The 63,078-nt window shown below is 45.8% G+C and overlaps 5 protein-coding genes across 9 annotated transcripts in view; 2 read left to right on the forward strand and 3 right to left on the reverse strand.

The window, feature by feature from the left end:
- Nucleotides 1-4,225, reverse strand: part of SNX21 (sorting nexin family member 21) — a 37,216-nt gene extending 32,991 nt beyond the window's left edge. For all 3 annotated transcript variants that reach the window (XM_008571594.1, XM_008571593.1, XM_008571596.1), the window contains exons 1-2: nucleotides 3,913-4,225; nucleotides 3,291-3,448 (exon numbers count right to left, since the gene is read on the reverse strand). In XM_008571594.1, the coding sequence (XP_008569816.1) occupies nucleotides 3,291-3,448; nucleotides 3,913-4,180 (426 nt within the window). In that variant the 5' untranslated portion in view covers nucleotides 4,181-4,225. The remainder of the gene's footprint in view (nucleotides 1-3,290; nucleotides 3,449-3,912) is intronic.
- Nucleotides 4,226-9,030: 4,805 nt separating this feature from the next.
- On the forward strand, nucleotides 9,031-12,030 carry TNNC2 (troponin C type 2 (fast)). Its single transcript, XM_008571601.1, has 6 exons — nucleotides 9,031-9,113; nucleotides 10,730-10,781; nucleotides 10,923-11,066; nucleotides 11,154-11,268; nucleotides 11,430-11,566; nucleotides 11,857-12,030. Exons 1-6 carry the CDS (start codon nucleotides 9,111-9,113, stop codon nucleotides 11,886-11,888), a joined length of 483 nt encoding a protein of 160 aa, XP_008569823.1. The 5' UTR covers nucleotides 9,031-9,110; the 3' UTR covers nucleotides 11,889-12,030.
- A 5,218-nt stretch (nucleotides 12,031-17,248) lies between these two features.
- On the reverse strand, nucleotides 17,249-20,727 carry UBE2C (ubiquitin-conjugating enzyme E2C). Of its 2 annotated transcripts, none has more exons than XM_008571602.1 (6): nucleotides 20,513-20,727; nucleotides 19,854-19,881; nucleotides 18,897-18,983; nucleotides 18,077-18,281; nucleotides 17,911-17,970; nucleotides 17,249-17,498 (listed from the first exon to the last, which is right to left on the reverse strand). In XM_008571602.1, exons 1-6 carry the CDS (start codon nucleotides 20,611-20,613, stop codon nucleotides 17,440-17,442), a joined length of 540 nt encoding a protein of 179 aa, XP_008569824.1. In that variant the 5' UTR covers nucleotides 20,614-20,727; the 3' UTR covers nucleotides 17,249-17,439. The 2 variants fall into 2 exon arrangements, with proteins under 2 accessions (XP_008569824.1, XP_008569825.1); XM_008571603.1 differs by lacking the exon at nucleotides 20,513-20,727 and adding an exon at nucleotides 20,032-20,281.
- An 858-nt stretch (nucleotides 20,728-21,585) lies between these two features.
- DNTTIP1 (deoxynucleotidyltransferase, terminal, interacting protein 1) lies at nucleotides 21,586-47,001 on the reverse strand. Of its 2 annotated transcripts, none has more exons than XM_008571604.1 (13): nucleotides 46,831-47,001; nucleotides 46,227-46,297; nucleotides 45,347-45,443; nucleotides 39,633-39,731; nucleotides 32,604-32,672; nucleotides 32,286-32,342; nucleotides 31,969-32,027; nucleotides 30,597-30,642; nucleotides 29,289-29,347; nucleotides 29,127-29,187; nucleotides 24,339-24,410; nucleotides 22,082-22,137; nucleotides 21,586-21,962 (listed from the first exon to the last, which is right to left on the reverse strand). In XM_008571604.1, exons 1-13 carry the CDS (start codon nucleotides 46,933-46,935, stop codon nucleotides 21,824-21,826), a joined length of 990 nt encoding a protein of 329 aa, XP_008569826.1. In that variant the 5' UTR covers nucleotides 46,936-47,001; the 3' UTR covers nucleotides 21,586-21,823. The 2 variants fall into 2 exon arrangements, with proteins under 2 accessions (XP_008569826.1, XP_008569827.1); XM_008571605.1 differs by having other exon boundaries at nucleotides 21,586-21,987; nucleotides 30,597-30,645; nucleotides 46,831-46,969.
- A 2,282-nt stretch (nucleotides 47,002-49,283) lies between these two features.
- On the forward strand, nucleotides 49,284-60,039 carry WFDC3 (WAP four-disulfide core domain 3; the record flags this gene model as incomplete). The annotated part of the gene is made up of 5 exons (XM_008571610.1): nucleotides 49,284-49,365; nucleotides 49,834-49,965; nucleotides 50,611-50,754; nucleotides 58,526-58,663; nucleotides 59,850-60,039. Coding segments are annotated over exons 1-5 (686 nt in total), but the record flags the coding sequence as incomplete, so codon positions are not given.
- Nucleotides 60,040-63,078: the final 3,039 nt, after the last annotated feature.

Here is a 63,078-nt window from a genome sequence, read left to right on the forward strand (position 1 = left end):
TCAGTGTCTGGGGCTGCTGCCCCTTTTGCCCCTTCTGGGGAGTACTCCATTTCCATAGGGCAGTTAGTTCTTCTGATAGCCCTTCTGGAAGACTGGGGGTGAGCTGAAACTGAGGCCAATCTCTCAGGCCTCTGAGCCAACCTTTAGGACCAGCTTGGAGCTGTGTTCCACTCTGGACACACAGCCCCTACATTCCTGACCAGACTATTCCAAACCAACTCTGGAGGACAGGGCTTCAGACAGCCCCAACAGCAATAAGTGTGAGAAGTACACTGGATTAGGACTCAAGTTCAAACCCCAGGTCAGCTACTCCCTCCCTTTGTGACTTCAGACAAGGCAGTTCTCCTGTGTGTCCACTTCCATCTCTAGTGACTGAAGCACTGGGTCAGGTCAGTGTTTACTCAAGTATGGGATGTGTACAAGCTTTGGTACCTGACGTTTCTAGGTGGTATGCACTAGAGTAAATACCACTGCATCAGAGACAGCAGGTGATTCTCTCTTTAATTATTTTTTAATTTTTCTGACTACAAATTGAGAAACTCACTGTTTGGTTTAAAAAAGCACTTCTCTGGGGCTGGCCTGTGGCTCACTCGGTAGAGTGCGGTGCTGATAACACCAAGGCCCCGGGTTCGGATCCCATATAGGGATGGCCGGTTCGCTCACTGGCTGAGCGTGGTGCTGACAACACCAAGTCAAGGGTTAAGATCCCCTTACCGGTCATCTTTTTTAAACCAAACAGTGAGTTTCTCAATTTGTAGTCAGAAAAATTAAAAAATAATTAAGTAGAGTGCGGTGCTGATAACACCAAGGCCCCGGGTTCGGATCCCATATAGGGATGGCCGGTTCGCTCACTGGCTGAGCGTGGTGCTGACAACACCAAGTCAAGGGTTAAGATCCCCTTACCGGTCATCTTTTTTAAAAAAAAAGCACTTCTCTAACACTTATCTCCATATTTAGAAAAGAGCCAGCAAGCAAATCTCAGGTCAGGGCCTTCTTCAGGCAACAGCATTTAGGCAGGCTTTAATGACATGTTTCACTTTCACTACTTTTGTTTTTATGGTTAGCTTCTCTTTATGGCAAGTGAGGCTTTCCACATACAGTAGTGCTATAAAGTAAACTCATTTACGGACAAAAAATAGGTTCATTTAAATAAAAATGTTAAGCAAAGAATGATACAAATGGCATTTTAGGTAAGACAAGAATCGTAAAGGTGGTACTGGAATGACTGAGGTGTGAGAAACATTAAACGAGATGACCATTAAACTCCCCCCAGGTCTGAGAACCTTAATATGGATTAATCTATAATAATGCTGAGCAAGAGGTTTAAAAGGGGAGTTAGCAAGCATTAGATGTTAAAGGCATACTAACACCAAACCCAGATTTTTCTCTTGAATTCATTCTGTGGAATTGCCAATATTCTAGCCACTCCTGGTCAATTAGATTTGCCTTTCTATTTTTCTCTTAAAGGTGCACAGTGTACACTAGTACTAAGGATTAAAAAGTTTAACAATAAAGAAGCCTATTTTACTGTCATTTGACTCTGCATTCCCCAAACATACTGCCTGCAAAATCTTTTATTTATTTTTTGGAACAGTTATCAACATTCCAGGGAACCAATTTTCTGCAGGACACACTTAAGGAAGCACTAATCTATAAAACCCCCTTATTGTTCATCTAGCTTTTATTTTTATTTTTAGGTAAAAAACCATTTTATATCCATTATCACATCATATCCTTGTTATGTCCCACTGAGACAGATAATAATGATAGTAGTTCCATTAACTGAGCACTTACACTGTGCCATATGCTGTACCAAGCACTTTCACATGTATGATTTCATCTAATCATCACAAGAGCACTGCAAAGAAGGTATCCTTATCTCTGTTTAACAGCTGAGAAGGCAGGCTCAAAGAGGGCAAAGGGCTCAAAGACTTGCCTAGAAATGGCTCAGCTGAGATTCAAACCCAGTTTAATCTGGTTCCAAAGCCTGTGCTTTTCACCCCCAGAAGGAGTAATATGGGAACTTAGGATCCTCATTGTACAGAGGTGACTTGCTTCTCCAGACATGGTCCAGGGCATATTTGGTCATCTTGCTCTATCTTGTCATTCCCTTCCCATCCAGGTATCCAGAGTCACTCCCATTCCTGCCTGCCTCTGAGCTACTCCTTGGTATCCCCTTCCTGCACATGATCCCTTGTCCACCCCAGAGATCTGGGACCTTTGCCACTTAAGATTTGACCATGAGAGTCAACCCCTGCTCAAATTGGAGCAGTCACTACATGGGTGTGGCCCTTGTTCTCTAATAGCAACAGAGAGGAGTGGAGAGGCCCAGATGTGGAATAGGGCTCCAGGCCCCCATCCAGCTGAGTCAGAGGTGGAGGAGGGTGGTGAAGAGGAGGGAGTGAGAGGCAGGGAGTGAGAGGCAGGGAGCTGCCACTGCCAGGACCAGTTGGTTCAGCTGGGTTTCAGGCCTGGCTGGGAGCAGGACTTGACAGACCCCATTCTCCATGTCAGTCTCTCCTCTACACTGCAAGGAAAATGGACTCCAAGGCTCTCCCTCACACTGCTCTTCACAACAACCCCCACCAACCCTCTAAGTCTAGCACCTAGGACAAGATTATTTCATACAGGGTGGGTGCCTGTGACTTGATTCACCTGAGATCCAAGGAGGCCACAGCAGGCCCTAGATGCCAGACATTTTCAATCCACAGTTAAATAATAATAATATAGCTACCATTTTATTGAGCACTTCATAATACCAGGCACAATGGTAAGGGCTTTTTGCACAGTCTTATTTAACTCCTGCTACAATCCTCTGTATTATCTCCATTGCTCAGATGAGGAAACTGAGGGTCATCAAGATTACACAACTCACCCAAGGTCAAACAACTGGTAATAAGTGGGATGTCAGTCAAGGTTGGTCTGGATCCAAAGACCATTTCCTTAATCACTAGCCTATGTAAGTTGGGTTTCAAGTCTGACCCAGATAACATCCTTCCCTCTGTATCTTGCATCATGCTACAATTTGCAAAAACCTTGGGTTGCAGGGAAGGTAGCACACAACTAGTTGTCTTAGTCTCAAAACCAGTAGAGGAGGCAAGTCTCTAACCCTTTGCCTGAGGACTTGCTCAAGTTTCATCCCCTTTCATGCCTCCATTCCTCCATCTGTAAAATGGGGCAGCCATTTATCACCACACAGCCAGACGCCCCCAAGAAGTTGGAGTTTTCCGTATACTCTCTTAGCCAGACTTCTAGACTCACGGCCCAGGGATTCCTGGACCCTCACTCACCACGTACTTGGAGGGCGGGTCCTTGACAACGTTGGCGCTGGTCACCTCAAAGAGCAGCCGCTGGGGCACCAGGGTGTTCCGGGATTTCTTCCAGAAATCCTGCAGCTGCCGCGCCAGGAGCTGACTGCCCCGCTGCCCATCAGCTCGGGGGCTCCGTTCTGCATAAGCACATGACCAGTCACCTAGGGCCAGGGTCGGCATAAACTATGTGCCAAGATCTCACTCATCATCACAACGGGAGGTACCCTTTATCCCCATTTTGCTGAAATGGAAACGGGGGGTCAGAGAGCACCAGGTGCCACACACCATGCCTGGTAGACAGTAGGTGCTAAGTAACTTTACCCCCCAAACATCGCTAGCACATCATTACCATTTGTGTGCCAGGCCCTGTATAGTTAATGCCCGCAACAACTCTGAGAGAGGAGTGATTTCTCCCATATGACACAAGGGAAAACTTGGCTCAGAGAGGTGTTGCCAACCCCTCAAGATGGCTGAGGGCGCTTAAAGAAACGTCGGAGTTTCGGCTGGATCAACTCAGAGCTCCCGAGATGCTCCCGGGAACGCGGCTGGGATGGAGGCCTAATGAGCTCCAGGGTTCCCGCCTCCGTCCTCCCGCACTCGCCTGCGTCTTCCACCGACGCCCCGTCCCCGGGGGACAGCGGGTCGGGGCCGGCTTCCTCCTCGTCCTCGTCCTCGTCCTCGTCGTCCTCGTCGTCCTCGGCGCTGGTGAAGCTGAGGGTGCCGCTGAGACGGGAGGACAGGCCCTCAGCGTCGTCGTCCTCCAGCTCCGAGCTTTCCGGGAACTGCTCGGCCTCAGGGCCAGCCGCCGCCTCCCCGGGGCCGTCGCCGGCCAGGGCGTGCCGCAGCCGATGCAGGAGCCGCGAGGCCATGGCACCCTGGGGGGAGTGCGCGACTCTGGGTCCTGGGCAGGGGCAGGAGGAGGACCCCCAGACCGCGCAGGAGGAGCAGGGGCGGGGCCTCCGCCGCGCCCCTCCCCCTCTGGCCTGGGCCCGCCCCTGTCCTGCAGGGGGTCCCGCGAGCCCCAGGACCCAGCCCTCGTCGCTTCCCCCGACCCACGCAGCGTAGGGCCGCGTTCTTCCCGGGAAGGGCCTGGGACCCTCCGCAAGTCTCTTTCGCCCCCTCGCGCGCCTCTACCTCCTGCTTCCCGGGGTGCGCTCAGGGGCGCGCCGCTCCCCGGGGGTCCCGTGCAGCCCCGCAGCGGCTCACCCAGGCCGGCTGGGCTCCGCCGGACCCAGGCCGCTGCGAGCGCCGCTCCGGCTGCTTCCTGCCACCGCCCCGCCCCCCGCCCCGCCCGCCTGCCGGAGCCACCAAAGCCCGGGTCTGTCGCTGCGGGAGGGAGTTGGGAATCTTGGGTCGGCCTGAGGGAGCCCTGGGCCTGCTTCGGAATCGTCCCCAATCCGGGCCAGGTGCGCACCCTCCTTCAATCCTCCCACCAGTCCCGGAGACCCAGGTCAGCCCCAATCTATTTCCTCCAACTTCCACTCAGCGCTGTTTAACTTTATGAAATAGTAATACGACATTAGGGAGCCCGTTTCTCCAGTGAGAAAACTGAGGCCTAGAGAAGATGCGTGATCTGGGTTGAAATCTGACCTCACTGAGCCTACGTTTTCTCATATGTTGAACAGGGACGATAATACTAATATTAATTTTGTAGCTGTTGTAAGAATCCTAGTCCAGCGCCTGGCATAGAGCTGGGGCTAGAGAAACGATTGGTGACCTAATGACTATTGTTCCTACAATGTTAACAGCCTTTCACAACCTCATTTGAGCCTCACATATGGGAAGTAGGCAAAAGGGGAAACTGAGACCCAGACAGGCTGAGTTACTTGCCCAAAGATTTCTGAGTATGGGTCTTGGAGCCCAGGTCACCTGAGTTCTGTATACTGTTCTTTTCCCACGCAGCAGGCCTGGTAATCCAGTCTCATAAGCTCCTCTGGAGCTCAGTGTTTTATCTTATCCCCAGGGCAGCAGCAGGTCAGGAAGAATTTATTGTCGGTTCTTGTTAGAAGGCCTAGATATCAATCCCTAGCTGGGCAGATTTTGCTAGTTATACAATAAAATAAATAAAATCTCTCTGACAGTAGCTTTTACCCTATCTCTGGCCCAGGAGAGAGGGGTGGGGGGAAATACCTTTGAATGAAAAAACACCCTCCCTGCCCTCCATATGAGTAGACAGGTCAGACTTTCATTTTTGGGGGGTGCCACTGTGTCCTACACCCTGTTCTAGGCAGTTTAGGTGCTGTCACATCTTACCCTCACTACATCTGGAGGAGGAGGCTGTTACTGGACAGTAATGGTCCATTTTCAAGATGAAGAAACTGAGGCAAGCCTTACAACACCAAGGTCATGAGTTTGGATCCCCTTACTGGGTACTGGCCAGCTGCTAGCTAGCTAGCTAAATACATACATACATACATACATACATACATACATTAACTAACTAACTAACTAACAGAGGCAAATTGACTTCTCTAAGATCCACATCTGGGAAATAAGGGAGCTAGGACTTAAGCCCAAGTCTGTGTAATTTCAAAGATCTGACTACGCTCATTTGGCTTACAGGCAGGGTATCAGGGCAAAAAAGACACACTTCATTAATTCATTCAACACTCACTCACCTACCATTGGCTGAATATTAACTTGTCCTTTGATATATGCTTCACAAGTCTGGGTACAAAGCTGGTGTTTATAAAACGACAGGTTGTCAGGGCAGAAGGATCCTCTAGAAATCTGGTCTATCATTTCTGTTTTACAGATGAGTAGTCTGAGGCTCAGCAAGGGGAAGGGGCTTATTCTGGGCCATACAAACAGCATCGGAACTAGGAGATCTATTGATGTCTTGTATTCTCCACCACTCTTAGCCTCTGTATGGATATTTTCCTACAGCCACCTAAGAGATGGTCATCTATCTCCTGTTTGTGTGTACTTAGTGACACAGAGCTCACTAACTCCTGAAACCGCCTCTTCCCGTTATTGTCAATAGTGACTGTTAGGAAGTTCCTCTTTATGTTGAACTAAATGCCATTCGGTTCAGTTATTCTTACATGTAATATAGTATGTAGGTATGTATGTATTGATTGATTGATTGATTGGCAGCTGGCCGATATGGGGATCCAAATACTTGACCTTGGTGTTATAAACATGCTCTATCCAAATGAGCTAACCGGCAGCCCCAAATATATTTAATTGAACACCTGCCACGTTCTGGGTGCTGGGAAATTCTATGGTGAACAGGGAACAGTTTCTGGCCCGTGGAACTCAGAACAGGTTGTAATCATAAGGCATGCTCAAGGCTATGATTGAGGAGATTACTTGGAGACCACCTTGGGCGCCCCTGGACTGGGTGTAGGGGAGGAGAGATCACTTCCAGGGGCAAGGAAAGTAGGCAAGTGAAGAGAGGGCAGATGGGAGTTTCTGGCAGAAAAAAATAGCATATGGAAAGGCCTGGAGGTTTATAAAGGATGGCGTTTGGGGCAGCATTTAAGTACAGATGGCCCCTGACTTACAATAGTTTGACTTATGATTTTTTGACTTTATAATGGTGGGAAAGTCATATTCATTTAGTAGAAACTGTTCTTTGAATTTTGAGTTTTGGTCTTTTCCTGGGCTAGTGATATATGGTATGATATTCTTTTGTGCTTCTGGGCCACGGCAGCCAGCTGTGGCTGCAAGTCAGCCATGTGATCACAAGGATAAATAACTGATACTATACTTTATGGTGCACTGTGTTCAATGAACTATGTGAGATATTAACACTTTATTATAGAATATGCTCTGTGTTAGATGATTTTACCCAACTGTAGGCTAATGTAAGTGTTCACAGCATGTTTAAGGTAGGTTAGGCTAAGCTATGGTGTTCAGTATGTTAGATATATTAAATGCATTTTCAACTTATGGATTTTTTTTTTTTAAAGATGACCAGTAAGGGGATCATAACCCTTGACTTGGTGTTGTCAGCACCACGCTCATCCAGTGAGCTAACCAGCCATCCCTATATGCGATCCGAACCCATGGCCTTGGTGTTATCAGCACCACACTCTCCCGAGTGAGCCATGGGGTGGCCCCAACTTCTAGATATTTTAAACTTACAATGAGAATATCAGGATGTAACCCCATCATAAGTTGAGAAGCATCTTTATTTAAGTCTGACCAGAGCGGAGCAACACACAAGGTGCAGAGTGGTGGGGGAGTGAGATTACAGGGGCTGGTGGGACCTTGTTTGGCCACCCTAGAAGTTTGGACCCTATCTAGTTCCCTGAATAAACAAAAGGACAAATTAATAAACAAGTGATTGCTGAGGGTTCCACACACTCTGTTCCAAAGGGACCAAATGGTTCCAGTGTTTGTATCCAAATTAGAGTCCCCTAGGTATCACCCCTTGGCCCTCTGCCTGGCCTCATTTAGCCTGGCCTGGCTCTGTTGAGCTTTCCTTGGAATGTCTATTTATAGGGGAAGGGGGCAGCCCAGCTGCCACTGTCCATCTGCCTTCCTTGGTGTCCAGCCCCACTTTCCTGGCCCCAGACCTTGCTCTCGGTTGTCTCAGTGCTCCTTCTGTTGACTTAGCCACTGTCCATGAGCCTTGCCTACTCCCCAACACCCATCCTGGACCCTGTGGATTCTCAGGGTGGGCTCCCTTCAGACTTGATCTGCCTACCCCTTTACTCTCCATATGACCAGCTGAGTTCCTCCAAATTTTTTCACTGAGCCCCAGGAAGGGGCCAACTGCCTCTTTATTACTTAAAGAACCTTCTCTTGCCGCACCCCTTCCCCCGCAAAAGTGAATTCCAAACACCATTTCCGTGGAGAAGGTAAATTTGAGAGAAGAATCTTTACTTTCAATGGTTATTTTTCCTGCAAATGCATACGGCTTCTCCTTGACTCCTCCCACACTTTTTCTGGCCGGGTTCCCTTAGGACTGACTGTCACAGCTTCTCCCCAGTCAGGATTAGTAAGAAGAATTGCCAACATTACTATAGATGTTTATGATTACAAAGCTCTCTAGTCAAATGGGGATAATAATAGTTGCTACCTCATATGATGAGTACTAGATGAGATCATGTGGTTAAAATGCTTAGCACAGTGTGTGGCACTTTGTAGAGATTCAATAAACTATGGCCTAGCTATCACTTTCCCTCCTTCTGTTCCCTGCCTTTTACCATGGTTCAAAGACAGGACATTCCACTTGCCAAGCACTAACACTTTCTATCTGGCACAAGCCAGGTCACTAGGTGACTTACACCTGGGCTCCCGTTTACCATGGTGTCTCTGTGAGGGAGGTATGACTATGTGCATCTTACCGAGGAGGAAACTAGGTTCAGAGTGGCACTGCCACCTGCCCAAGGTCACACAGTCTGCAGAAGCAGGAGTTGGATCTTAGGTTTTGGGCTTCAAGGCTTGTGCTATTCTTGTTCCGCCATGCTGCTTCACTTTTTACTATTTGGATTGTCCTTACCCATCCTGGAACAAGTGCACCTCCTGAGGGGGGCTCTCTAAGGTAGTGGAGCAGGGCGGGCCCTCCTCACAAGAATCTAGGACGCCAAGGCCTGCCATCTGCTCAGAGGCTTAAATTTCTCTGCAAGGGCCCTTGGCTAAATTAGGTAATGGGTTAGGACTCTGGGAGGGGTGGGACTCACTGACCCCAGGATCTGATTGGGCAGAGTATCCAGTCCCGGGGAGCAGGAAGGTGGGAGGAGAGGATGCCCCTACAAATCCTGGGGACTGGAGTGGGCCAGGGCATCTTTAGGTGGTGGAGTGCAGAGGAGGTGACCTTCAGTGGAGGAGTCCCAGTGATCAGCAACCATGGTAAGGACAAGAAGGAAGGAACTTTACTCCTTTCTCGCTGGAGCATCTCTGGGCCTCTTTCAGGCCAGATCTGGGTGCTCTGTGTGGCAGTAATTTGGGCATTTGAAGGTGGAACATAAGGTGTTCCATGTAGCCCAGGTGTCTTGGAGGAAGCCTGGGAAGAAAGCCTTTGGCTTCTCTTGGAAGGGGAGGGCTGGGATATTCCAGGAATTGATCCTCAAGGCTTCCTGATTTCCTGCCCACTTTCTGAGACTTCCAGCAATGTCATTACAGAGCTGTGAGAGGGTCTTACCTTGTCTCCTTCATTGTAGAGATAGGGACCCTGACGGCCAGAGTGAGTGGCCCAGCAAGCCAGTGGCAGGGGTGCAGTAGAAGCCTGTCTGGCCAAATGCTTCTATTGTCTGTGAGAGAAGGGCTCCTTTGGAAGATGGGAGGTCTGCAGGGTCTGGAGCCAGCTCAGGTGCTCTTGGAGCCCCAAGGGTGATGGGAAGGGGTAGAAGATGACAGACCAGAGTTAGAGAGACCCCAGCCTCCCAGAGAAGGGTTCTGATTTGGGGCTGTCATCTTACTCTGAGATCTCCCTCTCCACTTCACTTCAAGGAGTAACTAGACCCCAGAGGCCAGCTGCTGTTGCCCACACCCTACTAAAAATAGTCTGCCCTCCTGGCATGGGGAAAGAGGAAGGGAGGAAGGAAGGGGAGAAGGAGGGCCAGCAGCCAGCGGCTGAACTCCTTGGATGCCTCACCCCTTCCTCACCACCAGCCTCAGTCCAAAGCCCCTGACCTAGATGGCCTGGCTTGGATGTCACCTAGAAGCCCCCACAGAAATTTTATTTTCAGGCTAAGGCCCCAATCACATTCTGCCCATCATGAGAGTGATTTACTCCAATAACTGAATGATAAGGAAACTTAAAATCTCTGTCTCTGCAAATTCTCTGGGGGGCAGGGGAGATGGTGTCTGTCTCTTCTTTCTGGTCCTGGTGCCTGGCCTGACACTTAGCAGGTGCTCAATAACTTTGTGTTGCAATTATTATTTAACAGAGAACAAACATGTATTGAGCAACTATTAGAATGGTGCTGGCACTTTACAAAGCCCTTTTTCTTTCTTTCTTTTTTTTTTAAAAAAAGATGACGGTTAAGGGGTTCTTAACACTTGGCTCGGTGTTGTCAGCACCACGCTCAGCCAGTGAGCGAACTGGCCATCCCTATATGGGATCCGAACCCGGGGCCTTGGTGTTATCAGCACCGCACTCTCCCGAGTGAGCCACGGCCGGCCCAGACAAAGCCCTTTTTCACCCTTGATTTTATCTCCTCCCTGAAAAGCCTTGAAGAGAGTGAAGGCATGCTAAACTAACTTGCCCAAGGTCACTGGGGGGTTCCTGACTCAACATCCCATTGAAAGTGAGAGGGCCTTGGGCATAATCTGTATCTCCTCTCTTGCTCTCAAAACTGGGGTCGGATGATGTGGGGGCACACAGAAGGTATGGCAAGTTTGGAGTTTTTCTTCCAGAGGACCAAAGGGCACTTATAGAAGTGGGGGTTGAGAAGAAATGGGTTAAGGTGACAATCTGCTCTAGGAATGCCCCTGCTGCTCTCTGACTCTTGCGTCTTCTTTAGACGGACCAGCAGGCTGAGGCCCGGTCCTACCTCAGCGAGGAGATGATTGCTGGTAAGTGAGGGTGGGCAGGCTGGGTGTTGGGTGGAAGTGTGCTGGGGAATGTTTTGGTGTCTGGGCAGGGTGGGAGGGTAGGCATGGGGCTGACAGTCCAGTGGCCCTCACCTCAGCCCTCTACCTGCTTTCCCCACACAGAGTTCAAGGCGGCCTTTGACATGTTTGATGCTGATGGTGGTGGGGACATCAGCGTCAAGGAGCTGGGCACCGTGATGAGGATGCTGGGCCAGACACCCACCAAAGAAGAGCTGGACGCCATCATCGAGGAGGTGGACGAAGATGGTGAGCCAGTGGCCCTCAAAGGCAGGGGACAAGGGGGAGAGGCGGGCATCCAGGGTTCGGGGTCAGTCCACCATTTGCTTCTCTCAGGCAGCGGCACTATTGACTTCGAGGAGTTCTTGGTCATGATGGTGCGCCAGATGAAAGAGGACGCGAAGGGGAAGACTGAGGAGGAGCTGGCCGAGTGTTTCCGCATCTTCGACAGGTGCTTTGGGGGCCTGGGAACCGTGGAAGGGGCTGAGCAATCTGAGTCTTGCCAGCAGGGCATGAAAGTTCCTGGGCTGGGGATGTATGAGGGGGGGCGTTGAGCTGCCCAGGGCACCATGCCCTGGGCCCTGAGCCCTGCACTGTTCCTCGGACCCCAAGAAACGCAGACGGCTACATCGATGCGGAAGAGCTGGCTGAGATTTTCAGGTCCTCTGGCGAGCATGTGACGGACGAGGAGATTGAATCCCTGATGAAAGATGGGGACAAGAACAATGACGGCCGCATTGACTTCGACGGTGAGGGCCACAGGAGCTTGGGAAGAAGGGGACGGAGCCCCGCAGTAGCGTGGGGCGAGTGGCACTGGTGCAGCTGGCGCCCACGTGGGTGTCCTTGGCCTTGTGGGTGGGGCTGGGCATAGTCTGACCAAGTTCCCCTGCACCCCTCCCCAGAGGGTAGGGAGCTCTGGGCAGCTTTGTGCAATTTATCAGTTAATGACAAGACATCCCCTCATCGTGGCCAGAACCCTGTCCAGGCCTCCACGTCCCGAGTGGGACCTCTGACCCTCTGTCCCTCTCCTTCCCCGCAGAGTTCCTGAAGATGATGGAGGGCGTGCAGTAAGGAGTGGACAGTCACCTCCCCCGCCGCGTCCGTCGGGCGTGGACAGCTCCACCCGCGTCTGGTCCCTTCTCCGCCCCACGAGGGAGGCGCGGCCCCTTCTGAGTCTGTGTCTGGAAGGAATAAAAGCAAACATTGGAAAGCTTGTGGCCTGAGTGAGCGGAGGACAGGGGCAGAGGGTCTCAGGGGCAGTCTGGCTGAGTCGCCATCCAGGGCGCCACCCGGAGGGGCTTCGGTGATCGGGTGAGAGGCTGCTCCGGCGGCGGGAGGCAGAAGGGGCCGCAGGAGGCCGAGGCGGCGGCCGCCCGGTGCCGGGCGGAGCTCGGCGCGCTCTGCAGGTTCGCGGCCGGCTACCGGCGGCTGACGCTGGGTGTGGGCAGCGCGGCGGGCGCGCGGCGGTGCGCCTGGAGCTGGAGGAGGGAGGCCGCCGGGGGTTCGAGCCGAGTCAGGGTGAGCCGGCGGCCAGCGGAGGGGTGGCCGGACGGCGGGCAGAGTGAGGGCGCGGCAGGAGGCTGGAACCTGGGGCAGAGGGGTGAAGCCCCCTCACTTCCTCGTCGTCATTCTTTTCTGGAACCCACCGGGCTGGGGACAGGGGAGTGCCATCCCAGGTGGCACTATTTCTGCTTGACCTTCTACTTGACCTTCTATTGCGTCTGGTCCGAGCGCTTCCTAGGCGCTCAGTACTGGCGATGTAGGGAAGGGTGGAGGAACACAGCCGTGAAGGAAGTCCTTATCTCGACCCTGTCTCCGCCTGGTCTCCCTGCCTTCCTCTTCCTCCTCCAGTGCGCTCAACAGAAGGCCAACAGCATGATCTAGCGAAAACGAAATCTGACCTGGCCACTCCCAGTTGAAAGTCCTTCAAGGCTCCCCATTGCTTCTAGAATCAAATCTGCATTCCGTCCACTCATTCCCTTCCCATAGCTCTCATGCAGTCCAGCCACACTGGGCAATTGATCGTTCCTGATATGGACGTGGGGTGTAATTTTCAAGCCCGTGGGTCTTTGCACATGCAGTTCTCCCTGCCTGAAATGCCTTGTTCCCCTTCTTATAACCCTGGCAAATTCTTCAACCCACAAGACCCAGCTCAGGTACCGTCTCCTCCCTTGATCCCTGTCCCCACTAGCTGTGGATCTAGCTCTCATAACTCTTTGTAGGCAACTGAATTACAATGGGTGTCAAGTCGTAGCTAATTAAGTGTAATGGTAGTTTAGCTTTAGAATCAGGCTGCCTAAGTTTGAATCCTCACTGCCTGTGACAAATTAGACTACTATGTGCCTCAGTTTCCTCATCTGTAAACTGGGGATATGGATAGTACTTACCTCAAGGGATTGTGAGAGTGAGTTAGTGTGTGCAAAGTGCCTAGAACTGTGCCTGGCAAATAGTAAGCATTAAAAAAAATGCTAGTTGGGCCGGCCCGTGGCTCACTCGGTAGAGTGCGGTGCTGATAACACCAAGGCCCCGGGTTCGGATCCCATATAGGGATGGCCGGTTTGCTCACTGGGTGAGCGTGGTGCTGACAACACCAAGTCAAGGGTTAAGATCCCCTTACCAGTCATCTTTTTTAAAAAAAAAATGCTAGCAATTATTATTTTTTGTTTTTTGTTTTGGTGACTGGCCAGTACAGGGATTGAACCCTGGATCTTGATGTTATCAGCACCACACACTAACTGACTGAGCTAACTGGCCAGCCTGCTAGCAACTATTAATATCATTATCATCATTCTTGAAACCGAACTCTGTTATCGTATTCATTGCTACCGCTCTTCCTCTCCATCTCCATCCTGTTCTATTTGCCCCTTTTTGTCCCATTCACAAGTTTCCCAGTTTTTATTTCCAGGCGGGATCAGTGTTGGGGTATAGTAGTCATCACTATTTATTGAGTGTCTACTGTCTGCTGTGCCCTGCTGTGCATTGTCTCATTCATCCACATGACACTTCTAGAGGCAGATGCTGTTATTATCCCCATTTTACAGTTGAGGAAACTAAGGCCTAGGGAGATGAAGTAGACAGGCACACAGATAATCCCTAGACAATATTATGTGATGTGAACAGGAGCAAGGCTCTTAACTGTGGTACCATCTACCTGTTGACAGTTCTACCTGGATGTCCCCAGCACTTCAAACTGAGTCCCCGTCCCCATTGTTTTCCAGTGTTCCCCACCTCTGGGCTGGGATGGTATCCAAGTCAGCAATTCTGGTGCTCATTCTCCACCTCTAATTACTCACTATGCCCTGCTACTTTTTTTTCTCCTTACTTCATCCTTCCTCTCCAGGCCTACTCAGCATCATAACTCAGGCCACCATTGCTTGCCTGGCTGTCCTCCCTGCCATTCACTCCCCAGATGGCAGCCACTGGGATCTTTCTAAAAACGAATCTGATTATGGCACTGCCCTGCTCAAGGCTTCGTTAGCTTCCAGTTGTCCTCAACATAAAGCCCAAACATTTTTTTTTTTTTTTTTTTTCTAAAAGATGACCGGTAAGGGGATCTTAACCCTTGACTTGGTGTTGTCAGCACCACGCTCAGCCAGTGAGCGAACCGGCCATCCCTATGTGGGATCCGAACCCGGGGCCTTGGTGTTATTAGCACTGCACTCTACCGAGTGAGCCACGGGCCGGCCCAAGCCCAAACATTTTAACATGGCCTTATAAACCCATCGTGACCTGACATCCGTGCTACTTTACCAGTCTGTATTCCTCCAGTTCTCCCCATTCCCCTGATGGTCTTGCTGTCTAAGTAATGTGCTTTCTTACTGTAGGGAAAGAGAAGGAAAATGGTCAGGGTCCCTCAGATGTTCAGAATCTTGCTGAGCCTTTGATGTAAATATGCATGCGTACCCAGGTGTTCCTTGGTTGTTGTCTAATGTTTAATTGCGCATATGCACCCAGGTGTTCTGGGTTATGGAGTTAAGTATAAAGGACGAGTGGCTCAGCTCCATGGTGCCCTCTGTCCTCTGGGATGCTCCCGGGGAGGCTGCTACTGCTGCTGCAGGCTGTTGCTGCCAGTGAGTGCTCGCGGGATGCCCTGAGAGGCTGCCGCTACTGCTGAGAACTGAGCTTGTGTCGTCTGCCAGTGACTCCCGGGATCTTTCCCAACTATCTAGCATGGACCTGCGTGTGAGGAGTCTATGTCCCAGCCTGGAGTGTAAGGGGTCTTGACCCAGTTTGTACAATGGGTTTGAAGGGTCTATGGGCCCTAGCCCTAACAATACAAATGGAAAACTTAGTGTAACTAAAATAATGAAACATCTTGGCTTATAGTTACTAATTGCCTAGCCATGCAATTGGTATAGTCACATTGCCCTAACCCAACACTTAAATCTCCCTTGTGGCTCAATCCCCTTCTCCAGAAAGCCCTCCGTGACCCTCCTGTTCTTGGTTAGGTGCCCCACCTCTGAGCTTTCATAGAAACATGTGAGTCCAGCATCCATTGAGTGCTTTTTGTGTATAAGGCACTGTTCTAAGGTCCTTCACCTATCCTACGAGGTAAGTATTAATATTTTCATTTTACAGAGAGGTTGTCTAAATGTCCAGGTGTATACAAACAACATGGTAGTGGAGCCAGGATTCTAACACAGTCCTGCCTATCTGATCTGAGCTCTTAATCACAGCTCTGCAGGGCACTTATTCCACCTTGTTGATAGGCCTCTCTACCCCCTAAACTCCAACCTCTTTGAGAGCAGAACTGTATGCTAAACTGCTCTTTATCCCCAGGCCCAACCAGAGGGCCTTTACCTTACAGGCATTCAGTAATTGTGTTGTTTGAATGGGAATAATAATAATAATACCTTTTAATATTTCCTGTACTATGCTTTTTTTTTGTTGTTGCCAAGTGTCAGAAACCTAAATCAAACTGACTGAAACCAAAAAGGGATTTGTTGCTTCATTGAGCTGGGATGCCAAAGCATGAACTGGAGGCCAGAGTCTCAATGTCATTTCTCTCCAACTCCCAGTTATTTTCTGTGCTTGGCTTTCTTCTGTCTGCAGGTGTCTCCACCAGCAGCCTAAACTGACTCCTTCCTTCTTTAGCAACCCCATTAGTAAAATAGTTTTACTATCCCAGTGATTAATTCCAGAGAATGCACTGATTGGCTCTAATAGAGTTGGGTCCCTGTGACTGACACAAGGTAGGCCATGTGACCATCTACAGGATCAAACAACATATTAAGGACCACATGGAGAGGCTTCTCCAAGGTGGACAAAAATGCCTCCCCTGTTAGCATTTATTAAGAGCCAATTTTTTTTTTTTTTTAAAGATGACTGATAAGGGGATCTTAACCCTTGACTTGGTGTTATCAGCACCATGCTCTAACTAGCTGAGCTAACTGGCCAGCTAAGAGCACAATTTTAGACTTGAGGACACCCAAGCTCAAATCTTAGCCCTCACAACTCCAATTCTTTTCACATGTGGCTGCTCGGTGGGGGTACAGGGCATAGAGGGACCTGGGCTAGCAGGAATAAGGGATGAGGGAAGAACCATCCTGATAGGCCCCCCTGCGGTCTCCTTCCCCTCCCCCCAGGCCTGTACAACCAGCTGCTGTCAGAGCTAATGGGGTGGGGTGTGTAGTCTGAGATCTGGGCAGTGTTGGAGCGTACCTGGCTGCTGTTTGTCTACCTTGGAGATCTTCCTGCAGGACCTGGGCTGGGTCCATCGCCTCAGCCTGCTCTTCCTTCTGCCTGCCCCTGTGGAGATCCAGCTGGTCAGCATGGGCATTTCCTCCCAGGGACTCAAAGGGTGGAGCCTGAGGCAGGCCAGCAGAAAGGGGGCCCAAGGGGCTGGGGGCCTGGGCCAGTGGGTGCAAAGGCTGGAGGAGCGGCTGGTGGAAATGGAGCAGGAGGTGAATGTGCCCCCTTGGAGCATGGAGCCATCCATGGAGGACCTGGGGCCAGGGGCAAGTCCAGAGCCCACTAGTGAGAGTTGACAGGAAAGATGCTCTCTCTGGCTGTCTCCCCATACCCTGGGCCTGCTGTAGGGTGACCTGAACTTTCTCTTTTTCAGGTCCAGAACATCTGTCAAAGTGGGTAGCTGGTTCCTTGTTCTTTTGACAGCTGTAGAGGTTTCAGCCTAAGGTCTGGTTCAGCCTCATTTGCAACACAGCTAGGGCAGTTCCAGTAGTCACTAACATTCCTGCTGCCTGTCACAACTTGATAGAAATAGGCATTATTGTGACACTCATTTTATAGATGAAAAAACATATGCAGTGTCATAGAGTAACCAAGGTCACAGGGAACAAATCCTAGTCACCCCCACCGCTTGGCTCTACTGTCCTATAGAGAACAGGGAAAGAACCCAGATCTTAAGCCCTGCCCTCCACCTACCCTGAGCACCACCAACCATAGGGTAACTGCAAGGTAGCAACTTGTACAAAACCAACCAAAATGTATTTATTTAATATACATCACAAGGGCTCAACCAGATACTTAATTTAAAAAACAGAAATAAAACAAAAATAACACCACAGCTCAAGATACAGAGTCCTGTACAAAAATCAAGGAAAGAACAGACCATCTAAGAAAAAATAAAAAGACGACACAAAGAGAGGCTGGACAGCCCAGGTCAGGGCTCTTGGCTGGAGACCTGCTTTGAGTAGGTTTCTTGCAGGTACTTCTTAAAAGCTGGAAGAGAACAGACAGGTCTCAGTGAGTGATGGAGACAGGAGGAGTCAAAGTGGGCACGAGGGCAGCTTGACCAGGGATGCAAAGGTGCGAGGAGGTTGGGGAAGGGCTGGTTTCCCAGCATGGTAGGCTATCCTGTGCTGCCTACCCAGTCAGGTCTGCTGGGTGAGCGTGTTTCCAGTGAGTGGGAAGGGCACAGGCAATGCATCCTACTAAAAACCCCTCAACCTGCATTAATAGGGAAGGCGTTAATTTCCCATTTTTTATAGCAAAGAGGAGCACCAGGACAGACGCAGAAGTCGGTTAACCTGCCTCCTGCCTAAGTCCCATGTCACTGGCATCCTTTTGTTTGAGAGAGCCTTTGAAGCATGGGCAGGGATCACCCCATGCAGGAGAAGGATGAAGGACTTACCTGTGGGGTTTTTCCAGAGCTCAGCAGCATGCGTGTTCAAAGGGCTATCAATGTTGGGTTCTGTGGGCGGAGAGAAAGAGAATAGTCAAGGGGATAGAAGAGGCTGACCCAGGGGAATCTTGACAGGTACCCAGGCTGCGTGGGAGGGGGTGCTCTTGGAATTTACCTCCTAACAGGCTCTGGATGGAGAGCAGGATGGTCCTGACATCGTACAGGGCAGACCACTTGTCCTTCAGGATGTCCAGGCAGATGTTACCCTGGGTGTCCACATTGGGGTGGTAGCAGGGTGTGAGGAACTTCACCGTGGGTGCATTGTAAGGGTAGCCACTGGGGAACTCAAGGGAGAGTTTATACCTCAGGTCCTCATATACCTGGCATTTGGAGAAATAGGCAGAGAATAAACTTCCCCACCCCAAGCCTCATATCCCAGCCCAAGACCCACATAAGGGGCTTGCTAGGTAAAGTTTTTGCCTGGGACTGGGCAGTAAACAAAATGTTACACTGGTTCCGGTGCTTTCCTCTTATCTGGGGGGCACATCAGTGATCCTTCAGATTAAGGTTGTAAATTGGTATCCTGAAGTCTACCACAGCTGTGCTTTAGTACAATTAGAATATTAACCACTAACATGGAAAAATTAAATTTGATGCAGCTATTTTCTGACCTATCTTAAACCACATTTGCAGCAATGGGAAGCTGCCTTCTTGAGACTTGTGCCCTCCTGTTGGCCAAAGTCCTCACTCCATTCATTCCTTGTTGTCTGGCCCTCTATAAGGCATCCAACCAAGATAGACAGCCCTGCTTTAAACTTACCCTCTTATGTACAGAGGGACAGAACAAGGCCACAAGGCTCATGGTGCATGAAGTCATGGGGGGGAGTGTCTTGCCCAGCTAAAGGCTTGAAGGAGACTTGGCAATTAGATCTCATATCCCACTTTTCCCCAGACGCTGCCAAAGTCACACTCACCCACCCCAACCCTGCACTTACTGTGCCAGCAGCTCCATGGATGGTCCCTACCCATTTGAAAAGGTTGTCTGATTCAGGGAAGGCAGAAATGCCTTTGTCGCCAGACATCTGGGGAGGAAACACAACACTGCTGGATTGCAGAGTACACTTTTGGGCATAGCAAAGGGGGAGAGTGGGTGAGCCAATCCCCCTTAGTCTCATCACACTCTGATCTAAAATAAAACAACCACATGGGTTTAGATCCCGGTATCATCAGTTAACCACAAAAAATAGACCAATCAGACCAAATTGTAGGCTTTTCTGAGGAAGTGATTAAACTCTTGGGGCTGAATATGCCCCTCTGATGACCGGTAAGGGGATCTCAACCCTTGGTGTTGTCAGCACCACGCTCTCCCAAGTGAGTGAACTGGCCATCCCTATACAGGAATCCGAACCCATGGCCTTGGTGTTATCAGCACCACACTCTCCCAAGTGAGCCACAGCTGGCCCTCCAACATGCTATTAAGTGCTGGTTATGTACAAAGCCCAGAGGCTATTCACAGACTAGGGAGATATACAATACTGGTGTAGAAGGATTTGAATTGTATATTCAGGGTTAATGTAGAAAAGGACATCTAGGAAGGGAGCATTCCAAGGTTATGACAGGACTAGAAATACGAAGAAGGGTGGGGAGTTGGATGTGGGTAAAGCTTGGGGCCTGAAAGTAGGGACAGGCAGGACGGGGAAGTCCTTGTATGACTTTGGGGAACTGTGTTTTAGAGATAACTTCATTGTGGCAGGGGATGGAATTGGGAGAGACTGCTGGAAGAAAAGGGGTAGGTCGGGTGTATGAACTTCTCAGAAGACAGTAAATTATACTTTTTTTTTTACCTCCATGTCTAGCAAAGAGCCTGATGCAGGAAAGGAGGATATTGATAATTGGGAGGGAGGTGGGAGGGTGAACCTATTGGCTGGGGATCTGGGCACTTAGTCACTTACCATGAGGGTCATCAGCTCCTGCTGTAGCCTGCAAAAAGAACATTCGGGGTCATCTGGACATCTGGATGGACCAGGCTCCAAGTGGTGGTGCATCTCCTCCCACCCCAATTTCTTCGGAGGAGCTGTCATGGAGGGTTTCCTAATCCCCAAGGTCAGACTCAGCTCTGGGTACACTCACCATGTCCACAGAAGAGTCCTCACCCTCCCTAATTCCAGGCTCCCGCAGGATGTTTCTGGTGAGTTTTTAATCCCCACTGCTTTGGCGTTTTCCCCCGCGCCCGATCCCAATTTCTCCCCTTTCCCGTCCCCACTAAGTCATAGAAGGTCCCTGAGCATCTTCATCTTGGCTCACCCGCGGAGGAATCTGGCAGCGTCCCTACCCCCCGTCTTCCTTCGGGAAGGTCTCAAAGAGCAGCCTGAGCTACTGGCGTGTCCCCCCTTTTCTGACATCGCACCCGCTCCTGAAGGTAGGTGGGAGTCCCGGAAGTCTCCGCCCTCGGCCCCGATGCCCAGGGTATGCCAGCCCCGAGCTCCTGGCGTGGCCTCGCACCTCCGCACATCTATCAGCTCCAGGAGGAGGTGGGGCCCCAGAAGTCTTCGCTGTGTCCCAATGCCCGGGGCATGCCAGACCCGGCGAGTGTTACCTCCGTACCACTCACCTCTTGCCCACAGGGCCCCGGGCAGCGCCTCCGCTGGGCTCTGCTCCTTTACGGGCGGCGGCGACGCTGGCGGCGGCTGGGTCGCGGTTTTGAGAGGCCATTCGGGAGGCGCTGGCAGGAAGAGAAGAGCTCGGAAAACACGACTGCAACTGCAGGGCCGCAGGCCCGCCCGCCCGCGTTTGAATTGTAACCCTCAGGCGGCGTCGGCCAATCAGCGGTTCGCTTGGGTTTGACCCAGCCAATGGGACGCACCGAAGGGCTCTGTCATCGCGCAACTTCTAGGCCCACCCATTAGCGTACCACTATTGGGCGTCGAGATCCTGCTTCTGATGGCTGATTGGCAGGAGAGGCTGCCGTTAACTAAGGAATCTGTTGCGGACTGGTGGCCTTTGGAAAACGCCGACCATTAAAGGGCCAAGAAAACGTCCACGTGGGATGAACCGCTAAAGGTCAAATGTCTTGCCACCTTCGGGAACGCCCGGCACGCCCAGCCTGACCCCTTCTCCCAGGGGGAGGGAGTGTCTCCAATCCTGCGGAACCGGTACCCTTCCCCCAAACCGGAAGCCTCTGTTCCTACCCTTATTATAACGGCCCGGGCACCTTGTTGGGATCCAAAGTATCTGAAAATCCTAGCGAGCGGAACAACTAGAGGCTGGTTGCTAGAGCAGCAGACTCCCCCATTAGAAAACAGGTTCACATCCTGCCTTTCCAACTGGCTTGCTGTGTGACTTTGGGTAGGTCAGTTAGTATGTTGTTTGTTTTGTTTTTTGGTGGCTGGCTGGTCAATTAGTATCTTAACTTGTAAAGTGGGAGTAATAAAAGCCAACTCTGCATTTTTCATAAGGACTGTCGTCAACCCCCCATGAGACTAGCCGTCCCATTCTGCCACCTTCAGCTAAATTAGTTGGGTGAAGAAAGAAATAGAGGGATAGGAAAGGTATATTGTGTTCCCAGATTGATTTCATAAAGCCTGGTTCTATACTGTAATGGGGAAGGAGTAGCTGGCCTTTTTTCCCTACACCCACTTATAGAGCCCTTGATGTTCTGTCATCCCCCACAAGGCAGACTCCACAGCAGGCTCACCATCTGTGTTTATTACAAACTGTTTAATTACTTCTTATCCCAATAACTTTACAAATATAGAACTACATGCCAGTCTGGGGGGTGCTCTGCAGTGAGTCACTACAAACTAGCCCAGGCACAGCTTAATGCCACTGAGATCCAACGAGGAGCAGTCCCAGCAGTGGTCTCAGCCACATGGGGAAGAGGGCCTTAGAGGCAGGCTGCCAAGTGTAGCCAAGGGACCTGGCCTCAAGTCTGTGGAGGTGCTTCAACAGCACGATGCTCATTCTCTGTCCGTAGTGTCTCCATGTACTTTCGCATCTTCTCAACCATCCAGGAGGGTAGAACAAAAGATTTCAGCTCCTCTAACTTCAGGTCCAGGCATCCTCTGGAATAGACATTGAGGAGGCAAACTGAAGAAGCAAGGGAGGATTTAGGTCCAGCCTCATCCCAGGGGCTACTTTGAGGCGGGGGGAGGGTAAGGGGCAGGAGACCCACTGCTTTTACCTGTAGTCATCGCTGGCAGCAAGGTCCCGGATGTCTTCCTCAATGAGGAGGTAGGCCTGGGGCAGGAGCAAGGGAGAGGGGTTATTGCCTCTAATTCATTTCACTGCAACTCAATAACACTATTACATCTGCTTAATGTAAGGCCTGCTAGTAGGTGAAAGACAGGAGGGTGTAGTTGACAATTTAGTTGAAGAGAGTAAGTAGGAAGACTGGAGAATGGTTCCTTGAGACAATCTTTTACTCAAATAGAAACTTTATAGGTGGGAGAAAAGATACTGGTGACTAGCTTATTTACAGCCTTTTCTTTTTTTTTTCGTCTTTTTTTGTGACCGGTAACGGGATCGCAACCCTTGGTGTCGCGCCCGCACCGCACTCAACCAGTGAGCGGACCAGTCTCTATATGGGATCCGAACCCTCGGCGGGAGCGCCGCCGCGCTCCCAAGCGCCGCACTCTACCGAGTGCACCACCGGGCCGGCCCTTACAGACTTTTCTTTTAAAAAAGGACCCGAGGTGGCTTATGACAAAATGTCAAAAGAACTAGCAAAATATACATGGAAACAGGAAATCAGGAGGAAGAAGCCATACATTAAATGTGGTATGCTAAAATAACTTGGTTTTGAGCTTTGTGGCAAAAGGGAAAATATGATAAACTGCACAGATGTCTAGTAACTGGGCTGTATTGTCCTGAGGCACTGCTTAGGCACAATGCCATGATCTGCAGTGGGCGAGAGCTCTTGTGAGCTTACCATATAGGGGATGTTGTTCTTCACATTAGAAAGTCTTCTGTGGGAGACTTTCTAGTCTTCGGGTCAGGAATAATTGTGTGTCCCTTGAGTAATTTGACTGTTTTCATCTTATGGATACTATAAATTGTAACAGATCAGGTGTCCTTGAGAAGCCCCTAGAGCTGAATTTGCAAGTACCTATAGAAGCATACAGGTCTCCCAAGTAAGCAAGGAAAAAAATATCCCAGCTTTTTGTTTAAACCATCTTGCTGGTGGCTTAATTTTAGGTCCTGTCTTTCTTTTTCTCCCCCCATCTATTTCTTATTTATGTTATGTTACCTTTTATGTTATAAGAGGTAAGTTCCCTAAAATCTTTTTGAAATAAGTGTGAGCATAAATAGAGTTTTCAGTAAAATAAAATAAAAGGTAGCTTTCATTGCCAGAAAGCAGATGGCACACCAGTTTGCAAGGCCATTAGATTCTAACAAGAGCATTCCCGGCAATGGGACTACGTGAGTCCTCAGATGGGGAACATTGCATGTGATGGAAAAGCCCTCCACAATAGTTTTAGAACTCATGCAACAATGATTTTCCTAAGGTTGTTGCTTGATATGACCTGAGAACTCTTTAAGTAGAGGTGAGACTGGAAGGGGCTTCCAGGTATGGCAAACACATTTCACTGCACATGCTAACACTCCTATTGACAAGGGGTGCTACCTGGCGTACTATGTTTAGAAAAGATTCTATACTTGTGTCTGGTGGAAGAGTGTTGTAATTGATCTATCAATGGGCACATGAGGGAAAAGCAGTAGTAAGTATTTCTTGTATTCGACATTCCTATGCACAGCTAATATGATCCAAATATGTGGTCTTGGAGGAATTGGGTGTGAAGGTTGAGGGGGCAGAGGGAAACCTAGGGATAGGGAAGGGAATCCAGGGATTATAGTCTGCTCTTTAGCATGAAGGAATGGGCCTTCTAAATCTTTTGCTATGGTTTGAATGTCCCCCCAAAACTCACTGAAGCTTGATCCCCATTTTAACAGTGTTGAGAGGGTGGGAAATCAGACTATGGTACTTGAAAGGTGGGGCCTTTGGTAGGTGACTGGATCATAAGGACTGTCCTCATGAATGGATTAATCCACTTACGGATTAATGAGTTAATGGTTTATGGGTTATCAGGGAGCAGACTAAGGGCTTTATAAGGAGAGGAAGAAAGCATGTAGAAATGTGCTCTTGCTTAGTCCCCACCATCTGATACCCTGCATCACCACCAAGGAGAAGGCCCTCACCAGATGCACCCCCTGGGCTGTGGACTTCCCAGCATACAAAACTGTAAGAAATAAATTTCATTTCCTCATAAATTACCCAGTTTCAGACATCCTGTTATAAGCAGTAGAAAACTAATACATCTCTCATCCCACATTTGTCTTTGGGAGTCTCCCAGATTTGGAGGTAAGCTGTTATCAAGAGCCAGAATCCTGGCCCTTGCGTGGGTGGGTCTTCGGCAGTGGCATATGCAAACAGTGCTTACCATCTTCCCCCCTGTTGCCCGCATGTGATGCTGCTCAGCCAGCCAGTGCTTGTCCTGGGGGTCAGCTGCATACTGTGAGAGATGAAGTTACAGGGGGAGACATTAGTCTACTGTGAAGGGCTTTCCTCATTTGGCCCCAGAACATACTCTTGGCCCTTGAGCAGTTCTTACGAATAAGACCTTGTCCTAGCCTGATAGATGTAGAGGGCTCACTAATCTCTTCAGAACAAGATGAACCAAGCCCAGGAGGCCAGGGCATAGGACCCAATTCCCAGATTTAGTACGCTTCTATTCTCCACCACCTTCCTTTGTAAAAACACAATATCCCTGGCAACCGGTGGTACTGGTGACTATTATTTTAGAGCCTCCTCTTTTAACAAAGGATCTGAGGTAGCTTTTAACAACTATGATTATTATTTCTTTCTTTCTTTTTTTTTTTAGTGTATATCTTTGCACCTTTTATTTTGCAGTTGAATACATATTATAACATAGAATTTTTACCAAAATAGGATCAGAAATTCTGTTTTTGCTTGTCACTTCACCATATGTATTGTGACAATCTTCTATGTCAATGAATATACTACTATATTTTAAAATACATGCAAATATCACATGACTTAGATGTCTAATAATGTATTCTATCTATTGTCTATGTTGACATGTAGTTGTTTCTAATTTTTCTCTATAAAAACAAAACCACAAAGAACATACTTGTATGTACTCTACACATACATATTTGTGCAGGTAATTAACTCTTCCTGAGATGAACTGTTACCATGTACCAGTAGAGTTTTGGAATTTTCTCAGTAATAATCTATGTGCTGACATTTTATTGGGCATTTTGGGTATACTGGGTGACCACATTTTCTAAAACAAAAATTAGGACACCTCATGTACTGGGGGAGGCAGAATAGCATCTTGGTTAAGAATCTGGTTATGGTGTTACACAAATACGTTTTTTATTTATTTATTTTTTTTAAAGATGACCGGTAAGGGGATCTTAATCCTTGACTTGGTGTTGTCAGCACCATACTCAGCCAGTGAGCAAACCGGCTGTCCCTATATAGAGATCCGAACTCATGGCGTTGGTGTTATCAGCACCACACTCTCCCGAGTGAGCCACAGGCCAGCCCTGTTTTTTTTTTTATTTTTAAAAGATTACCGGTAAGGGGATCTTAACCCTTGACTTGGTGTTGTCAGCACCATGCTCTCTGTGAGCTAACTGGCCATCTCTATATAGGGATCTGAACCTGTGGCCTTGGTGTTAGCACCACACTCTCCCAAGTGATCCATGGGCCGACCCTCATAAATAAAGTTTAAATTCTGTTTTCTGCCACTTTTTAGGGGTGTAAAACCTGGGCACTAATTTCTTTGAGACTGTTTCCTCATTTGTAAAATGCAGAATATTAATACTTATCTTTTTTTTTGGTGGTTGGCCAGTATGGGGATCCGAACCTTGACCTTAGTTTATAACACTGTGCTCTAACCAACTGAACTAACCAGCCAGCCCTAGTACTTATCTTATAGGGTTGTTGTTAAGAATAAATGATAGTGCATAAAAAGTGCTAAATATAGTATCTGACAGATAATAAGTACTCAACAAAGGTAGGTTTTATAACATAGGCTGAATATTTGAATAAAGACCAAACTGGGAAATCTGGGCTGTAAGGTCACTATCCATTGACTTTAAGTAATTATTTCTCACTTCCCAAGTAATGTTAGTATTAGTCAGTGTATGCTCTCTGACCCAGCAATCCCATTTCCAGTAATTTACCCTTTACAATCACCCTCACGTGTACATAAGGATAATTGGTGTACCACTGTTTATAATTGCAAAACATTGGAAAAAATATCCATCAACAGGGGAGCGATTAAGTAAATTGTGAAATATCTATTCTATGAATTCTATACACCTGTTAAAAATAAAATGAGGGAGACTAAATTTAATAGCATTGATAAACTTCTAAGATATTATCCACTAGAGTTACAGTGGTTAGCAGACTTTCTGTAAAGGGCCAGTTAGTAAATAGTTTATGCTTTGTTGGCCATATACATCTCTGTTGTCTATTTTTCTTTACAGTTCTTTAAAAATGTAAAAACCCCGAGTTGTACAAAATCAGGCCACAGGCTTACCATCATAGTTTGCCCTGCACTAGAATATAAGTTCTACATGAGGACAAGGATTTTTTTTTTTTTTTTAACAGATGACTGGTAAGGAGATCTTAACCCTTGTCTTGGTGTTGTCAGCACCACGCTCAGCCAGTGAGCTAACTGGCCATCCCTATATAGGATCGGAACCCGTGGCCTTGGTGTTATCAGCACCACACTCTCCCGAGTGAGCCACGAGTGAGCATTGGTGGTTCAGTGGTAGAATTCTCGCCTGCCGAGTGAGCCACGGGCCAGCCCTGAGGGCAAGGAGTTTTATGTGTCTGTTTGTTCACTGTTTTATCTACGGCACTTTGTGAGAGTGCTCACCATATAACAAGCATGCAATAAATATTTGTTCAATAAATATATGAATTTTGGGGCCAAAAAAATAAAATCAGAGAACAATGTGTGTAGTGTGATCTCAATAACATAAGCAAAATATCATTAAAAGACAAGGACACACACGCATGTGCATAGGAGGGGACTGAGGATGCATGCCACTGTGGTTGTTTGTGACCTCTAGGGGAGGGGAGTCAGAGTCAGGGGTGAAGGGGAACTTTGTGTTTCTCTCTCTATAACCTCCTGTGTATTGTTTGAATCTTTTCCCAACAAGAATGGGTTTATATACTATTCTATAATTAAAAAGTTTAAAAAAGGAAAAGAAAAAAATAATAAGGCCTTTTGAAAGATACAAAAAGGGGCCAAAAACATAGTAGGAAGTTTATAGAAGAAATACAAATAGATTCTAAATTACTGAAAGGATGCTTATAATCACTAAAACAGAATGTAATGTAAAACGACAAAAAAATTTTCCTTCCACTTCTTATACTGAGAAGGTTAAAATGAGAATAATGAGCAATGAGAGTGTGGGTTGGGAGTTTACTACAAAAGATGGATCTCAGAACTGGGAAATTATGCAAATAACAATGATTAACATTTATTGAGCCCTTATATGCCAGACATTATGCTGGGTGCTTTTCTGTACTCTCTTAATTAACCATAAGTACAGTCTATCATTGTTCTCATTTTACGCATGACAAAACAGACTCAGAGGGCCTGGCCAGTTAGCTCAGTTGGTTATAGCACAGTGTTATAACACCAAGGTCAAGGGTTTGGATCCTGTACCAGCCAGCTGCCAGAAAAAAAGAAAACAAAACCCCAGCAAACTAAACAAAGAAAACAAAAAACAGACTCAGAAATGTGGAGCCATTTGCTCAAGGTCAAACAGCTAGTTAGTAAGGAAAAAAGGACTGAAACCATACTCAACTATGTGCAATAGGAATTCGAAGTAGGTCCAATGGCATATCCACTTCGGGGATAATACAATTGAAGTGAAATCCACTTCAATCCTCTTCTTGAAGGAGGTAGATCTTAAAGAATAGTCAGGCAGATAAGGGTTGGGGGAAAGGGCATCCAGATAAAGGAACTATGGAGTGAAGACACTGAGAGAGGAAAATGAAGTAGCAAGTAGGCCAAACTGTTTAGGTGTTGGGAATATTCAGGATATAAGATTGGAAAAGAAAAGCAATCAGACCTGTCCTTCAAAGAACCTGCAAACTTGCACAGAATACGGTAGGTAGAGCCCGTGATTCTGGGACCCTGCAGGGGCTGTGCAGTTATGGCAAGGGGCACCAAGCCTTATGTGTAGGTGCAAAAAAAATGTGTGCATGGTGCTGATAACACCAAGGTTCAAGGTTCAGTCCCTGTACCAGCCAGCTGCCAAAAAAAAAAAAAAGCACAAAAAACAAACAAGAAAAACCATGTCTGGATCACACATGTACCACTATTCTCCTAATCTATTTAGATGCTTTAGTGACTGATAAAATACAAATTCACTTAAGAGGGTGAATGAATTTAGGACTTCTCCCATTATTTCCTCAAACAGTGGAGACCAAAGCACAACTGTTCTCCTAAGAGGAGTCCCCTCTTTGAAAAAGGATAGAACCCTGCCTTGCTCCAATCTCTGTTTTATAGAAAACTGAATAAGGTAGTGGCTAAGAGGTCCTGCTTTGGTAAAGACAGGCCTGGATTTGAATCCTGACTCACTACTTACTAGCTGAGTAATGGGGCAAGTCATGTAGCCTTTCTCAACCTCTGCTTTTTTCAAATTTGTAAAACAAGGATAACAATACCTATTTAACTGTCGTTTAGGACAATTCCATGAAATAATGTAGATGTAGCATTTACTATTTTTTTTTTTGGTGGCTGGCTGGTAGGGGGATCTGAACTCTTGACCTTGGTGTTACAACGTGGTGCTCTAACCAACTGAGCAAACCAGCCAGCCAAGTGTAGCATTTAAAACTGTGTTTGAGAGGCTGGCCCGTGGCTCACTTGGGAGAGTGTGGTGCTGATAACACCAAGTCAAGGGTTGAGATCCCCTTACTGGTCATCTTTAAAAAAAAAAAAAAAAAACTTTGGTACCCATTAAATGTGCAAGGAAAATAGCTATTATTACTGAAGCACAGAGGTGTAGAGTAAGTCACAAAAGGTAAAGGTGAATGGCAGAGGGACAACTAGAACCCATATATCCTGATTCCCAGATCAGTGTTTGTTCCAAGCTTCTCCGTGCCATGGAGAGTACTCAATGCCATCTACTCCCAATGCAATGGCCGGCCTGCCTACCTGCTGGCACTCACCTACCTTAAAGAGATGTGGGTGCTTGATGTAGATTCTCCCTCTGGTGCCCCCCATCCCCAGGGCCCTGAAACATGAAAGACAAGTGGTAAGGATTCCAGCAGGTGTAGTCCTAGTAACAGACCCCTGAGCTGCTCCCTCTGCCAGCGCCAAAGCTCTTAGACATACTTGTTGGCTCGAGATCCCAACACAAAGGTGGTAGACTCATTCAGCCGAGCTGGGTCCCACTATGCAAAAAACAGAAAAGTTGGTGAGGGTGAGGTTTAATCTAGTGGGCAGGACAGAAACACTCCTTCCCCTGCCCTTTTGTAACTATCACATTTGTCCATTTTTCAACAGTTTATTCAAGAAAATGAGTACTTACAATATGCTAGACCCTGTGCTCAATACTAGGGATAAATAAATAAGATAATCTGTTTCTGTTCTTCAGGAAGCCACAGATGTATGTATAGATTATTTTACCATTATGTGAAGGGGCAGTGACGCAGACAAGAGCAGGGTGTGAGGGGTGCCCAAGGTGAGGGTACAGCCAGGAAGGCTTCTTTAAAGTGGTAATTCCCAAGTTAATTCTGGGAGCGTGAGACAAGTTTGACAAGGTAGAGGTGAGGAAGATGGGCATCCCAGACAGAAAGAAGGTAGCATGAGCAAAGGCAGGTGAGAGTTGGCTTGGAATGCTGGAGAAACTACAAGCAATTCCGTGAAAATTAGGGAGTGCAATTGATAGGGTTGGAGGCCCTAATAGGATATGTTTAGGGGTACGCATTTTATTTATTCTGTAGGCCATGGGGAGTCACTGGAGTCCTCTGAACAGGGAGTAAGAGTCAGATTTACTTTAAAGAGCTCATTCTTGAAAGAAGAAAAAAAAAAAAAGAATTAAATTCTTCCAGCAATGTGGATAATGGATTTGAAGGGGCAAAACTATAGGTAGGGAGAGCAGTTTAAAGGCTGTTGTAACAAAGCAGTTTTGAAAGAAGATGAGAGCCTGGGTGAGGGCAGCAGTAAGAATGAAGAGAAGGGAATAGGAACTATAATATATTTAGGAGGTAGAATCATCCAGGACTTGACCAGATGTAGGGAGGTGAGGAAAAGGAAGACGCAAAGATGATTAAGGAATGGAAAAGAAGGTCCATGAGGAAAGATTCTGATTTCAATTTTGGATATGCTATTTGAAATGCCCATGGAACTTCTAGGCAGAGAGGTCTAGCAGATAGGATATACAAATTTTAAAGTAGAAAGAGAGGTATGGGACGAACAAAGAGGTATGGGAGTTTTAGCACGTAGCCCTCTGTTTTGCCTCGAATTCGAATTCCTATGTGAGATCCTTTCTGGAGGCCTGTGTGGCTGGAGGTGGAGGGGGAAGATGGCTCTGGAATGGTGTGTACACATCCTTCACCAGCCCCAGGCCCTCTCCCTTATGGTGGGCCCCAGAGCCTTGGTGAGTCTCCTTGGGTCACTGCCATGCTCACATAATCATACCTTGGGACCTTCCCGGCGAATTGGTTCACAGGATTTTGGTTTCCATCTGCTTGGAAGGAAAGAAGAAAAGTGAATTCTCCAAGGTGAGGCCCAGGACTAGAAGAAAGCTTGCTGGTGGTGGTGGGGCTTCCTTATCCACTCTCACTTTAGACCTGGGTGCACTTCCTCCTGGTAACCCATGGCAGGATATAGGAAGAGAAAAAAGCACTGGGCTAGCAGCCATTCTAGAACTAGCTTGGATACTATGTAGCAGTTTGGGCAAGTCCAGGAACCTCTGAGTTGTAGTTGCCTCACCTGTCAAAAGGAGGTAACAAGAGCAACTGCCCTATCTTGCATTTGTGAGGATCAAAATTGCTTCAGGGAGGAAACAAAGCTAAGGTATGATGATTAATGTTTCCACCTCCTAAGTCAGTGGTTTCAAACTATCCTCCCCCCTCCCCCCCCTTAACCAGACCAGTGTGGTTTTATCTGCTTTATATATTGAGCTTCCATAAACTTTTGTTTGAAAAAAAGATTCCGGTACTGGCCAGCCACCAAGAAAAAAAAAAAAAAAAAAGATTTCTGCTGCTTCAAAAAAATTCTTTGAAGATGGGGTAGAGGTGCAGGGCAGTGGGGCAGGGAGGGGTAGGAGGAATGAGTAGGTGGAGCACAGAGGATTCTTAGGGCAGTGAAACTACTCTGTAAGATACTATGGTGGTGAATACATGTTATTATACATTTGTCCAAAGCCATAGAATATACACCACTGAGAGTGAACCCTAATGTAAACTATGGTATAGATTCATCAAATGTTAACAAATGTACCACTCTGGGGCCAGATGTTGATAATGCGGGAGGCTATGAATATGTGGCGGCAGGGGTTTATGACATAACTCTGTACCTTCTGTTCAATTTTGCTGTGAACCTAAAACTGATCTAAAAAAGTCTTAAAAAAATCTTTGAAAATGACCATCCTGGAGGCAATGCAGTACAGTTTTTCCCCTTATCAACTGTATGACCTTGGGCAAATAATTCTGAGTGTTTCTTTATCTGCAAAATTAATTATATCTTCTTTAAAGGGTGGATGTAAGGATTAAAAAATAAAGTATGTAAGGTATACAGGGCAGTTATAGGCATTCAAAATATACTAACAATGAAAAACTCTGGTGTTAAATCAAGCTGGGATGAACTATTCTGGGGCAAAAACAAGATAAAACAACTTCTTCCTTACTGCCTTCTTCCTCACCCCTCAAACCAGGGTAACCCTCCTGCATGGTGACTTAAGCAGATGGATCTGATTTCACGAGGCACAGAATTCTGGCCTTTTTTCCTCTAGGGCCACTCTCTCCCTCTACTCCCTTTGGCTCTCACCACACTATTGGCTCCTACTCACACCATGCCAGCGGCTGCCCGGTCGTTTGACAGGATGTGTCCAGGAGGTCGTCCTTTCCTCTGCCACAAAGAATAGCTGTCAGAGGCCTGACCCTGTAGGAACCCTTCTCCCCCAACTGGCAGGTCCAAGGTCACTTGGTTGAGATAGTTTTCCCAAGAGACCAAATGATGCTTAAGAGGGAACACGAGTGGGACTGTTCTAGGGTTCCTGCCTCTCATTCCTAGAAAGGCCCAAGGTACATCGAAGAAGCCCAGCACCTTCTTTTGGAGCTGCAGGGCCTTTTTGCAGCCAGAAAATGACACAAGGAAATGGTTTACCTTTTTGGGAACGGGACTTCCTCGATGGGCACATTCCTCTTCTGTCTGCCGGCCACGCTGGAGGAAATAGAAAGGGAGTCAGTAGAAGGCCAGTGCCTGGGAGCTACAGGTCTTCTGGGATGGCAGAAGACAGAGCCCCTAAATTATAACCCTCCAGCCCTGCTCTGACCCCATCCTCAGAAGCCCATCCAGCATGATGCAATTTAGACCTGATCCTACAAATGGATGACATGTAAAACCTCCCTGGGCCCACATATTTCACCTTCCTCCCAACCTGACTGGTCTGCCCCTCTAGTACCAGGACACAGTGACTCTGACCTTTATTCCTGGAAGTTCATGGGTCAATCTGGGTACTACTTTTTCCCCATCTGAAAACAGTAGTTTAGCCTGAAGAGAAAAGACCAAGTGTTAACAGTTACCATTTTGGTGGGTAAGCATATTCTGTCTCCATTTTTATAGAAACAACTCCAAACTGGTTAAAACTTTTCCACAGTCAATACAAAGGCATAAAATACATACATGCATATAAATATCTATTTTAAAAACTTTTTATTTTTATTTTTGTGTCTTTTTTTCACAGCTCCATTAGCAGCTAAGATTTCTATTTATAAAAACTTGAATAACTACTGCTGATTGTTGAGAATTAGAAAATGTAAATAAGCAAAAAAAAAAAAAATCAAACTTAAAATCTCATTACTTATAGAAAACTACTGTTAACATTTCTTTTCTTTGGTGGCTGGCTGGTATGGGGATCTGAATCCTTTTCCTTGGTGTTATAACACTGTGCTGTAACCAACTGAGCTAACCAGCCAGACTGCTAACATTTCAATGTAAATTCTTCTTTTTTCCATGTAAATATATGCTATCTATTATTTCTAACTAAGTTTATTAATATAATATATATTCCTCAGTAAAATGCTGTTTTTCATTTAATAAGTACTGAGTACCTAGGACATCAGTGCTGGGGACACAGCAGTAAATAGAACAAGCTACTGGGGAGCTCCCTGCTCTTGTGGAGCTTACATTCTGTGGGCAATCTAGATAATATGCAAATAAACAAACCTATAAAAAAGGTAACTTCAGATCATGCTAAATGCTATGAAGAAAGAAAATCCAGGCAGATGTGACAGAATCACCAGAGGGGGAAGACTACTTTAAGGGGGTGGTCAGGGAAGGCCTTGCTGAGCAGGCGGTCTCTGAGCTGAGATGTGAAGGAGGCTGTAAGAAAAGCTGAGGAGAAGCCTGTTTCAATGGCAGGGAGGGGTGCAAAAGACCAAAGATGGGAAGACTCAGCTGATCTGAGGAAGAAAAAGTCAACCTGGCAAATAATGGGCAAAGAGGAGCAAGGTAAGGTTGGCAGGGGACTTGCAGGCCGGGTGAAGAGTTGGGTTCATGTGACCTCTGGGATCAGCATTTGACAGTGCTGAGCACTCCCCTTTCCGGAAACATTCTTCTTCTAGCTCCTGTGGCCACACTTCCCTGTGTTCCTCCTACTTCTATGGCCATTCTTTCTTAGCCTTCTTTGCTGGCTTATATGCAATCTGGTTCTTTTTATTCTGTCGTCTTTCACTAGATTCTATCTGCTCTCATCTATGTTCATAGCTTCAATTAATACCTATAAATTGAGGACTCCATACTTTTAATCTTCAGCTATAGCTGAAAGGATATCCTTTGAGCTTCAGACTTATTTACCAAATAGTCTGCCCCATGTCTGTGCTTGGATGTTTCAAATGTGCTAAGTCCAAAACTGGACTCATAATCTTCTCCTCCAAACTCTGTCTCTTTTCAGTGAAGAGTGCACAAGTCTCAAGTGTAATTATGCAGATATTTGTGTGGTAATTTAATTCATATCTGTCTGCCTAACTAGGCTGTAAATTCTATGAGAGCAGGAAGCCTATTTGTCATTTGTGCATTCATTCATTTACTCAATCATTCATCAAACATTTACTGTACGCATATGAAGAGTCATATTCCAGGGCTGGGAATACAGTGGTGAACAAGATCAGGCCTCAACTCTTGTAAAGCTCAAGACTTTAGCAGAGGGAGGAGTGGGAGTGGGAGGGAGGCAGAAAATAAACAAATGAACATAATAATTTCATATTAAAATAAATGGCAGAAATAAACAAGTAAAGTGATAGAGAGTAACTGGAGGTGGGGAAGGGAACGAGGTGAAGGGGCTACCTTAGATGGAGTGGTCAGGGAAGGCCTCTCTTAGGAGGTGATATTTAAACTAAGATCTAAAGAAAAGAAGCAGCCAGCTATGCAAAGAGTGAAGGGTAGAGCACGCCAGGCAGTGAGAGTAGCAAGTGAAAAGGCCTTGAGCTTGATATGCTGGAGAAGCAGAAAGGAGTCCAGAATGGCTAGAATATAGTCAATAAAGGGGAGGTGGGATGAAATGAAGTTAAAGAAGGAGCAGGTCCAGGTAGGTCTCTGTGGATCATGGTAAAACCTTAAAATTTTATTATGCCTGCAATGTGAAGTCACTGAACGGTTTTAAAGATGGGAGTGACACAATGTGATGCATCTTTACTGAGATCAGTCTGGCTGTGTGAGAAGAATGGACTGGAAGTGAGTAAGACTGGATGTAGCTCAGTGCTGAGATATAAATTTGTGAATCATCAGCAGTTAAATTGGCTTCAAAGCCAAAGAGTACATAGAATCACCTAGGAAGAGAGTTAGTGGCAGAAGAAAAGGGGTCCAAGGACTGAACTTTGGCATACACCAACAGTTAGAGGTGAGGGAGAGAAGATGAGCTAGCTGAGGAAGCTGAGAAGGAGTAGCCAATGAGGCTGGAGCAAAGTCAAGGCACTTGAGCCAAGAGAGGATGATCTGTTGCAACAGATGCCACTGCAAAGCTGAGTAAGCTGAGATCAGCGAGGATCTACAGGGTTTGACAATATGGAGGTTACTGGTGACCCGGATAAGAGGGGTTCCAGTGAAGTGGTGGGGACTGAAGCCAAAACAAAGTGGGTAGAAGAATGAATGGGAGGTGAGAAAGTGAGGCAGTGATTGTTAGCAACCATTCCTGAAGTCTGTTATCAGAGGGAAGAGAGAAATAGTGTGGCAGCTGAAGAGGACTGTAGTCAAGGGAGGTCTGTTTTTGTTTACCATTGTATTCCCACTGCCCCAGTGAATGAGCACACATGTATAGAAACATATTTAGGGAACAGACTGGAAGGAAATACATCAAAATATTAACAGAAGTTATTGCTGAGTAGTGAGATTATAAAAAATTTTAATTTTCTTCCTTATAATTTATATTTTTTAATTTTAATGTAACACCAGCAGCAGGTAATATTTATGGAGTCTTTGTTACTGATCTAAATGCTTTAAGACTGTTGACACATTTAATCCTAACAACAATCCTATGAAGTAGATCCTCTCTATTTCCATTTTGCAGATGAGAAAACTGAGATTTAGTAAGGTGGGATAACTTACCTAAGGTTACACAACTAGTCAGTGGTAAAGCTAGGACTCATATCAGAGCAGTCTAAATCAAGAGGAAGCTTGCATTCTTAAACACCATGCCAAATTTCTCTTAATGAATGTTTATTACTTGCATAAATAAAATTAACAAATAACAACAACTATCTTGCAAAACAAAATCAAACGAACAAATGAAAAACCCAAGGCAACGTGCTACAGATAAGATCAGCCATTTCTCCCTAAGAAATACCCAGGAAGGAGGGCTGGCCTGTGGCTCACTTGGGAGAGTGTGGTACTGATAACAGCAAGGCCACAGATTTGGATCTCTATATAGGGATGGCTGGTTGGCTCACTTGGGAGAGCGTGGTGCTGACAACACCAAGTCAAGGGTTAAGATCCCCTTACTGGTCATCTTAAAAAAAAAAAAAAAAAAAAAAGAAATACCCATGAAGGGGTAGCTAAGGAGATTAGGGAATACCACTGAGATAGTCAAGATGTGGTATAAGAAGTGAAACCAAGCAAACCAAACCTTAACCCCATCAAAACTGAAAAAACCTAGCCTAAATGCATCATTCACAGTCTGAAGAATCTTTTAATGCAACCAATTTTGCATGCAGTTTAGACAAGGGGATCCCAAAGAGTTTCCAAGTATCCTGGCCATCTAAAACCTAGGTTGTTGTGAGGCAGAAATATTTATTATAATTATGAGTGTAACTGCAGTGTATTTACTATCTAGTATTGTCTGCGTTGCATTTACTTTGCTGTGTTGGTAGTTTATGTATATTATCCTATTTAATCTTCACAGCAAACCATAGGTGGTAGGGAGTGGTCTTATTCCCAAATTTAGAGATGAGGAAATTGAGGCTCATAAAGGTTAAAGATTTCTACCATGCAGAAATTCAAATTTTATTTTTTTTTACTGAAACATAGTTGACTACATATCTGTGGGGTAGAGTTGAATATCAGTACCTGTGTGCATAAGTGATGCTCAAATCAAGATAATCAGTATATTCAACATTATACAATGTAATTGTTTTTCATGGCCCTTTACCTATTCCTCCTTTACCTTCCCCACCCTTTCCCACCTATGGTAACTTGAGTTCTGTTCTCTCCTTTCAAAAGTTCAACATATTATTGTGATTGTTGTATCTTTCCTTCTTTCTTTTATTTCTTTGTTTATTTTTTAGCTCCCACTTATGAGTGAGGACAGACAGTATTTCTCTTTCTGTGCCTGGCTTATTTCACTTAACATAATTTTCTCTAAGTTCATCCATGTTTCTGCAAATGGCTAACGGTTAAAAGACTTGCTCAGAGTTTCTTGATTCATCTGGGTTCACGCTGGATGAGGATGAAACTCTCTGGGCTTTTTATCTCCCTGTGACCACTGTGACCACACAATTTTCTGTTCCATACTCTGGCTTCTTAGTTACATCAGTATTGGCAAGAGGCAAATCGGGATGTTGAAAATGGTGATTCAGGAGACTGGAAGGGTATTCATGAAGTGCAGATTATGCCCAATTAACTTTAACTTCATCTTTCCCCTGAACTCCTGAATAGTCTCTTAAATCCCTTTCCAAACTAATCTCATGACAGCCAGAGTAATCTCTTCAAAATGCAAATCCTGGGCCGGCCCGTGGCTCACTCGGGAGAGTGTGGTGCTGATAACACCAAGGCCCCGGGTTCGGATCCCATATAGGGATGGCCGGTTTGCTCACTGGGTGAGCGTGGTGCTGACAACACCAAGTCAAGGGTTAAGATCCCCTTACCGGTCATCAAAAAGAAAAAAAAAAAAAAAAAAAAAAGCAAGTCTTGTTAGGCTACTCTTCTGCATACAACTACACATCTGCAATTTGGCTTGTAGTGCTCTGCTTGATCTGGTCTCTGCCTACCTCTCCAGCCTTATCACTTACCATTCTCTTAACCCTCTGAAAACCAGCAACACTGGCTTCTTTCTGTTCCTTAGACATAATATACCCCTTTCTATCTCTGGGCTCTGCACTCTCTAGTGTATTCTCTCTCACTGCATCCTATACTTAACAGTACTTATATCCATTTGTAATTATAGATAGACTGTATGCTTACTTCAGTAATGTCAAGGGCTCTGAGGGCAAAGACTATGCCCATTTTGCACACCACTGCCGGGGCCTGGCACAGTAATAGGTACATAGTAGCACTTCACTAAATATTAGTTGGAGAGTTAACTCAAGAAAGTATTTTGGGTTTCAAGTGAGAATGAAGTTGTTATCAATTTAACCTCAACTCAGTTCAAACTTTTTAAAGAATATCACTAGAGAACTTCTGTGTTTTATTATTGGCAAATGTTAACATATCGCAGTTCTAGAGTGAATTAATAATTGGCCTCTTATGAATTTGGTTAGCTTAAATTTATTAGTCTATAAGAACCAGATCGGCTTTCACTGCACTGACAGAACAAGAGTGCTGCCCTTTCAGAGCTGGGATTTAGGCTCTGGTCTTACTCCTTTCTAAGGCTGGGCCTGAATAGCCACAGCCAACTTCCCAGAAGACATATCTCTCTCATCTCACTATAATTAACTAGTCCTCAGAGAACTGAACTCAAACTAGTCCTTGTGGCTCCAATTATGAAGAAATTTCTATCTTTAACAGCTAATGGTTTCATAGTCAAGCACAGAATCTGGGTGATGCCAACAATTCCTATTAATAACAGCAGCTGACACATGTAAACAGGTTCTCTACTATCTTGGGAACACAGCCATTTATAGACCTGATGTCATGCCTCCTGACCATACCTGATAGGGAGGGAAGCAGCAAGGATTCTAGTCACCATCATGCCAAAGGGGGCCGTGACTACCGGAAGGTGATCTACCAAATACTTGCAGAGGTGAGACAGATCTTAGCTATTCTAATTCTTGGGTGTCCAAAGATAGAACTTCTTTTTGTTATTTTGGTTTTCCTTTTTTTTTTTCTTTTTTGTTTTTTTTGGGTTTGCCTTTTTAATTTTATTTTTTGCAGCTTTACTGAGGTATAATTGACAAAAGTTGTATATATTCAAGGTATACAATGTGTTCATTTCATATACATACATTGTGAAATGATCACCACAATTAAATTAATCAGCACATCCATCACCATACAGTCACCATTTGTGTGTATGTGTGTGTGTTTGTGTGTATACATTTAAGATCTACTCTCTTAGCAAATTTCAAGTAAACCACAGAATATCAACAGAGTATTATTACATATAGCCACCATACTGTACAATAGCTCTCCAGAACTCATTCATCTCATAACTGAAAGTTTGTACCCTTTGACCAACATCCCCACTTCCCCCACTCCCCAGCATCCACCATTCCATTCTTTTTTTTTTTTTTTGTGGCTGGCTAGTATGGGGATTTGAAGCAGTGACCTCAGTGGTATAAGACTGTGCTCTAACCAACAGAGTTAACCGGCCAGCCCCATATTCTCTGCTTCTATGAGTTCACTAAGCCACAATTTCTTCTTCTGCAAAATAGGGATTAAAAGTTCCTTCAGGGCCGGCCCGTGGCTCACCTGGGAGACGGTGGTGCTGATAACACCAAGGCCACAGGTTCAGATCCCTATATAAGGATGGCCGGTTAGCTCGCTTGGGAGAGTGTGGTGCTGACAACACCAAGTCAACGGTTAAGATCCCCTTACTGGTCATCTTTTAAAAAAAATAAATAAATAAAAGTTCCTTCTATACAGGGTTTCTTCTGAGACATAAATGAAATGCCTCTATCACAGAACTTGGCATATAGGAGTTACTTCTCTTCCCTTATCTGTCAGCAACAGCTCCAAACCCTATCTGGATATAAGTGGCTTGTTGGCGATTCTCCAAAATACCACTGATGATGGGATTACATTTCTTAGCATAACCCCAGTAGCTAAACCTTGTGCTAAATCTCTTGTCCCCTTTGGCCTCACCTGCTCCAGGCAGCTCCGACAGGCCTCCTGGATCAGTTGCTCTGCATCCACCTCTTCCCCAATGTTGTCTCGCACGTTCAGTGCTGCCTTCTGGAAGAACTAGAAAAGCATAATAGAGGACAAGGTCAGAAGTCCTGCTAATTTACATCAACCTGAAGGAAACTGAAACGGATGACTTTATCCTAGCTTCATACAGAAGGGAAAAGTGATTATGAACATGGCTTTGGGATCAGATTTATTTATTTTTAAAAGATGACCGGTAAGGGGATCCTAACCCTTGACTTGGTGTTGTCAGCACCACGCTCTCCCAAGTGAGCCAACCGGTCATCCCTATGTAAGGATCTGAACCCGTGGCCTTGGTGTTATCAGCACTACACTCTCCCAAGTGAGCCACGGGCCAGCCCGGGATCAGATAGATTTAAATTCATATCCCAGACTCTACTTCTCACCTCTATTTCCTCTGTTAAGGATATAATCATGGAGGTGCCTAAAGGATTAATGTGTAAACAGTACAAAATCAAGAAATAATCTAAATGTCCAAGTACAGCTTAAATAAATGATGGCATATACATACCATGAAATGCTATTGTAAATATTAAAAATCACAGTAAGGATGATATAGGAGAATACATTTTTGAGATGAAAAGGTATTCATGATTTCCTGCTAAGTGAAGAAAGCAGGTTATGAAATAGTTTGGTATAGTGTGACTCTATGTAAAATAGCAAAAAGCAAACAGAGACAAAAGAACTGTAAGGGTATCCTATTAAAGTAAAAGCAGTTATATTATAGATGATTGTTTTCTTCTCTTTGCTTATCTATAGCCACTCAGTTTTTATAATGTACATGTATTATTTCTGTAGAGGAAAAAAGGAATGCCTGTGACTAAAGTGAATGGACTGGGGTAGATCAGAACAGATCAAGACAGTGGAAGGTCCTAACTGAATTCTGACTGACCAATCTGCAAGAAACATCCATGGATGGGGAGCAGTGAGACCTGGCAAGGGTCCCAGGATACTGGCAGCCCCAACTGGCTGGGGAAAGGGAAGGCAGGAGACAAGGTGATAAGGCCCCAAACATACCCCAGAATACATTCACAAAAAGAATCCAACTTATGTCTCTAGTAGAAAGTGTCAGTTCTCAAAAAGATAAAAAAAAAAAACATAAAAAGAAAAGTGTCAGTTCTCTGTGGGGTATAGGAATATTCTAGAACCAATAACCAGTGTGCCTACTGTGGGAGGCAAGTATGGGGATGTACTATCATTTTATATTTAGCAAAGTCAAATGCTTCTATTGTTAACATCAAACCAAGGAAAAGAGTATGAAAGGACTGGATTAGAAACCTCAAGAGTTTAGGAGGAATTCTTCAGGCCAGATTGAAAGATCAGGTGAGTTTGACTTTAAAACAAAAAACTGAAAACTGGAGATTAACCATGGTATTCAATATTGATTAATGGCTAAGTAAAAGCCGGTTGAAATAATTTGGATTACTTTATAACCAGCCTGTGAGGTGGGCAGTGTAAGGGATATATGGAGGTGAATGTAAGCTACTTCTGGATCTGAGAATCAGGTATGAATGAAGCATTCTCAAACACTGTCGGTAGAAAATGGCACAACCTTTCTAGAGAGCAATTTTCTTGAGGGAAAAATATGTTTTCCCCTTTACCCACCAATTTTATCTCTAGGAAACCCCCCCCAAAATACTTTCACAAGTGAATAAAGATGTATATTCAGAGTGTTTGTTGTAGTACTGTTTGTAATAGAGAAAAACTGAAAACAATCCAAGTGTTCTAGGGACTAATTAAATTACAGTAACTCCATAAAAGAGACTGCACTGCAACTATTACAAAAGATTCAGGATGCGCTATTATGTTCTGATCTAGAAACATATCCAAAATATATTAAGTGAAATATATCAAGTTGCAGAACAGTGTGTATAAAATGATATATATAAACACACACATATATATATATTTTAAATGCACACACACAGATACACACAATAAAGCTGGGAGACTATATAGTCACTGTTAACAGTTTAGTATCTCCCGGAGGTGAGTTTTAGTGACTATGGCTTTTATTTTTTTAAAATATCTGTATTATTTTTTCCCAACAATTTCTTATTAAAAATTTCAAATGCACAGAAAAGTTGAACAAATTATTCAATAAATACCTAATACCCACTGCCTAGAGTCTATAATTAACATTTTACTATATTTGTTTTATCACATATCTATCCATTTATGCATCCCTCTATCCATCCACCAATCAACTTTATAATCTATATTATTTTTTATAATCTACATTAGAATTTTTAAAAAAGGGCATACATTTAGTAATAACAGAAACAAATCAATAAAGATTAATAATGCCTTAGATAAGATCAGCTATATCTAGAAACTATTATCCTAAAAATTTTAAAGAAAATGAGTTGCTAAGATTTGAGAACATTGTTAAAATGATCAGATGAGGGGGCCGGCCTGTGGCTCACTCGGTAGAGTGCGGTGTTGATAACACCAAGGCCACGGGTTCGGATCCCATATGTGGGATGGCCGGTTTGCTCACTGGCTGAGCGTGGTGCTGACAACACCAAGCCAAGGGTTGAGATCCCCTTACCGGTCATCTTTAAAAAAAAAAAAAAAATGATCAGATGAGGTCAATCAAGGATGTGAACTTATCTGAAGTTGTGATGCAATCAAGTCATTTGTACTTTGTGGGAAAACAAGTATGATGTGAGGCATCTTCACAGACTTTATGAGAGGGGAACCCAGAGTCACATATTGTGATTATGCAGCATTTGTCCAGGAGAGAAATTTCCTGAATCATGGTATCCATAATTGGAAAGCAACAAGGAAAGAGGTTTGGAGGCAGACAATCTGGACTAAATCCTGGCCTACCTTTTCCTTAGTGGCTTAATGTCTTTATTTCTGCATATGTAAAGATGTGGAGGTGTGAGAAAGCATGGTACATTCTGGGATGTGCAAAAATTAGGGGTAGTAATAACCAGGGTGTGCAGGGGAATGTGGCTAGAGTCTCATTAGAGTGGACCATATATGCCATGTTAAGGAATAATTTGAATATTACCCAGAAGACAATAAAAAGTCACTAAGGAATTTTAAAATAGGGGAGTGACACTACTGGATTTATTTATATTTTAGAGATCACTCCAGCAGCTGTATGGAGGTAGTGTTGAAAGAGGGAAAGAACAGAGGCAGTTAGGGATTATATTAGCAGCCTGGGTGAGAAATAATGAAGGCCTGAACCAAGGCAAAGGGAAGGAAGAAAGGCATATTCGACAGATTGTGAACTGGAACTTACAGTACTTGACCAATGTATATGGATGATGGAGAAGGCACCATTTTTGGATTCTAAATGAATGGTGACAGAAACTTAGCTCCTGATTTTCCCTGCTTGTTCCTGTCTTCCTCACATCAAGTCAAAGGCAACTTCATTTTTACAGCTTGCCAGGGCAAATAACTTGGGAGCCGTTTACCTCCTTTTTTCCTTTCACCCTGCACATCCGAATCACTGGCAAATCCTGTTGCTACTTTTAAAATACATACACAGTCTGACTCTTTCCCAGCATGTTTACTGCTAACACCCAAGCCACTATCATTTCTTGCTGGGATTATTTCAATAATCTTCCTAAACGGTCCTCGTGCTTCCACTCTTGTACTCTCGCAGTCTATTCTCTACAGAACAGTCGAGTGATCCTTTTAAAATGTTCAGATCACATGCTCTGCTCAAAATTCCAAGAGCCTCTATTTTACTCACAGTAAAATCCAAAGTCTTTACCATGTGTACTAGTCCATTTTTGTTGCTCATAACAAAGTACACTGAACTGGGTAATTTATAAAGAAAAATGAAATTTATTGCTTACAGTTTCTGCGGCTGAGGAATCAAAAGTCCATCTGATGGTGGTGACAGTGACCCAGGTGTCTCACATTGCAAGATGGTGGAAGCAGAGAGAGCAAAAGGCAGACTCTCCTCTTCTTTTAAAGCCCTCAGAACCACACCCTTTACCACCATTTTTAATCCATTCACTACTGCATGGTCCTATAATCCAATCACCTCTCCAAGGCTCCACCTTTTGTGACCCTGGCCCACAAACAGGCACACCACCAGTGCCTCAGGGCCCTGCCTGGGGGCCCGGGGCAAGGAGCCAGGGACCGGACCCCTCATCCCCAAACCAGGCACACCACCAGTGCCAAGGAGCATGCCAAAAACATCACCTCCATGTGGGTGGCCCACCACAGCCACTATAGCCACCACAGCTGCTGCGAAAGTGGCTAGATGTCACGACCACTGTGCAGATGCATGCCAGCCACTGGAGTGCATTGACACAAGGAGAGTTACCAGCAGAGACCAAAGAAAAGAAGAGAATGTCTCTCCACAAAGCCCATTCCAGAGTGACAGAAGAAGCATCTGCTCTACGAAAATATTGGGGGACCTGAACACATCTCTCAGCAATGGACAGATCATCTAGGCAACAAATCAACAGAGTAACCATTACTCTTTCACAGGAAGAGAAGAAATCTAGGGTTATCAATGGTGGGAGGGGGGAGGGCAGGGGACACGGGGAGAGATTGGACAAGGGGCATAAAGAATAAATACAATTTGTAACAATATACATACTAGTAATATTGATTTGATTAACATATGTCAACATTGAATCCCCAAAATATGTATAGTCAATTATGATTCAATTAAAAAAAAAAAAAGGCTCCACCTTTCAATTACCATAATAGGATTTCCCACCCTCTTAATAGTCACAGTGAAGGCTGTTTTTTATACATAATACTTGGGGGACATAATTCAAGCTTCAGTGAGTTTTGGGGGGACATAATTCAATCTACTACACCATGGCTTCAAAGGCTCTGCAAGAGCTGGGCCCGTTACCTCTTTGATCAGCTCTCCTGATTACTGTCCTGGTTCAGTCTGCTCCAGCCACCCTGGCCACACCTGGACTGCTTTTCCCCATGTATCTTGCTCTTTCCTTTATTTGGATCTCCACTCAAGTGTCCTCTTATCAGAGGGCTTTCCTAGCCACAATATATTAAAATAGCAACCCTACTTTCCACAGATCACTCTTTCCCCCTTCTCTTCTCTCATTCCCTAACACAGAACATATATGTATATATATTTTGGTGGCTGGTGGGTACAGGGATCCAAACCCCTGCCCTTGGTATTATAACACCCTGCTCTAACCACCTGAGCTAACTAGCCAGCCCACAACATATTTGTTTAAAGACAGTATCTGCTGTGTTTACCACTACATCCGGAGTGCTTAGAATGGTGCCTGGCAGTATGGTAATCACTCAATAAATACTTCTTGAATAAATGAATAGATACAAGAGGAGGAGGTTTAGGAAGAAAAACAGAGTTCAGTTCCGAATATGCTGAGTTTGAAGCATCCATGGGACATTCAGGTAGAGCCATGAAAAGTTTTTGGCCTATATAGGCCAAGAAAATAATTTTAAATAACAATAATGGTGATATTACTTAACAAGTAATAAAAACACTTGTTGAACACTTATTATGTTCTAAGCACAGAGCAGATCACAGAAGGGAAAAAGTTCTTGGGGAGTTCAGAATTAGAAAACTTTAGATATCTGTGGGTACTAGAGAGAAAGACAGAGATTGGTGATGCAGGGAAGAACTGGGCTGCCCATGAGCCTTTCTCCCTGTTATTTTTTTATCTTTATGTCCCTCTTACCTTCATGTACTTGTTGAAGACAGTCTGGATCTCCTCATTGATGCTAGGCTGCAGGACAGCTCGGAGGAGATCCATGGAGATGGCAGGATCTGTGAAGCTGCATTCAGGAGGGAGACAGAGGCTGGGGCATGTCCCAAACATCTTTTCCCAGCCTGCCCAACCAGTTTTTGACATAGGCTCCTTTAACGATACTAGACAGCTTTTATTGAAAACTAACTATGTGCTCATATTCTGTGCAAATCACACAGATGCATGACTTTACTTCATTCTCATAATAACTCTATGAAGTGGGTATTATTTTCAAGGTGTTTTATGAGCTATAATATTTATACAGAAAAGTCTATATACTTTAACAAATAACTACAGTGAACATCCGTTTAATTACTATCCAGGTCAAAAAATATAACCAGCATCCCAAAGGCATATGTTGTGCTCTCTCTTCCCTGAGATGGATACCACTTTTAGCTCCACTTTACAGCTGAGAAAACAGAGGCTCAGAGAGGGTAAGTGTACTGTCCAAGGCCACCCAGTTAATAAATGTCAGAGTCTGCATTAGAACACAGTTGTCTGATCCCAGAGCCTGTGCTCTTAACTTCCATGTTATTTGACATGTTTGGAGACCTCAACCACAGAGTCAGTGAATGTTAGGGATCTTAGACATTGTTCAATCCACCCTCCACCCCCATTTTGTACATGAGTTCAGACGGGGAAGTGACTTGCTCAAGGTTACATGTAAAGTTACAGAATTTGAGTCTCCTCTTTCCCAGTCCAGTGCTCTTTCTACTGGCTGTAGATCTCCTCAGCCTTGTGCAGTGAGGGTCCCAAAAACTGCCATCCAAGCTAGTGCTGGGATGTAAGTCCCACTCAGGGCCAACCTTACCTTGTTGTCATCTGTGAGCGGCGGCCCCTTCGCTGCACCTGCCGGTGCTTTATCATCATGTTCCAAGGGTTCTGTGGGGACCAAGGGAGCAAATGTCACTGAGGCCTGTGACACAGGGGTGGGGCGGAGGTTAAGGTTGGGTATGAAGTTAAACTTAGACATCCCTGCTTCTCAGATCCTTTCACCACCTCTTCCACCGTGGGGCGGGGGGAGGACAGTGGTTGTAAGGTCCTGTTAGGGAAAGGAACCGAGGAAGTTTCTTGCCTCAAAAGTCCCAACCCTGCCTTCTCTAGAACGGCAGGAGGAAGGGAACCAGTGAAGACCTACTCTGTGGAAGATGATGTGCCGGGCCCTTTACTGCCTTTATCATCTCTTCCCCTCAACATCTCAATTTTATAGAAGAGGAACCTGGAGCTCCGGGGTTGACAGAACTGGCCCAAGTCACCTAGCTAGGAAGGAGGCACCAGAATTTGAATCCAGATGGTCGGACTGCGAAAACACCAACCCCTCGGCACCACCAGCCGCCGCGTTCTCTCGCCCGCGGGGTCCCGGGAGCCCGAGGCCCTGCCGGCCCGAGCCCAGGCCTCACCGGGGGCGCCCTCACCGTGAAAACCAGCTGCCCCGCTGCGCCCGCATCCCCCGGCTCTGGGCCGCCCCGCTCTGCCCCACCAGATCCCCGAGACTGCTCGGCGTCGCCAGTGGCCCCCATGGCGCCTAGACCCCCACAACTTCAATCCAGCACTACGAACGGCCGGAAGGTGGTGCTGTGATGTCATTGGAGAGCGCCGCTCACTGCCCCGGAAGCGCGACTCGGAGAGCTGCGCAGTTACCATGGGAACCGAAACGCCGCCTCTCGCCGGGTCCGGGAACTTAGAGGCCTTGTGTGTTGTGTGTTGGGATGGCCTGGGCTTCCTCCTGGGAGGTCTGCGCCTCGGGTGTGGACTGGGTGTTCAGTGGTGGGTGTTCAGTGACCGTTCAGTCAGGGGCCGTTCCCTGCTGGGCCAAGGCCCGTGTATAAGTGCGGAGTAGAAGGAAAGGAACAGGTTTCCACGGGCTAGAGTTGGAGAGCACAAGGGAGCGTTTCAACAGCGGCGCCTGCACTTCAGCTTTTTTTTTTTTTTTTTTTTTTTTTTTTAAAGATGATCGGTAAGGGGATCTTAACCCTTGACTTGCTGTTGTCAGCACCACGCTCTCCCAAGTGAGCTAACCGGCCATCCCTATATAGGGATCCGAACACACGGCCTTGGTGTTATCAGCATCACACTCTCCTAAGTGAGCCACAGGCCGGCCCTTGCAGTTCAGTCTTTGAAAACTGTAGATTTCAATATGCCGGGCGCTCGGCCCCCAGAATTGGAGAGGACCGAATGCGGGGAAGGGAAACCCAACGAGGGCGGGGTCTGGAGGTCTGGTGCGTGCCATCCCAAACACTCACCGGATCTCTCCAGGCTTTGACCCCAGGGCTCCCTCTTGTGTCTGAAGGTGTAAGAATGAAGGTTGGGTCTTGGCCCGCGGAATTCTCCAGCCCCAGGGAGCTGGGCTTCTTTCTCTCCCCAGACGGGTGATTCTAGGATGGGCCGGGGATGCAGGAGATTAACAGCTGTGGAGTTCCCCAGAGTTCTCCTTAACTTTGTCTCGGAGATAAGACGTCTCCGTGGATCCATTTATAGGTTGTAGAGAAAGTTACTCTTACCAGGTCTCGATATGGTGTGGTAGAAAATGCATGAGTTTTGCACTTAGAAAGATCCGGGTTCAAATTTGGTATGGTATGGTGGTTAGGAACATGGGCTATGGAATTGGACTGCCTGTCTTTGTTCTACCACTCAGTAGCTGTGTAATCTACATTTCTTAAACCTTCTGTGCCTCAGTTTCCCCAACTGTAAAATGGGAATAATAGCATCTAGCTTGTAGGGTTGCAGTGAGGAATAAGTGAGTTAACTCACATAAAGCACTAAAACTGCGGAACAAGCAAACCCTCAAACAGTACCGTATGTCATTATTACTATGAAATTCCAGTGGCCACAACTTGTGGGCATTTTTTCTTAGCCCCAATGAATCAGTTTTCTAACCTCTGCAAGATTATTGTGAGGATTAAAATAAATAATGTATATAAAGCACATATTAGGTTATCAACAAATGTCAATTATCTTCATGCTCCAACAGCAGCCTTATGATAATATGGGCAACTTCTTGGCACCAAACTGTTTGGCCCTATTAAGGAAGTTTTTACCTGTGCCTTGAATATCCCCTGCCCTTCAGCCTCACAAGGCTAAGCAGTGCCAGTGGATACCACTAGGTATCAAAGCTGACCAAAGATATGAACAGGACAGATAAAAATCAAAGAAATAGAGGAAGAAGAGATAAAGAAAGAGACTATATATGAGCAAGACTTTTGAATCATAGTAACTGTTCTCTTAGGTTCTGCCAACTAGCCTAGATACAGTTTGAGAATAGCATGTGTGGGCCAGAGGGACCAAGATGTAGGTTTTTTGTGCATTTGTATTAGTTCTGAACAAGCCCAAATACTGCTTTTTTGTAGGTTTTTGATAGTTTCCAAGTGGTCAGTTCCATTCTGTCTTTTCTAGGTTGCAAAGATGAACAGGAGCCCCAGTGTTATTATGCTTTGGTTATTTTATTAGCTTTGGTTATTTTTTATTACGTAGTGTCTCTAGTCCTTCCCTCTGTCATTTTGGCTACAGCTGCGTCCTTCCAAAGCCCTTTAGGGCTCTTTTGGTTCTTTATCCAATGGCCATCCCTCTGCTTTTCCAGCTACACACTAGGTGTCTAATTGTTGTTCAGGGGTGTTGTCTACATTGCATTACAGAGTTTGTTCAGCCCCATCACATATGCCCTTTGGTAGTGCCAGGAATTTTCCCACACATGAGCAACCAATTACCCTTCTTCTTGTCAGAAGACGTTCTTGAGAATATTGCGAAAGGGACGGCTTTGGGATTGGATTTAGGGAAATCCCCTAGTCCTGCCCTTTCCTTGATTGATACTCTAGGCAAGGTGTATACCTCTGGTCTGAACTGAGCTCTCATCTTGCCTGTCAGCATCATCATGATGTTAAGCTGCCTCTTCCTTCTGAAGGCATTTCTTGTTCTTGGGTTCCTGGCATCATGGGTAACTGCAGGAGAGCATGGTGAGCTATCATTTGGGACCCCTCACTAGTAGTAACAGAAAGCAACCAGAGGAGAAGTCATCCCCTGACTCCTCCCAGAGTGAGGTTCCTTATCTGTGGAAATTCTGTAGGTCAGGACTGGATGAATAAATTCTTAGGTCAGCCAGAATAGGACTTTTGGATTTCTTTACCCTCTCTGAGCCAGGAAATAGGACTTCCAGTTGGGCTTACTAGAGGTTCTACCTTTTCCTAGAGCTCCTTGGATGAGAACAGGATCATCCCAACCTCTCTCCCTTTATCTGCAGAATGGCTGATCCTTTAGTAGTGATGGGTGCATGTTAGTGGTTCTGTGGTAGGAGGGGAAGGTGATTGCAGAGATATTTTGGATAGGAATGTTTGGAGAGGTCGAAAGACCTTGAAGTACATTTGGCCTCCGTTCCCTATTTCTTGAGGCCTGGCCACCCCAACCTCACATGATATCTTTTTCAGTAAAAGAAGGAGAATGCCCTCCTGATAAGAACCCATGCAAAGAGCTGTGCCAAGACAACGAATCGTGTCCGGCTGGGCAGAAGTGCTGCAGCACAGGCTGTGGCCGGGTCTGCCGAAGAGTCGTTCTTAAGGGTATGTTGGCATGAGGGGCAAAACCCCAGTGTGCTCTCTGACCTTGCCTCTGGGATACATAGAATCAGAGATTTTCCTACCTCCTAGATTGGCTCTTGAAATCTAGTTTGCCTGCAGCACCTTTTCTTTCCCCCTTTTGGGTCTCTTCTCCTTTAATCACTCAGTGCCACCAGTTCTTTGCCTTCTATCAGGAAAGAAAGCACCACTGATTGTCTGTTTGGACTCAGAGTTCCTGTGAGGGCTGGAGAACAGAGTTGTGAAGGGAAGCCTGTTTAACATAGTGATTAAAAGAGTATACCCTAGAACCAGGCAGAGCTTTTAAAGCCTATATAAGCCTTAAACATTTAAAGAACTCTTTTTAAACCCTAAGTTTTTGGCCTCAGTTTCTTCACCTGTAAAATGGGGATAATTGTGAGGATCAAATGAGATATTCCTGACACAAGGTAAACATCAGTAAATTTTACAGTAAATGTTAATTATTATTATTGTTCTTGTTCTTGTTATTGTATCTTTGCTTTAGCACCAAGGTGGAGAGTTTTAAATGAAACGCAGGGCTTCCTTCCTCTGATTTTCCCTCTGCTATGTCTGTGTGGGTCACGGGGTACCATTATCTCATTTCTGTGGCTGTCTCCCTTTTTGCTTCAGGGAGGAAAGGAGATTGTCCCAGGGTTGTTCGGAAACAATCCTGTTTTAAAAGGTGCATCACTGATGAAACATGTCCAGGTGTAAAGAAATGCTGCATGTTTGGCTGCAACAAGAGCTGCGTAGTTCCAGTCTCTAAACAGAAACCAAGTAAGAAACCCCATCCCCATACCCCATGGTCTATTTGGCCTACTTGTTTGTTTCTCAGATACATACACACCATCTTGTTGTTGGTTTTACTTTACTTTGAAAAACAATAATTAAGTGCCTGCTATATTCTGTGAATTTTTTTTTAAAAAAGGATGTGAAAAGTGTACCCAAGCCATGATGGTTTGTGGTATGTGGCATAGACAGTCATAGGAGGATGCCAGAAGGGCAATCTCAGCACACCCCATTTGCAGACAGGTTTGAAAGCTGCTGGGTAATTCCCACCATCAGTTGTGATATTCTCTGTTAAAATCTCAGGCTGAGACTCTGCAAAGAGATAGCAAAATAGAATTCAATATCTAAGGGAAGCACTCACTTGCTTCTAAGACTCTGTGGCCCTTTTGTACACAAACAGGATGGCCATCTCTTGTTGGAAACATATTCTATTTTATTTTGGTTCTGGTAGAGAGGTATTTGAAAGAGAATTCTTCTTCCTCTTGCAGGGCGACCTAATTTCCATTTATACATCCATTCTTTCAGCAAATATTTATTGAATGTTTCCTGTTTGCCAGATCGAGTGATGGGTTCTGGGTATACTTTGGTGAACAAAGTAATTTTCACCCTTGCCTTCATGGACCTCATAGTTCAGTGGGAGAGAAAGAGGTTTAACAAATAAGCATGTAATAAACATATAATTTCAAACTGTGATAAGAATGATGAAGGAAAATTAAAGAGTGCTGAGAGACAGAATAATGGAGGGATGCACTTTATATTGGGTGGTCAATGAAGGCGTGTATGGGGTAGGGACATTTAAGCTGCAACCTGGAGGAGGAGTTGAAATTAGCCAGGGAAAAGGTGTGATGGGCATTCCAGGAGGAGAGAGAAGCATGCACAGAGGTCTTAATGATGAGAAGGCGCTTATTACATTTGAGAAACTAAAAGAAGGCTGGTACAGTTAGAAGAGAGGTAGGGAGGGGGAGAATGATGCCAGGTGAGAATGGAGACCAGTGAGACTAGGGAGGTGGCAGTGGGCAATGAGAAAGATGGCACAGTTGAGAGAATTTGGAGGTAGAGTGACAGAGTTTTCTACTGAATTCCTTGCCTCTTTTCCCATTGAAAGACCCTTAAAAGGTATTAGAAATTGATGGTGTCTCTTCTGTGTCTAACCCCGTCTTATTTACATCTTGTTTCTGGATTTTCATGGCTACTTTTGCTTGTTTGTGTTTCCAAATACGTTTTATTATCACATTGTTTATTTCTCTCCCCTACCCCCAAATACTGAGGCTACTTTTATTGGAGCGATGTTAGATATATAAATTAGCTTAGGGGAAACTGACATTTTTGTAAGGTTGAGTCTTTATGTCTTCCCATTGTTAAGTGTATTTGGTGTATTTCAGGGTGTTTTATAGTTTAAAATATCTCTTAATAAGTTTAAGCATAGGTATTTTATTTTCTTCTTTGCTGTCTGGAATGGTGTCTTCCAGTAGGTTTTCTAAAGGAACTGGAACCATTCTGTCATCCTAGTGCATGTGGTGGCATGTTAAAGTGGAAAAGCCTAGGTTTGGGTTGTCAGAGACCTGGGTTCAAGCCTGAGGTTTGGGCCGGCCCGTGGCTCACTCAGGAGAGTGTGGTGCTGATAACACCAAGGCCACGGGTTCGGATCCCATATAGTGATGGCCGGTTAGCTCACTGGCTGAGCGTGATGCTGACAACACCAAGCCAAGGGTTGAGACCCCCTTACCGGTCATCTTTTTTTTTTTTTTCCTTTTTGTCTTTTTTTACTGACCGGTAACGGGATTGCAACCCTCGGTGTCGCGTCCGTACCGGGGACCAGCAACGGGTTACCGGTCATCTTTAAAAAAAAAAAAAAAAAAAGCCTGACATTCACCAATTACTGGCCAGCAGGTCCCTGGGCAAGTCTCTTCTGCTTCTCTGAGCCTCAGTCCCCTTCTCTGTAAGATAGAAAGAACAAACCCCAGAGGGTTGTCATAGTGCCTCAAAGTATGTAAAGTGTTTGGCCCTTAATATACATTGGCTTCCTTCCTCTTGCTTCCTAAGTTGGGCTGGGTCAGAAGCACAGTTTCTAACCAGTCCCTTTTGTCTGGAACCAGTATAGTTTTCTCCTCCCCTGATCACTTTCTCTCTGAGACTCTGGAACTCCACAACACATGACAATCTCTTTTCTTCTACCCAGACCTCCCCAGGTAGCAGGCCCTTTCCCAGCACCCATTGGTTTTGTCTGTGCCTTAGGCAGCTATCTTGGGCAGCCTGCCCATAAGAGAGAATAGAAGGTTGTACTCCTTGCCAGGACTCTTGAGGACCAGCTCTGCAACCAAAGCCTGGGAATCTGTCTCAAGCAGGTCACTCACTGCCAGCTTGTAGGGCCAGTACAATATTTCCAGTGTTTGAAGCTGATGAGAGTTGCAGGGGCTGAAGGTGAGGCTGGCACCCAGGCACAGTACCTCTGTGAGCTGCTCTGGCCCCTGGCCAGCCTGGAGAGGGCTTCCCTTTCCCTAGTACTGAGCCAGGCAGGCTAGCATAGTGATCTCAGTCAGATCTTCCAGAGCTCACTGGCTGAGTGGGGCTGCTAGCCTGGTGAGAGGCAATATTGGCTGCTAGTAGTAGCAGTAATAAACTACTTTTCTACAGTTCCAGTCCTAGGGGAGGGCTAGGCCACTCATCCAACGGGACTGGCTGCTACACAGGAAGCTGTCCTTCCTGGGCTATGAAAAATTCCTGCTTTCCTTAAGCTCTGACATTGCCAGAGGTTTATCATAGCCAGTGCTGGTCTGTTTGGCAGGGTGGAGGGGCAGTCAGGTTGCCTGAGGGCACAGGGCAGACACTGGGACCTACTCTCATGAGGCAGTTCTGGTCTGAACATGGGTCTGAATCTTGGCTTTTCTGCTTGCTTCCTGGTAGCCTTGGGCAGGTCCTTTCATCTCTCTGAACCTCACTCTTGTTGTCTGTAAAATGGGGATGAGGACATTTACCTCACAGAGTTGTGAAGAAATGCATTTAAAAAGACTGCACTAAACCTGCCAGATAATGCTCAGCAGCTCATGTAGTTATGCCCAGCACCTCTGTCAGGTGCCCTCCTTGCTTATCTGAAGTCTGACCAGTCCATTTATTCACTCACATGCTTGATTACTCACGTTTTCACTTATTCAATATGTGTTGAGTGTCTACCCCACCTGGCATATGAGTATCCTGCAGGGAGCAAGGCAGTCACAGTCCCTGCTGTGATGGGCTCACTCATGGTGTGCACTCTCATGGTGTAGAGACAGGAAATAATCAAGTGCACAAATAAATAACAACCACATGTTGTGGTGAGTGCTATGAAGGAAATTAAAAGAGAGGTGTAGAGGCTGTGTCATTTTAACTTGAAGAACGAGAAGGAGCTGGCCATGGGGTGGAGTGCTATGGAGAGGAAACTGCAAGGGCAAAGGCTATGAGGTGGGGAAGAGATTACTGCTTTTAAGGAAGTGAAAGGAGGTCAGCATGGCTGGAGAAAAGAGAAGGAGGGTGGTTCCAGCTGAGGTCGGAGAGGTAGGGCTCAGACTTGGTGGGTCTTCTCTCTTAGGCTTTATTCTAAGTGCAGTTGGAAGCCTTTGAGGGAGTTTAAAAGCAGAAGAAGGTTGGTCCAGTTTCATCTTAAAAAGACCACCATGCTAGTGTACGAAGAATGGAGGGGGGTAAGCATAGAAGATGGAAGACCAGTTAAGAGGCCATTGTGGCAGGCAGGGTGAGAGATGATCATGACCTAGACCAGGGTGGTGATGATGCAGACATAGAAAAGTGGGAGGCTTGACCTACTTTTGAAGGTAATGTTGACAGGACTGGGTGAAGAAGTAAGTGGCTGTGGGCACTGAGGTTAAGAGGGTGTCAAGAAGAGTGTTAGGTGTCTAGCTTGAGCATTTGGGTAATGGTGGTATTCTTTACTGAGAAGGGGACAACCTTGGGAGGACAAAGTTTTGGAATGAAGATTCAGATTATGGTCTAAGAGTTGTCTTCTTGGGCCCCCTCAAGGCCTGCCTTCCCACGTATGAAACTTGACCACTCCAGATCGCCTGTGACACTCTGTTTTGCTTATTACAATATATGCATTATATCCTTTGTACAAATTGATGGCATGGGCTCCCTGTGTGTCTGGCTGACCTTTTTCTAAACCTCACTACTTGTTGTACAGAAAAGAATTAACATAGAAGGACTGGGACTGCTGTTCTTAGAAAGGCCTGCTGGCAAGATTGGCCCTAGGTTGGCTTCTGGGAACTTAGATTTTGGGAGTGCTCTTACCACCTTAACTGATAAGAGTGGCTCACTTTGCCTAAACTGTTTGTGCAAACAGTATGGTTTAGGCTGAACACTTTCTGCTTTCCTTCTGAGAGTTTGGAATTTTGGTACATGCTAGGTAGAGGGTGCCTATGTGACCAGCCCCTAATAAAAACCTTGCTTACTGAGTCTCTGATGAACTTCCCTGGTAGTCAACACTTCACATGTGTTGTTACAATTCTGTGCTACAGGAACTAAGTGTGAAATTCACTGGGAGAGGACTCTTGGAAACCTGCACCTGATCCTCTGGGCTTTGTCCCACATACCTTTTTCCTTTGATGATTTTGCTTTGTATCCTTTGCTGTAATAAATCATAGCCATGAGTACAACTATATGCCAAGTCCTGTGAGTCCTCCTAACAAATCGCCAAATCAGGGAATGGTCTTGGGGACTCCCAACAGACTGGTTTTTCCTAACCCCCAAAACTGTCTCCACTGGGTCTTCTTTTTTGGCAGTACTGAGCTGAGTGAATCCCAGCGCTTGTTGATTTGTTTTTGGGTGATTCTTATTGGAGTGTAGGTGATCATAATGATGTGGTTTAAAGGGCATAAGGCCTTGTGTCAGAGCTGGGGATTTGGGACCTAGTTCTGCCACCATTGACCTCAGGCCAATCCCTCCCCTTCCTGGATGTCTGTCTGTCTGTTTGCAAGAGAAGAGGAGTAGGTTTGATAGCTTAGAGGGCCTTTTTTGGCTTAAGAAGTTTTAAAATTTCACTTTTCTGATGGCAACTGGCATTCTTCTCTGAGGCATAGTAGAAGGCTGGAACTGAGGCAGCAGTAGAGACTGTGTGTGAAAATTTCCAAGTCTTCAGCTTCACTACTTTTTTGGTGATAGTTTGGGTTCTTGAGATGGGTGCAGATGGAGAGTGGGGATGACCATCCCAATTCTGACTACCATTCCTAGTTCTCATCCTGATTCCTGGTAAGATAATTGTGAAGTGATCGGAAACCATGAATTATGAGGAACTGAGCCTACCTAGCCTGGTGAAACTAAGACAGTGAAAGGCTGAAGATCCTGTCTCAAAGGATGGCAGGAACCATGTTTTTGCACAGTCTCTAGGGATAGAAAAAGGACCAATGGATAGAATTCCTAGCAAACCAGATTTCAGGTGAGTAATAAGGAATATAAAGGCTTTCTACCTTAAGTATAAGGATGGCACAGTCTGGCTTGGAGGTAGTGGGGCCCCATTAATTCCAGATGTTTGAGCTGAGAGAAGGGGATTGTTTGGCAGTGACGTAAGCAGAAGACAGGTGTCAGATTGGGTGGCTGTGCTGGTCACTGGTGAAAGGGCATGTGTTCTACCCTCAGGGCCTCAGCATATCCCCCTAGGTTCCCTTCACTGCTTCTAAAATTTGGCAAAACCCCAGGGATCTTAAGGAAGCTGGCCTGGAAGAGAGCAGAATTAATGTCTCTATGCCTGGTCCTGGGGATGAGGGCAGAGAGTAGCAGAGTGCTCCTGGCATTGGTTACTCAGGGCCAAGCTTGGCAAAATGGTGAAATCTGGAAAGTATGGTGCTCTAGGTCCCCACTTTCTAGGGTACATTGTATAAGCTCCATGAAAAGTTTATGTCACTGGGTTTTTCCACAAGAGAGATTTTTATGTCCAGCCTCTTCAACTGTGGGATAAAAGGCTTTTGTTTTTTGTTAAATGGATTCCAGTGTTTGTCAAGCAGGTGGGAGGTGCATCTGGTGGTTACAGTGACCATATTTTCTGAATATAAAATCAGGACATAGTTTTATGTGATGTCACAATGGCATAGAATATTTGAAATAAGAGCTGTTCAGGAAAATCCCAGGATACAGGATTAGTATGCCTCAGTTGTTTAGCAGTGTGTTTTCTCCTTGGAGTACAACACTTGCTTTTTCCATTATGGCAGACTTTTCATATGCAACTATACTTACCTGTTTCTACTCAGAGGCACTGGGCCAGTCCTGCTTTGGTTTTCTATAAAGTCTTTGAGTGCCTGTCACATTTATCTCCATTTAAAAAACTTGAAATAAACACTGAGACAAATGAGTCAGGGTGAGTCAGTTTGGTTTGGATGTATCCTTCTTTGGGTGTGCCTTCTCCTAAGAATGTGGCCAGTTGCCTGCATGTTTTAAGGATTGTGTAGTAGAAAGAGTACTTCACTGCAAATCAAGAGGCTGAGTTTTGTCCTGCTTTGCCACTGACTCACTCTGTAGTTCTGGGCTAGCCCTTCTCTTCTCTGAGTTTCATTATCTTCATAAGGATGTTGGAGGGGCACCTCAGGAATGTGTTCAGCGGTATGCACAGAAAATTAACCAAATTAGGGGCTTGTTTTTCTCACAAAACAAGACATCCTGAAGTACGTGCCATGGCTGGTGTGGTGGCTCCATGATGCTAACAAGGATGCGGATGTTTCTGTCTTTCTCCTTTGCAGTCCTTGACCTTGTCCTCATGCTAGTTGCCTCCTGGTTGAAAGAAGGCTGTTCTACCTCTCCATGTTCTGTCTGTCTTTGGACTGGAAGAAGAAAGAAGCAAGGGGGCAGTTTAAAAGGGATCAGGAATGCAAAAGTGTTCCCAGTTTATGGCTTAGTTTGTGGTCACACCTAGTTGCAAGAGAATGTGGGGAAGTGAATCATTTCAGCTGGACTCATTGTCTTTCAGAACAAACCTGGGGTCCTAGTGTTTCAGTTATCTGTTGCTGCCTAACAAACCATTCCCAAACTTAGTGGCTTAAAACAGCAACAGTTTATTCTTTCTCACAATTGTGTGGATTGCCTGGGCTTAACTAGGCAGTTCATATACCTGCGTGGTATAGCTGAGGTCATTCATGCAGCTGCATTCAGCTGGGAGCTCACCAGGAGGCTCAACTGCAGTTGGAATGTCCGGGGTGTCCTCTCCTCCTCCAGGTACCCTCTCCATGGGATATCTCATCATTCTGTAGTCTAGCTCAAGCTGCTTTACAGCATGGAAGCTGGTTTCCAAGAGGGTGGGTTCTAAGAAGACGAGCCCCAATATGCAAGTTTATCAAGCTCCTGCTTCTATCATACTTGCTAATGGTCCATTGGTCAAAGTAAGTCATGTGGTCAAGCCCAGAGTCAGTATGGAAGGGGGCTACACAAGGGAACGAACCTCAGGAGGTGTGGTTCATCGGGGGCCACCAGTATAAATGTCTGCCACAGTAAGAAAGAAGGGAGAGTGAATATGGGGTTGGCAGTTAGTATGTTTGCCACAATGGGTTAGACCTGAACAGTGTTTTTCAAACTGTCAGTCCCCAAATCAGTTTAGTAGTTTATAGCCAGCACTAAAAAAGGAAGAAATAGAAATAGTATAAAATATTAGGGTGCATCACATATATCTGATGCACATAAATATGTACATTTTAAATGTTTATACGTTAGCATACACGGGACACAATGAAAAATGTATTTCGTATTCTGGGCTTGAGCACCTCTGGGCTCCAGTGTTTTGATTCTATGGCAGAGTTTGGTGGTGAATGTCCTGCCGACCCCCTTCCATGTGAGGAGCTGTGTGATGAGGATGCGTCCTGTCCCCAAGGGCATAAATGCTGTAGCACCGGCTGTGGCCACGCCTGCCGTGGAGACATTAAGGGAGGTATGTTGTCTCTTTTGGAAAGAAATCCTTTGAGTGCCCCCTGAGTCCCAAGTTGACTTGGGAGGGAGTGACCTCTGGCTGCCTTCTCTTTCCCTTCCTGGGAGGAAGCAGAGTTCTCATCTTTTCTGTCCCCCTAGTCCCCCAACCCAAAGCAACCCCTCCTTCTGGGGCCAGGGGGCTCATGTTAGCATCAAGTGAACTAGGGGAAGGCAGTGTGGGGTAGCAGAAAAGATGTCTAGGCTGGAAGGCAGGCAGCATGGCTTCTAGTCTTGGTTCTGCTGTAGATTTGCTCTGTGGTCTTGGTTAAACAAACCCCTCTTTTTGAGCTCCAGTTTCTTCACTTGTAAAATGAGGGAGTTGCCCCAGATCACTGACTTTCAGGCCTAATTTTTAGCACATATCTTCCCCCCATCCCAAATGAAATTTTAGTTGGAAGCAATATACATATATACATATGTACGTAAAAAATATATATTTATCTGCTATATATATATATAGCACATAAAAACATTCTTATTCTGATTCCTTTGCTTCTTCAGTATTTTTTTAAAAGAAATATATACTTTTGAGTGCCCCTTTTGTGCCATGCATTGTTGAACCTCATTCCAGAACCATTGACCCAGATCTTCTCTTAGTCCCTTTAGATTCCCAGGCAATGTTCAAGGTGCTGGGGACAGACTTGTCCTGTGAAGCTTATAGCTACATCTTCCTATCAGGGAAGATAGACAATGAAATAGGAATTATAATAAAGTTTGATGAGAGGAGGCATACAGAATGCTACAGGAGCACAAAGCAGGGGCACCAAACCTCATTTAGGTTGGCAGAGAAGGCCTCCTTGAGGAAGTGACATTATGAAGTCCAAGCAGAGAGAGACAGGGTGGTGGTCTGGGAGCCACGCTCTTTCTGTACTCTGCCCAGCCCCACCCCCAAACTTGCAGAGCCATCAACCCCTGAGTTATCTCTAGGGAGCTCCCTTTGGGACACCATTTGAAAACTCTTGGCTCAGTGGTCTCTTGGGTCCCTACAAATTCTCAGATCATCTGATTTCATAGTTTCCCAGCCAGTTTGGTCTAGTTAGGGTCAGGGGCTGAAACACCTGGAGCCTCCATGTCTAAGTTCTAGATGGGAACTTGTAGACAGTGGAGCCAATGTCCTGTCTCTTTACCTGTATCTGTTTTTCGCACAGGGCGGGATGGTGACTGTCCAAACATTCTGGTGGGCCTGTGTATCGTTGGCTGCATGATGGATGAGAACTGTGAAGCTGGGGAAAAGTGCTGCAAGTCAGGCTGTGGCCGCTTCTGTGTCCCGCCGGTCCTGCCATCCAAACAGACAATGAACCCCAACTGGACCATCAGGTCTGATGCTGAATTAGGCGAGTACAGTTCATCGTCATCAACAATAATAGACTTCACTGCAAAAAAAGACTTAAATGTGCAAAGCACTGCCTTAGGTGCTGGGAAGGGTACTTCAGAATGTCAAAAATAGTTTAGATGAAGAGAAAGATCCTATGTCACCAATCAGATCCTCATGTAGACAGTATGGGCTTATAAATGTTTGGCGTGGGTATGGGAAGCACTTTCTGGGACTGATGGGATTTGATCCATGCCCTAAGGGCTAGGCAGGTGTGACAAAGTAGGGATAGCACAGAGAATATGCCAGACAGCTAATCTGGTGATTGTTAACAAAGGCACAGAGGGTGGGAATGTTTGTGACAGATTTAGGGGTGGTGGGAGGGGAGGAACATGGGTAAAGGAACAGACATACCTTCTATTTTTTATAACAGGAGATATAAGGTTGACATCTGAATGATGAGAGTCTTCAGTGCCAGTTTAGATTGGATTGTCTAGGAAGCAGGGAGCCATTGCAGGCTTTTGTGAGCAATATATGCCAAGTTTCTCTAGGGTGGAGGGGAAAAAATGTTGGGTAGCTCAAGGCAAGAGGGCACAGTGGTGACTTCAGGTTTCTTCTACTTGCAGAGATCCCGGTGCCCTAGCTGTCCTGATTTGTCCAAAGCTTCTTTGGTGACTCTGGGGGCTTGTCCTGGCAGCCAGGAGAGAGTGATGTCCTGGGGCTTGTGACACTCCCAGGGGTACTCACAGCCCTCTCTGCTCTGCTTCTCTTCCTGCTGCTGCCTGGAACGTAGGAAACATAGCCCTGGTGTTGGGGCATGGGCGTGTGGTACTTCTCTCCCCCAATAAAGGCTGGTGCTGACTCCTTGTCTGTGCAATCCGAGGGCTCAGATGAGACAGGAGAGCTAGGGAGTCTGCGTATGGTTGTGGAATTGTGAGACTTACATATTTAGGAAGGATGGGTGATCCATCCTTTGTGAGAAAACTGGAAATGGGTGTTGGTCGGGTAGGTCTAGGGGAGAGATGTGTGGGAAGCTAAGCCTAGGGTGACTTGCTAGGGGTGGGTGGCTAATTTATTGTAGTTGCTGGAATGTTCCCACCTTGGACCTTCTTCCTTGAGGGCTGGCCCTTGGCTTCAAGACAGGCAGTTTGTTCCCTCCAGGGACAAACTTTATCAAAGGGAGAGGATGATACTAGGTTCTTGGGAACAAGATAATTAAAAAAAATTTTTTTAATGGTCAAATTGGACCATATTCTGTACCTTGAAGATCTTTCATGTTATCCATATTCTTTTAATAGAACTCCATGAAATGGCTAATTTATTTAACTGGTCATATCTTCTTGGACATTAATATGCTTGTACATATATATCTTGGTCTCTTTTTGTGGGTAAATCTGTGTAAGTTCTCAGTAGTAGAATTCTAGTTTCTTAAATAGAGCCTGGCCAGGAAAAAAAAGCGGGGGAGGTCCTAATAAGCATTTGCTGAATGAATGTAATTTATTTGTGTATCAATTAAGAATTCTTTGGGCTGCAAGTAATAGGAAATCTAAGTAACAGTGGCTTAGCCAACAAAGACATTTAATTTTCTCACATTGGAGTGCGGAGAGAAGCAGTGTAAGGCTGGTTTAGCAGCTCAATCATGACACTAACCACCAGGATCATTCTCTCCTTCATCAACTTCAGTGTGTTGGCTTTTGTCCGTGTGCTATTCACCTCATGAGTGCTGGATGGTTTCTTCAGCTCTAGATGTCACAGCAAGGAAGAAGCTGTTTGTAGAGGGCTGTGGCAATAAGCCCTTTACCTCAAATGGCACTCTCCTTTTAATGCCTTCTTCCCCAGAAGGTGCCAAAGGGAGGCTGGGAAAGCAAATGTCTGCAAAGGGAATGGGAAAACATGACTGTCTTAGACTAATCATGATTCATCCCTGGGGCTGGGGGAGGGGCCTCCCTGGAACATAAACAGTGAGGTTCTATTAGCAAGGAAGAAGGAAAGAATGCTCTTTGGGTAGGTAGGTAATGAACTGTATGTGACATACTGGCTCAGAGGACATATGCATTTAAAATCAGATCAAAATTGCTAAGAAGGCAGGTATTTTTTTTTTTCCTTTTTTTTTTTTTTTTTGTGACCGGTAAGGGGATCACAACCCTTGGCTTGGTGTTGTCAGCACCACGCTCAGCCAGTGAGCAAACCGGCCATCCCCATATAGGATCCGAACCTGCGGCAGGAGCACCACTGCGCTCCCGGTGCTGCACTCTCCCAAGTGTGCCACGGGGTCGGCCCAGAAAGCAGGTATTTTTATAAAAAGAAAAAAAAAAATAGGTACCAGAGCTCATCTTGAATATCACAAAAACACTTTGGTAATGACCAACTTTAATGGAAAAAGGTGACGGATAACTTTAAAACGACACCCCCGCCATTTCCTGTCACTGCCCTGTTTTGTGGCCTCCCCCTGCCGCTTTCACACTGGCATGTGAAATTCTGGTGTCTACTGGGTGCAGAACATTCATCTTTTTGAGTAGAGTAGACATATGACAGTGTTGCCTGATCTGAAAGAGAGTGGCTGGCATGAGCCTTGCAGTGGCTGTCGCAGGGGCATCCACAGCTCCAGGCCTCTGTTGCAGGGAACTGGGGATGGCCAATGTCAGGGTGATGGGCTGCTGAACATCTTGGCAGATCCCCTTTCTACCGTTTTGCTTATCATTTTATTGTTTATTGAAAAATCAAAATAATTCATGCGTATAATTTAAAGAAATCAGTATGGTAGAGCTTTCCATGAAAAATATCTGGGAATCTGAAAAGACCATAGGATGATTTTCTGACTGGGTGAAGAATGGGACTGGAGAGGGAGGGGTGAGCCCCAGGCACAGCTCAGGCTGAGCAATAGGAGAGTGGCCCTTTCCAGATCTTCCCTTCTCACCTGGGGTGGCCCATGCGGTGCAGGTGGGAGCTGCCAACCTACCTACAGGTAGTTAGGAGAGGGAGAGAGAGAGAGAGAGAAGGAGGGAGAGAGGAGGGGAGGGAGAGAGGGAGGGAGGGAGGGAGAGAGGGAGAGAGAGAGAGAGAGA

This window comes from Galeopterus variegatus, unplaced genomic scaffold (assembly GCF_000696425.1).
Source record: "Galeopterus variegatus unplaced genomic scaffold, G_variegatus-3.0.2 Scaffold706, whole genome shotgun sequence".
In the NCBI taxonomy this organism is placed as follows: Eukaryota; Metazoa; Chordata; class Mammalia; order Dermoptera; family Cynocephalidae; genus Galeopterus; species Galeopterus variegatus.

Excerpts from the sequence above, each read along its gene's own strand:
- TNNC2 (XM_008571601.1), top strand. Across the intron at positions 10,782-10,922 it reads CAGCGAGGAGATGATTGCTG|AGTTCAAGGCGGCCTTTGAC; the intron begins GTAAGTGAGGGT and ends TTCCCCACACAG. Across the intron at positions 11,269-11,429 it reads TGTTTCCGCATCTTCGACAG|AAACGCAGACGGCTACATCG; the intron begins GTGCTTTGGGGG and ends TCGGACCCCAAG.
- UBE2C (XM_008571602.1), bottom strand. The coding sequence starts at position 20,613 with ATGGCCTCTCAAAACCGCGACCCAGCCGCCGCCAGCGTCGCCGCCGCC. Across the intron at positions 19,882-20,512 it reads CGGGGCCCTGTGGGCAAGAG|GCTACAGCAGGAGCTGATGA; the intron begins GTGAGTGGTACG and ends TTCTTTTTGCAG. Across the intron at positions 18,984-19,853 it reads AGGAGCTGATGACCCTCATG|ATGTCTGGCGACAAAGGCAT; the intron begins GTAAGTGACTAA and ends TTTCCTCCCCAG.
- DNTTIP1 (XM_008571604.1), bottom strand. The coding sequence starts at position 46,935 with ATGGGGGCCACTGGCGACGCCGAGCAGTCTCGGGGATCTGGTGGGGCA. Across the intron at positions 45,444-46,226 it reads CGCTCACAGATGACAACAAG|CTTCACAGATCCTGCCATCT; the intron begins GTAAGGTTGGCC and ends TCCTGAATGCAG. Across the intron at positions 24,411-29,126 it reads AGCACCCACATCTCTTTAAG|TATGCAGCTGACCCCCAGGA; the intron begins GTAGGTGAGTGC and ends CATCTCTCACAG.